Here is a 72,089-nt window from a genome sequence, read left to right as displayed (position 1 = left end):
ATGATGAGCCACCTGTGACCATTTCCACATGTCCAGAGGGCTGGTGACGCAGTACGTCCAGCGCCTGCCTGACCTGATAGGGGCCTCTCTAATGTGACACCAGCTTTGTACGACTCTTAGTGGAGTTATTTAGCCACATTGAAGCTCTCACCTCATAGTGCATCGTGGTGAACATCCTTGTCTTCTGCTTTTCATGAGCCTCTGCAGAGTTCAAGCTCTCTCCAGTCATTCCACCAAGGATTACACGAAAGCTGTAAGCAAAAGCTATTTGCTTCACAAAGCTGTCCCATTCACCCCCATAAGAGATCAACATCTTGGGAAGTTGGTCGATCAAAGTTCTGTTGTGATGCCCCACCATACCATCCAATTTAAGACTATAGGCTGTGGTACATGCTTTCTTTATCCCCAGAAGACAGCATAGGCCCTGGATCACCTCCGGCTCAAACTGACTGCCCTGGTCACTATGTAACGCCTAAGGGATACCATGTAACAGCAGATAGTCTTTAAATAGGCACTGGGCCTTAATATGTATTGCAAAATGTACTGCAATCACAATATGCAGCGGTATAAAGTGATAATGAGATGATTACTTGTTCTATTTGAGTGTGTTGGAGAGACAGAGATTTATTCTCTTGTTGACTGACACAAATTAAATTTTTGGAAATGCAACCCTCCAACCCTAAACCTGGTAATGGAGTGTCACATCTGAATGTCACCTCTAATGTACAAACAGCCAGCAAACTACAGACAGAGGATCAGCAGAACAGTCAACACCAAGCACACACTGAGTTGCTGCTGACACGGAGACCTTTCATTGTAATTTATTGCTTAAACCGACCTTGGATCTCTGCTGCTACATGAGAACATGACATCCTACTAGATAAAGCTCTGCTGCTCTAACTTGATTAAACTGATTTGCTTCCCACCGACACTACACTACACTAAAAGTAAGGCTGCATTATTATGCAAATGCAAACTTATTATTCTGAGCAATGCTGTATTTATAATTAGGACCTCTGACAAACATTATACATGTTCCTGTTGCCTGAAAGTCTTTCTTACATCAAACATTTAATAAGTGCATCTAAAACTATTCTCCAGCTTGTTTGAACACTCTTTTGTCTTTTGGCCTAGCAACACCTTAGGAACCACATGGGATACCACAGCAATGGCCTAGCAACATCTTAGTAACCACCTAGAATACCATAGCAATGGCCTACCAACAACTTCACAACCGCTTGGCATAACAAATCAACACCTGAGCAACGACCTGGGATAACAACAACAACCTAGGAACATCTTAGCAACCACCTGGAATAATATAGCAAAACCTTAATGTAGCGCCCCAGCTAGGTACCCAGTAGATAGGTGGTTAGTCAAAGGATTAAATACATCTGGGGGAACCTGGGTTACTCAGTTAATTATAAATTTGGTTAGGCTTATGTGACTGACAAATGTATCTGACAGAACTTCAAGTTAGCACTATACACTCAGTATGAACATGAAATGCAATTATAGTACTAACAAATAACTTCTGAATATGCAAAAGACAGAACATGTCCAACACTGTAGATTTTAGTTTAAAATATTTGTATTGGCAAAGCCTGAACAAATAAAACAAAACAAAAAGGGCCCCCACACACTCTCTCACGCACAGCTCACTCTAAGTAGAGACTCTACCAGTTAAACGAACCAGTTCTCTACCCCCCTCCTGGCAGGCCTGATATGTGGCTCGGGTGCGCAGTGGCCGAGAAAAAAATAATGCAATTGGCCTCTTCACTCCGAAGAGCAATAAACAAAACGAAAGTTACCTCTGCGGGAGTGGCTCTGTCTCTCTACCGTACCTCTCTCTCTCCCTCGCTCCCTCTCTCTGCAGCGGTGGAACGGAGCACCGTAGTTGAGCAGCCAGACACACAGGGCAGTGAACATCTGTACTCCAACATAGCCAGTGGAAACTGAGGCTTTGCCGGTCACCCCAGTCGCTAACTGCAAAGTCTGTAATCTGGGAGACTTAGAATTGCAGCGATAATACACACACTATAGGAGAATTACACTTAATGAGCTAGTTAACGTAATAATACAAGGATTATGGAGCTAGGGTGCACTTTAGCAGCCTGAGTTAGCCTACTACAGCTTGACTTATGAACAATACAACGGGCGATACTTTGAGCAGCAGAGTTAGCCTACTGATCTAAGCTCTTACTTCAACATTCGACTAACTGCGTGACAAACTTCTACACAGGCTCTCTATTTGCCAACCCTGTGCTGGAATGTACTCACAGAACGTTCAGACAGTTATTCACTCGAACATAGTAAACTTTAGGTTGCACAAATGAGCTATGAGGACCATATAGTTGACTCCGTCTCCCTGCTCTTTTCCCTGCTCCTTATTTTGTGTTCTCTTCTCTTTTTTTCTCCTCCTTTCCTTCCTGAAGATTTCCCATGAACTTATCCCAACCTAATCACTATTCCACAATGTACAATGGTCATGACCTGAACACTGGATTTCCCAGGCTGTTCATAAGTGAGCCGTATCACTGGTTTCACTTTCCTTTTTGCATGGGCCTTGACGCTGGCATCACTGGTACTATGCAGTGTCTCCTTAGCAACCAGCGTGTTATCTTGTCCCACATCTTCTTGAGCACCATACTCTTGTGGCAATTCGACAGGTTCCTCCCCATCATCTTGCATCTCCACCACAATTTCACTTTCAATACAGTCATTCTTCTCTGTCTCCTCTTGATGGATCTCTCTGCTCTCAGGACTCTCAAACAAACTGGACTCTCTTTCTGTAGGTTCGTCGAGTTGGGAAGTTCCGTCACTTGTCTAATCTCTCAAAAGAGTATACTGTATGTCCGTATCCTCATCCGATTAATCTGTTTGAGATTCTGCATGGTGCTGGCCCTCCTCGGCAGCATCGTCCATATGCAACTGCATGACCGGTCTTGCTTGCTTACGACGAGTCTGGAGTCTTTGAGACACAGGCACTGTACCAGTGGAAGATGGCATACGCACCCATTCTCCAATTGCCAAGAGGTGGTCCCTATGAAGAGTCCTCACACCACCCAGACCACTTTCTGGCTTCACTCTGTATACAGGTAAATCAGAGATTCTCCCCATTACTACATAGGGCAGTGAATTCCACCGACTTTGCAGCTTGTGTTTGGCGGGCAATCCAAGATTTTTAACTAGTACCCTGTCACCTTCTTTCAAGACTTGATGACGGATGAGCCTATCATAAGCCACTTCATTTTGCTTGTGTCTGTGGTCAGCTGCCCGCGAAGCTAACTGATAAGCCTTTTGCAGATCACGTTTCAGCCGGTTAACATACTGTCTGTACAGCCCTTTCCGCCAGTCCATTAGACAAAGCATGGTAAGGAGCTGTTGTGACATGGTTAATGCCATTTTGTCTCATAAACTCTGCAAATTCACTACTAGTGAAGCATGTCCCATTATCAGTTACTAGCATCTCAGGAATACTGTGCTGACTGAAACTCTTCATTGGCCATTCCCAGGGATGGAGGGGCACTACTGCTGGGCGCAGTCTGTCTTCTTGACACACAGGACAAGCCCTCACCAAAGCTTCAATATCACCATCTAGCTTTGGCCACCAGAGGTAGCTGCACGCCAGTGCTTTCATTCGCGTTATACCGGGATGTGACTGATGTAATTGTTTCAACACTGCTTCTCTACCTGCTGGTGGAACAATGACTCTAGAACCCCATAATACACACCCCTCACTGGTACTGAGTTGTTCCCGACGGTGTACATATGGCACTAAGTTAGGGTCAGTTATCTTTGTTGGCCAACCCCTCACTACATACTCGCGTACCAAGGCCATTACCTTGTCTCTGTCTGTCCATTTCTGTAACTGTCTGGCTGTCACCAAAGGTGTATCCATATGATCTAATAACAATACTCTCTCTACATCCCTCGGGGGTTCCTCTGTCACTTTTAGCGGGAGTCTGCTGAGGGCATCTGCGTTGCTGTGATCCTTGCCTGCTTTATATACAATCGTATATTCGTAGACTCGCAAAGTAACTGCCCAACATTGGATCCTTGGTGAGGCCATCTGAGGCACTCCTTTTAGCTCATTGAATAAGGCAAGGAGTGGCTTGTGATCTGTGATTATTGTGAACTTTCTCCCATACAGATAGCTGTGAAATTTTTTACACCGAAGACCACAGCTAAACCCTCTTTGTCCAGCTGGGAGTAGTTTCTTTCTGCTGTGTTTAATGTCCTAGACACAAATCCAATTGGTCGCTCCGATCGATCTGGCATACAGTGGGATAGGACAGCCCCCACCCCATATGGGAATGCGTCGCACGCCAGCAGCAATTCTTTGCTGGCATCATAGTGTGATAGAAATCCGGATGTCTGCATGAGAGCCTTGGCTTTTTCAAAAGCTACTCGTTGCTCTCTTTCCCAACTCCATCCAGTGTCTTTCCTCAACAGTTTGTGCAGAGGCGCTAGGGTTGTAGACAGATTTGGCAAAAACCTGTGGTAATAATTCAATAACCCCAAAAAAGCTTTTAACTCTGTCACATTCCTAGGTGTGGGTGCCTCTTGAATAACTTGCACCTTTTCAGCTACTGGATGCAGGCCTGTGGCGTCTATCCTGTAGCCTAGGAACACCACCTCTTTGTGTAGGAAACTGCACTTACTTCGCTTGAGCCTGAGGCCACTGTCTTTCAACCGTATCAGTACTTCCTCCAGGTTGTTGAGGTGTTCTGTTTCTGTCTTTCCACTCACTAGTATATCATCAAGGTATACTGTTACATGAGGAATGCCTTGCAAAATGCTCTCCATGGTGCGCTGAAATATTGCAGGACTCAAGGACACACCAAATGGTAAGCGACAGTAAGTGTATAGGCCCTTACGTGTATTGACAGTGACATACTTCTTAGCCTCATTGTCCAACACTATTTGTTGGTATGCATGACTCATATCTAACTTGGTAAATCGTTCTCTTCCTGCCAAGTTAGCAAACAAATCTTCAATCTTTGGTATTGGGTACTGTTCCAACTTTGAGACTTGATTCACAGTAAGTTTATAGTCCCCACAGATTCTTACAGCCCCTCCTGGTTTAAGAACAGGGACTATTGGGGCAGCCCACTCACAGAACTTAACGGGTTCTATAATTTTTTCTTCTAGAAGTCGCTGGAGTTCCTTTTCTACCAAGGGTTTCATGGCATAAGGCACTGGCCTTGGTTTGTAGAATTTGGGTAGTGCTTCCTTATCTACATGTATTTGAGCCTTGGTGCCTCAGACCTGACCCAGCTCCTCCTTGAAGACTTCAGAGTGCCTTTCCAACACTGCCTCCAGAGTGAGTTTCATCTCAGGGCCTACTTGGTTAACTGGCTGTACCACCATAGCTAACTGCTGTAACCAATCTCTGCCCAGCAAGTTTGGTCCTGTTCCGTTAACCACAATCATTGAGAGGGATTTTGTCTGGTTATTGTGATGTACCCTCACTTCTGTCCTGCCCTGTACCTCTATTCTTTGTCCTGTGTATGTTTTTAGCACCAGATTACATCTCTCTAACTCTGATATGTTTGACTTCTGCCAAAGCTGGGAGTACTGATCTCTATTTATCACGGTCACTCCACAGCCAGTATCAATTTCGAATATTACCTCAGTTCCATTTATGTTCACCTTCTCTGTGATTGGAGCTACTCTGTGTAAGCTGTGCTCTTCTACACTGTAAATTGTGTGCATTTCTCTTTCCTCTGCTGACTCCTCCTCCCCTTCTTCTTTTAACAGGTGAGCTCTCCGACCTTTGTTTACTCTGCCGGGCTTAGACTGACCATGCCACACCCCAGACCCTCTTTTTTTCTGGTCTAGGCCTACACTGTTTTTGCTGCAACATGCCTTTTTTATATGGCCCCTCTTGCCACAGCTGTGACAAAGCTGATTTATAAATCTTCAGTCCGTTGCCGCATGTGACCCATTGCACCTGTGGCACACTTGATCAATTTTACGCTCTGACCTGACACGATGGACTGCGGCTTGCGATTTATGAGATTTTCCCGAATCTTCCTGCATATGACCCTGCAAATCCTTCACATTCTGACTAGCAGACTCCATAGCCTGGGCTGTTTTCAGAGCTTTCTCAAATGTCAGTTCTGGTTCAGCCAGTAGTCTCCTCTGAATATGATCATATTGACCCCACACACCAGCCGGTCTCTCAGCATTTGTGGTAAAGACTCGCTGTAATTACAATCTTTGGCAAGTTTACGCAGTTCAGCCACATAATCAGCAACATTTTCACCTTCTTTTCGCAGTCTGGAGTTAAATCTGAATCTCTGCACAATCTTACTTGGTTTGGGGTTGAAGTGAGCCTTGAGTAGGCTAACCAACCCCTCAAATGTCTTCTCACCAGGCTTTTGCGGGCTCACTAAGCTTCTCATTAAGCTATATGTAGCCGGCCCCACACAGCTTATCAAAATGGCCTTTTTCTTGTCTGCCTCCACAATATCATTAGCTTTGAAAAAATATTCCAACATTTCGCAATATTCTTCCGAAGACTGCAAATGGGAATCAAAAGGAGTCACATTTCCTACCGTGGGCATTTTTTCGTGTCGCTGTCCGAGAAAGTTTCTCTCACTCTTTGTAACTCAGTCCCAACACATTCCAGTTTATCCTCGTCGCCAAATATGTAATATCTCAGCTGTGGAAGTCATCACGTTAAACAGAATTAAGTGAGGGCAGCTTGAAGCGTCTTTATTCGTCTGACGATTTACACACACGTCCACTGCAAGGCTCGATCTCCCGCTAATACAGCTCTCTTTCTCTGTGTTGTTCAATCCTTACTCTCTCTAAGGTACCTACTACCTGGTGGTTAACAAGCAAAACAGCCTGTTTCTACTTTCTGAACAAAAGAGCAGTTTACTACACAGACATTTTCTCTCTCTTATGAAAGTCCAGGATTTAGTTGATAAAACATAGTTATGTGGATTATTTTGACCTGTCATAAGTGCATTCTAGTGTTTAAAAACGTTCAGCATTTTCAGCTAGAACTCGTCTATCGTAAGTACACTTGAGATGTAGGCCTACAGAACGGACTTGTACCGGAATGTGAAAAAAGCTTTTCGAGTTTTGACAAATGAGTGTGAACGTCGTGAATCATGAGCGATTATAAAGGCTGTGTTGTGGCATTCAGGACGGAGCAACATCGAGAAAAAAAAAAACACCAGCAACACCTGCGGGTTTCCCACAGATAAAAATGCGACAGGGTAGACCAATGAAGTAAATCGTAGGCGGAAAACGTAAGCGACACATACTAATTTAAAGACCAGTAGAAATGTGATGATTTTAGATCAATGAAAAGAAGACAGTGGGCGGAGTTGGATCAGGTCCGGCTCCATCCCTTTGGACCTGTGGTTCTGCAGCGAGTGATAGTTGTGGTGTGTGTAGGCAAGGTGTGGTTCAAGCTGGAGGAGGCTCTGTGACATTCTGGGGGTGTTTTAATTACGCGGAAATGGGTCCTTTGGTTGAGATGAAAGAGACCGAGACAAATTTGTTTGTTGCCAGCAGATCTTACCATAATCCAGCTGACTATGTAGGTTTTGGTACACTCTAAAAACAGATGTGCTAAAAAACAACACATTCTGTCTTTAACTAAACACATCGGTGTGTTCAGTTGGAGACAACACATTTTGAAACTGGAAATGTGTTAGTCATCATGCATCCCTCTGGATCTGACTCTTTGGAGAACTCCCCTGGAGATCACATAACTGTCACATCACCATTCACAGCCAATCGTTGTTCCCTTTCGCCTGAATACTAATCTGATACACATGTCTTTTTTGTCATATGACTTATGGTAGTTAGTATTTAAGCTCAGGCTTTAGTTTAGTTATTTGTAAGGTAAAAAGTCACAATCTGCTATGACAGTGCTTGAAAATGATCCACCACCCAGAGTAGTGCTCTGCGGGGGTCCTGACCATTAAAGAACAGGGTGAAAGAATGCTTACAACATATACATTGAAACAGATGGACTACAATCTGTATTTGTATAACTACAAAGTGTGCCTAATAAAATGGTAAAGGGACCTCATAAAATGGACAAAGAATATAGGTAACAGGATGTGTAAGCTACTTAATGAAGTGGCTGGTTGTACATGCAACACATAGCGGATCATGTTATAATCTGTCGATATGTTTTATTGTCACATCCTTCCCTTCTGTCATTTCCCAAGATACCTTTAAAAACATGTACATTGCATCTAAGTTACATCAACGCATCTTTGAGTGTGTGCATGCAAAGAAGCTTCGGGAGAAATCTGAGGTTTTAACAGTGAGTTGAGGTCTAAGCAATGTTATATACATTGCCTTGAAAAAACCTATAAAACAAGGCTGTGTTTCAGTGACCAGTAGGGTGAACTAGTCTACTACATTGCCACCTTGAAGCAGACCAGTGCTGCATCACTAGTTAGTTAAGAATTCCAAAGACAGAAGCTCGCTGACTGTAGGAGAAGCTACACAATCACATTTACACAACAATCACCTTTCCCTGAATTTGTCCAGAGACACCAATAACCTTCCAAGGTAACCTGAGCCCAAATAAATAATGTTAGAGGTTAACATTTGCTGTCTTGCTATTACAAGGTAACAGTTAAAGGCGTATGATTTGGGAGTAGTTTATTTGTTACTTTGGAGTAGTGCATTTCTGTCAAGGTGTCCGTGGTAGCCTGGTAGTAACAAATTTCACTGCTTAGTGCATTTGTTAATAATACATGACAATGTTTTAAGTCTTGTATTAAGTCTTGAATTTGTGCATGTGTAGAAAAGGACTCTGGAAAATGAATATGGAAAAGTTTGCAGGATATGTTCATCAAAAACAAATAGTCATAGCAGCACAGAAGAGTATCTGGGACAACTCACCATGCTGGAAATACATATCTCATAACTCTCTGTCTGGCTCCCAAGGACCTCCTCAGAAAAGGAAGTGGCAGGTGGAAGGACCAGAGGACCTGGAGCACGATCGACCAGCTATTGTAGGAAGAAGAATTTAAATAATTTCCATAAAAGTTAACCATTTTTTATATCTCTAATTTATATTTAAGTAGCTTTCACAGCATTATGGGAATATTACTGTTATGGGAATTTTTGTATAAAAATCACTGGACAAAAAATGAGGTGTTGTCACCACAAAAAGATAGAAAAGAAGTATAATAATAATAATATCTTTATCTATAGAGTACTTTTCATACCGGTGGCAGCTCAAAGTGCTTTAAAGACAGGTATTAATGTTTTACAGTAATAGACAAGACAATGACAAATCAAGTTAAAAAGAAATGCCAAAGAGATGTAGAATTTTAATTGACCGGTAAATTAAAGAGATAAGTTTTCAAATGTTTCTTAAATATGTGAACTGACCTTGACTGTCTAATAGAAGGTGCAAACAACTGCTGATTTAGATTTTATGTATAAAATGCAAACATCTGCTGATTTAGACTTGATATAACATTGGCCTATTGCTTACTAACGATTTAATATAGGCGATAATACCATCTTTTCTTTTTTTCATCTTTTTTTAAGTTGCGTATGATTTGGGAGTGGGGGCAGAGTTATTGCCCATGATACTGTGTGTGTGTGAATGGTGTCTTTTTCACTGGGCTCTGAAGGTTTCTTAAACATGTGAACTGAGCTTGATTGTCTAATAGACATTTCCACAGTTTAGAAACATAATAGCTAAAAGATGCCTTTCTATGTTTTCTGTATTTTACGGAACATATTTGCAGAAGGCCAGTATCTGCAAATCTAAGATCATGTGTTGGAACATAAGCAGACAGACATTCTGTGAGGGAGCCATGTGCTTGGTCATTGACAGCCATAAAAACTAGGAGCAGAATTTCAAAATCTATCCTGAAAGATACAGGAAGGTAGTGCAGTTCTTCCAAAATGGGAGTGATATGATCTCTCTTTTTTGTTCTTGATAAAATTTGTGTTGCTGCATTTTGTATGAGTTGCAGAGGATGTACTGTTTTCTTAGGAAGCCCAGTAAGAAGAGCATTACAGTTAGCAATTGTACTTGTAACAAAAGCATTCAGTTTCTCTGCATCTCTCTGATATAGAAAAAGCTGAAATAGCAATGTTTCTCAAATTATAAAAAGCTACTTTCGTGACTGCGTTTACATGCGGGTTAGGATTTCACCCAGGTTTTGTACTTCAGATTTGGTATATGAAGCTAAAGTACCAAGCTTCTCGTAAAGCATTTCTGTATTTGTGGAGATGATCCCTGAACGCAAATTAATGTACATTTTTAAATGGCAAAACTGGCCTATTCAGAATGTTCTTGTTTAGAGATTTTTACCCAAAAATTTTAATAACTGTAGCCCGCAGCTGGGTTAGTCTTATAAAAGCTCTGTAAAGCACCATGATGTGGAATATGATGCAACTTGAAATTACATCATATTCCAAATCACAGAGCTTTACAGAGAATTTATCAAACCCATTCTGGTGGTCTTTTTAAATAGAGATCTATAGACATGACAGATTGTTGATGCTGAAAACTGAATTTATTGTCTGCATTATTTTCTTTTCACTTTCTTGCAGCATGAATTCAAGTTGTGATACCATGTTTCTCCAGATGGGGACACTGTAAGGTCTTGCTGTGCTGTAAAGTAAAAAAAAGGATAACTTTCTGAATGAGTCCAGAGAACCATTTCAGTTTTTAAACTGAACCATTTGTGAAACATTTATTTGGGAAAATCAGGAATTGAAAAAAATTAAAACAGAAAAACAGAAAGTGTATGCTGTTTTGTAGCATACAGTTGTTGCTTAGTTTCTCTGACAACCAATACTGAAAGTTTTAATTAAAATTTCAACCATGGTTCTGAAATTGGGAGTTTATCTACAACTAATAATAAAATAATATAATACACGCAGTTGCTATTACTTGTCAGTTGTTCGGGAATTCAATAAGCATTTTTACAAAAGTGCCTTTGACTTTAGATTTTCTGAAGTAGTGGATTAGTATTCTGCTGTGGCAGCTAGATTACACAGCTGACATGAGATGATCTTCATACACTGTATAATTAAAGGACAACATAGACACTTTAATAAGCAATACATTGTACAGGTAAATTTAGTATGAACTGTTTACAAATGCAAATCAATTTGAATTATGAAGTGTATTGATTTCCAAATTTCATAAATGCTTTCCTAAAAATGTTGTGCTACTAAATTGACATCTATTTCGCTTCATCCATTTTGTATTGGGCTTAATGGTTTGAGAATAACAATGGCAATTATCTGTATTTATCATATGACTATCAGATCAACCCACCTTAAATTTAACATTTGTAAACTACATATCAATATAGTTGAACTTTGTTTTTTAGAATTAACACCCTTTGTAGACATTATGAAAGGCCAGAAAAAAAGTTGAAAAAACCTGTCTTGATGTATTATACATCAAACAAATTATTTTCAAAACAAAGAGCATAATCCTTTACAATTTTGCACAGATATTTTGGTTCTGATCAAGTTAACATGTATGACTATTATTCTTCGTGCTCCAAAAGGAGCACAAACAATAGGCCTACAAATATTAACAAATGATTAATGCTTTTAAGTTTTTAAGTTCATATCAGTACTAACTGCTGTTTCTTGCATTTTAGAGGCTTCGACTTCTAAAATATCGGGCTGTTGCTAAGTCTAGATGAAGGAAGCCAATTCCTTCCTAATATTAAAAAGAATCAGAAATGAATGTAACCATTATAAAGTATGGATTAGTCTGCACGAATCAGAGCCATGAAGCCTTTCAAACGTTAGGTTTTCCTAGGCCATATGTAAACAGAGATTTGGTCCTCCCTGCCATTGCGTCATCTCAGATGGCCTCCGTTCGCTTCATCATCACACACGTCACTTTCGCGCTGAGAGCAATAAATGTTAAATGTTGAACCTGTACGAAAACTGAACATGAATAGTGCATATAGCACTGATTGAGTGAATTGCAAACAGTTTTTGATTTAGACTTGATATGCCATTGCCCTACTGCTTACTAACGATTTAATAGAGTGGATAACGCCGTCTTTTCTTCTCTTTTTTCGTCTTTTTTAAGTTGTGTGTGATTTGGGGGTGGGGGCGGAGTTATTGCCCATAATACTGTGCGTGTGTGTGAATAGGGTCCTCACTGGGCTCCGAAGGTTCACACCACGTTTAGGACTACAGATGGATTTTAAACGCAGTTTGCAGCCAAGTCATTAATAATAATAATAATAAATATCGGCTGAGTGTTGCTAATATTACCTGACACTGAAATAATCTGCGCAGCTCCATGTAGTTTGTTTCGCGTGAACCGTCTTTCACTTCCTGTAATGTTGTCCAGCAGAACGAAAGCTCGGTGGTCGCCTGGTCTGAAGACGCACGACTACTACAACTACATCTGGGCAAGCGCGATTTGCAGGACCTTTTTCGCAGTCTCATTGAGGTAAGATAGCCCCTAGCGCTTTCATTGTTATTTTTGATTACTTTCAAGGCGCGAAACATTGGTTTCTGTCAAGGCTATTTATCTTTTGCAGGTTAAACCCAAATTACCATAAACAGCCAGACACTGCCCAAAACGACTTCACGTTAATCTGTTGCGCAGTGCTAGTTGTGAACTTGCCTATGTGTTAATTAGGTACATACCAATGATGGTATTTGTGATTTAGTATATACTGTTATTAACTGTTATTAATCAAGACTGAGTCCTGTTTTTGCCTGAAATAGAACCGGAACGCCTCCCTTTTTGCGAGTTTAAAATGCTTTCGTTGAGCGGAGTGTAATTGTTCGCTTTGGTTGCGGAGAGCGTGAGTAACTATGATTGTTATGCCGAACAGATAGATCTACGTTGAATAGATAAATAGATAGATGAATACTTTATTGATCCCGAAGGAAATTTGGCAGCCAGTAGCAGTCACACAACATAGGACAGTTATAATAATAAGGGTGATACAATACAAAAGGAATATACACAAAAACCTATCTATAGGCATATATACAACTAGAAATATACAAAAATATGCAATAAGATCTGTCCTGAGATAAAAAAGGCAGTGCAATAATGAATGTACAAGGAGGCGCAGGTAGCAGCATATAATGCTAATACTGAATAAATAGGTGCATATATTGGTACTGTAATAAGGTGTCTAGGTGTGGAGTAGTGTCCAGATGTACAAGATGTGCGATAAGGTGTGCAGAAGTGCAATATGTACAGTACGGTGTCCATATGTGCAGATAGATAAAATAAACCTATAATTTAGCATGAGACATTCAGACTGTTTCCCTGCAATTCCTATGGCCGTTTTATGCCATAATTAAAATGTAGAAATCATTGCCGTATTGTTATTGCCTTAGTATATTTACGTACCATGAATGCATTGCATATAGTTGGTTTGAGTTATGTAAACCGTCTAGCCGTCAAACAGACTGATGAATTTGCTGCTCTGGCTCGTCTGTTGATTATCTCATTTTCATCCACTTTATAGTGTGGAAGTGTTCTCTTTGGAGTAATGCCTGTGTATGAAATATAGTCTTCATAATTTTGAAGCACATGCCAGTTTTCTGTCTTTAAGAGACTTATTGAGGTAAACCTGTTCCTACAATTGTCCTTTAAAATGAAGTACCCTATGAGTAATGTAGGGTGGAGACAATGTAATTAAACTATAATGTGTTTGTTCACTCAAAGCCAGTGATCAATGAGTAAATGAATGAAACAACGTGTGCAAAACATTCCAAAAAAGTTGGGGCAGTAGCAGTTTAACACTAGCAACATTGTTAAATGTTCAGAGTGTTTTTTCAAAGGAGATATAAGGAACATCCAGGAAAGGCCTAGTCCTTTATGAGCAAGAATAGGTTGTGACCACTTTGCCAAAAAATGCATCAGAAAACCCACCAGTTGGAAAAACAACGTTCCTCAATGAGTGTTTGCTAATATGTATTTCACACTCTGTGGTGCATAACGTTATCAAAAGATTCAAAGAATCCAGAAGAAGCAAGATCAAAAACAACAACAACAGCTGAAATGCCCATGACCTTCAACCCCTCAGACACCACTGCATTAAAAATGGACATGCTTCTTTGATTGATATTTCCTCATGGGCTCAGGAACACTGTTGTCAATAAAATCACAAAAATCACAGCATCGACAAATGCAGGTTAAGACTCTACCATGAACAAGGAAGCCATGTGTCAACAATGTACAGAAACACTTCTTTGGACTTGGAGCTCATCATAAATGGACTGATGCGTAATGGCGTATTGTGATCTGCCGAGTGAGCCTTTTGGGTTGTTAATGGAAAAAATTTACGTCGTGTTCTCTGGATCGAAGAAGTAAATGACCATCTAGCCTAAAGTTAAAAAGCCAGGGTCTGTTGTGGTATGGGAGTGTTTTAGTGCCTATGGCATGGGTAACTTGCACATCTGTGGAGGCACAATTAATGCTGAAAGATGTATACACGTTTTGGAACAACATGTGCTACCTTTTACACCCTATTTCAACATGATGATGCCAAGAAACATTCAGCACATGACAACAGCATGGCTGCGTAATAAGACAGTGCATGTGCTAAACTAGCTTGCCTGTCTTCCATTGAACATGTGCTGCATTATGTATTGCAAAATATGAAAACAAAGGCCCTGTATGGATGCACAGCTGAAGACTTGTATAACAGAAAGAATGGCTAAAAATCAGCTTTCAAAACTTGATGAATTGTCTGCAGTCTCCAAACATTTACTAATTGATGTTTATGGAAAGGTGATGTAACACAGTAATAAACATGTTCCTCAACTTTTTTGGAATGTATTGCAGGCATCATGTTTGGAATGAGCATCTTTAGAAAATATGTTTACAAAATACATGCTAGGGTCAAGGGTGGAGTAGTTCAGGCTTGTCACTAATTAATCCTCAGAAAGTTGCAAACATGGATTTCTTTAATCTTTGAAGTTAAAGCAGTGTCTGCTAAGGCTGCAATACAATAGATATTTTAAAAGGAGTCATAAGTGTTACCAGATAAATCTTGCATCAGAAAGGAAAGAGTGTTTTCTGGGCCAAAATCAGGATTACGGTATGTGCAAGGATTATTATTTAGCATTAGGCTACTGTGTTTTCATGGCTCTAATACAGTGCTTCTTCTGAGTCACTACTAATTGCAAAATATGTAAAAAAAAAATAAATAAATAAATAAAATAATAATAATAATAACATTGATGCCCTTGTCTTTCCATAGCTGTCCACGCAGTTAGATATGTAGCTCTAGAAAAGAATTTTCACATTGTTCTAGTTTTGGCGCTCTAAAGCTTGAGCACCTCTTTGCTCTCTGGAACTTCAGTGCCTAACTGCCTTGCTGATTAATTTTCTTCCTTTGTCTGTAATATGTGTTATGGGTGATTTCAGGATAGAATGAAATCATGCTGTGCAGCTAGTATGGCTTTTAATAGCTAGTTCAGGCATTTTCTTGGTGAAAGATTTCTTGGCAAGAGTTACGTGAGCCTTTGCCAGAGTGGAATTGCTATAAAATTGCCAGTTCTAGGCCTCTTCCTTCTCATTCTCAATTATTAATAAATATTCATATAAATATTGATGTTGATATTGATATTTTAATTACTTAAAACCAGAGGTATTTTACAGTAACATATTCAGCATTAGTAGAACAGTTTTATTTGCATCAGAGATGTATAGACAAAAAATGCTCATGCAGGTAAAAAGTGCAGTTTTTGAAAATTTACGTTTATGTAACATTTACAGGGAGATTTACTCGAAAGAGGACACGAATATAATATAACTCTCATTAGGATGAAGCAATCTAAACCAAAAAATAGGCTACATACCTTGATGTGCTGCTCAATACTGTACACCACCATCCTGATAAGATGAAGGGGTACGGGGGTATACACCCAGAAGTTGCAAACGGAGGTTAAACGCCGCCTGCCTCATCGTTCCAATGCAGGGGCATCCCGGCTTGTTCGAAGCCCCATATACAGAGGAGCACATTGCACAATGTTTCGTTCAGATTGCTTCGTCGTAGAAAAAGTTATTACAGAATATTTGGGGCCTCTTTCAAGTGAATCTCCCTGTATGTTGTCTGTCACATCAGAACTACATTGTCATGCCTGCTCCTGTAGTTTGTTCACTCCTTTTAACATGTCTGTGTCTTTGAGTCACATAGGCTAAAAGAAAAGTGTTCATATTTGTTGCTACTATGAAGTGGTTTAAAAATTGTGTCCATCTTCATATCTGTAAAAAAACTGACTTGGTGTGAAAAGATCTCACTCAACTACAAACAAAAATACAACATCAGTCCTTTGTGTGGCTGCGAGAACACCAGCATGACATTTACTTTACAGGAGATAGAAAAGAAAGGGCAACAGTATGCCACCAAATTTTTCAGAGATAGGTGGGTGTAGTGCGTGAGTGATGGAAATGAACCTGTTAGCTTAGTCCTTAGTGAAATAGGCTACTTTTGCTTTCCTAATATAAGTTACTTAATATCTTAAAAGAAATTTGAGTGTTTACATTTCGCTCCGCCGCAAGCTATTCATACTAAATCAGTTGTCCCTGCACCTGCCTGGTGCCAGGCCCAACAGATGCGGCTTCAGGCTCAGCAGCCCTGTCTCCCCCTCCATCTCCAAACCACTACCAATGAACCAGCCCTGTCTCCCCATACCCCTACCAATGAACCAGACCCACTCCCGACTAAAGATGATGAGCATCATTGTGTTGAATGACAGGTCGGTTGGCATAATTGCAGGGGGTCTGTGGGAATTTCATCTTTGAACTGTCCTTTAGCACATTCTTAGAGAGGGTATCAGCCTTGCATCAAATAGTGAATTCCTCTGTATACAGAATGTTGCATGCTTGTCAGCACAGTGATTGTGAGGCCCAAAATGATATATTTTCATGGGGCACAAAATCCTTGATGGCACCCATGGTCCGAATACCAGAGGAGACGAGAGAAGCCTCTACAAATACCTACTAATGTGGCTTCTAACAGAGGATATTTCTGTTGTCGGAAGAAAACCTCATATCTCCATTTTTGTCGTTTTTCAGTTTTTGACATAATTTGAAAATAGCTGTTGCCCTTACATTGTGTGTAGATTTCATGATGAATGGACTTGATGACCCAAAATCACTTGGGTAAAAAAGTCTGGTTCCACTGACTTACATTGAAAGTAAAGTAGTTTTTTTCCTTCTCCTGTAAAGTTACCATTTTGGAGACACAAGGTTTTCTTCCGACAACAGCGATATACAAGTGTATGCTACCTGGGAAGTCTTTAACAACTTTTAAAGTGATGTCACTGCATGCATGCCCAGAGAGCACAGACAAACATGGAGCAATCCAGCTATACTTTCTATTCTGTGTTTTGTTTGTGTTACATACACCGATCAGGCATAACATTAGGACCACCTCCTTGTTTCTACGCTCATGTCCATTTTATCAGCTGCGCTTACTATATAGGTGCATTTTGTAGTTCTACAATTACAGACTGTAGTCCATCTGTTTCTCTGCATACTTGGTTAGCCCCCTTTTACCCTGTTCTTCAGTGGTCAGGACCCCCATGAACCCTCACAGAGCAGGTACTATTTGGGTGGTGGATCATTCTCCACACTGCAGTAACACTGTCATGGTGGTGGTGTATTAGTGTGTGTTGTGCTGGTACTAGTGGACCAGACACAGCAGTGCTGCTGGAGTTTTTAAACACTGTGTCCACTCACTGTTCACTTTATTAGACACTCCTACCTTGTCAGTCCACCTTGTAGATGTAAAGTCAGAGATGATAGCTCATCTGCTGCTGCACAGTTTGTGTTGGTCATCCTCTAGTCCTTCATAAGTGGTCACAGAACGCTGCCCACAGGACTCTGTTGGCTGGATATTTTTGGTTGGTGGACTATTCTCAGTCCAGCAGTGACACTGAGGTGTTTAAAAACTCCAGCAGCACTGCTGTGTCTGATCCACTCGTACCAGCACAATGCACACTAACACACCACCACCACCACATCAGTGTTAAAGCAGTGCTGAGAATGATCCACCACCCAAACAGTACCTGCTCTGTGAGGGTCCATGGGGGTCCTGACCCCTGAAGAACAGGGTAAAAGGGGGCTAACAAAGTATGCAAAGAAACAGATGGACTACAGTCTGTAATTGTAGAACTATATAGTATCACCTATATTGTAGCACCTCTATAGTAAGTGGAGCTGATAAAATGGACAATGAGCATAGAAACAAGGAGGTGGTCTTAATGTTATGCCTGATCGATGTACTCTGTGTTGTGTATTTTGTACTTGGTGTAAAATAAAGTAAACATGGAGTAGAAAACCACACACATGTAAATTGGCAGCTGTGATTGTATGCAGAAGTATTAGGGGTATGCTTTCAAGTAGATATTGTGATAGGCTCAGTTTATCAATAGTCACCATCAGATTCAACAACGTTGAAAGGGATCAGCTGTCCCACGTCTCCAATTTCTGCTCATTCTGTCCATTCCCCCTGCTCCTTTGCTCTCATTGATTGCTCCATGTTCTGCCAGAGTAGGAGAGGAGCAGTAGGAAGAGAGGGAGAGGACAGGAGCATTAGTAAAAGTTTCTGGCTCCATCCAGTGTGTTCAGAATAACTGCTTCAATCCTCTGGTTATCCACAAGGGGGTGGCAACTTTCTGGAAAGGTATATCAGTATACACTATTCGGAAAGCATTTGGAAAAAGAGAAGTAAAGGCTAAGAGAAATTTCATTTTAAACCCTTAATTTTTTGGTTTGACTAATAGCATTTTTTTATTTTTACAAATAACAAAATGGGTTAAAAAACAGCAACTATTATTAGGCTGCTTGTTGCTATTGGAGCAAACCATCATGCCATTTGATAGAACATTTTTGCCTCTGGGTTGCCTCTGACCCATCTTGCTATCTTTTTAGTCCTGGTTTATCATTGGTTGTATATCATGTCAGTTATGTGGCTGCCTTCATGGGTCCACCAAGTCTCCCAGTAGGGCTTCCTGAGCACTGGGGCCTTGCATAGCAGAAATCAATAACGTATGGTGTTTCTCAAAAGTCATATGTGAAATATTATGGACCTAACTGTTGCACTCTGCTCCCAGCTATTTGACCTGGTCTGTCAGGCAGAGAGAAACAGCATGCAGCTCTGTCTTTTGCATTGCCTGCTCCCCCACTGTCTTAGTCTGTAGCCCAGCTGTCACTGTTTGTATAACTGATATACAGAAGATACTGAAACGAAACAGGTGGTGTGTATTAGTTCCACCATTTTATTTTACCCAAAAATGTGAATTGGACTCAATATGGCAATGACTTTTAATTCGACAAGTTCTTTAAATCTATCAATGACAACTGCTTCAAAGGGGTAGAAATAATGGTATTTGTGTAGATTTGTCTTTTGAAGTTTTTAACTGAAAGCTCTGCTACTGTTTGTCAGTGTCTGTAAATTCTGTCCCGTGAACATTCTTGGCTAGGACATACAGGAACCTTTTCATTATGTAAAGGTTCTATAGATTAGAACCTTTACATGATGAAGATTTGTAAACTGTAAAAAAATTTCTTGACGCATGTCGTTTATGAAAATTATTCTTTAAAGAACCATCCACTAAAAGGTGCTTTAGGGAATCAAAGTGGTTCTTCTGCAGCATTTTAAGAGTACATGCTCTTCCAAATTTTAAAAGCTAACTCTATTGTAAACTCTTTGTGAGGATTAAGAGTAGTTTTTTAATGACCATTTTTCTAGTCTAACAGCATTAGGGGAAAAAAACAACCTTGAAAAGCCCACTGTAGTTTCAAAAAGGCAGTGAGGAGGCTCAAATCAATAAGTTGTTTCTCCTCCAACCATGAAAACCACAGGTGTTTAGTGACAGAGTCAATGATACATGTTTTAAATAGCTCATATCACTTTCTATCAAGGTAAGAAGGTGACTAAAGTACAGATAATATGAGTTGCAGACATACAATAATATAAATAGTCATAGAGTCCGAATGGCACTAGAAATCATGTTTATTGTTGTTTCGGTCTTGGGAGTTGTAATGAGTCAGATATGTAGTAATGTTTGGAAAAAAGTCAAACCTGGACTTTTTTACTGAAAAGAAAAAAAATATTATTGTTTGGACAGTAATAACTGGGCTACCAAAGTAAAATTTTGGAATCAACCTCAAACCTTTTTTTCACCCCCTTCAGAACTGACACTGGGCACAAAGAATATGCCAAGTGTCTTGTGGAAGATCATGCCTGAGAATTTGTTCATCAATTGCATTTTTGAGTTCATCATAAGAAGGCTTCAGGAAATATGGCTGTTCTTCAGGTATCTACATTTATCTGCTAGGCAGTGTCCAATAGTCTGAACCCTTAATTCAGTAGAAGATAAACTAAAAAAAAAATCAAGCCATATTTGCTGGCCAGAGCAGACATAAGATTTCATAGCCTTTCGCATGGTGTTGTAAATCTTTCTTGAGTTCCATCTCCTGGGTTTCAGAACAGTTAAAGGAGCTTTCAGTAGGCTGACGCAAACCAGAGGAAAGGGCAAGGCTGGAAAGGAAGCCTTGTATACTTAGCCTAGATACAGGCCAAACATCCAGCTTCCAAAGGACTTGCTGACTTAGTCACATCTTAACGAATGATGGCAATTATTTTGGAAAGGTCAGGCTAAGACTTATTTCATTCTCCAATCAGGAGACTCCTTTGTAAAGATACAAATCTTTACCACCTTTACAGTCTTTTGAATGGTCTGTTACTTGCAGTCACTGATAAATTTCTTAAAAGTAATTTTGTAATTTCAGTGTAGTTGTGGCAGCTAGAAACACAATACAAAAATCAGAAGCCTGAAATTTGAACTAAAAATGAAAAGGACATTTAGAATCGTGGAAGAATTTATACAAATAGATTTAACTTAATAGATTTAAGCAGAATTTAAGCAGAATAGCATTGCAGTGCATGAAACTATTTTTGATGCTAATAAACTGCAAAATGCTCTATAAATGACTTTAAACTGGCCTTAATATTGTAATAAGTGTTTGTGGTAAGGGGTTGAAATCTGTTTGTGTCCAATTTGACCAGGAGATGAACTTTCCTTGTCTTTTTTCCCTCTCTGTTGAAACAAAGACCCTCAGAAGTTAGCATTTGTTTCAGGGCAGCTCGTTACTCATTTTGCACACTTTCGCTTTGCCTCATGCTTGGCAGGCAGATAGGAGCCTTACCTCACTCCTTTTGACACAACTTCTCATCAGTCCATGGTATCAAGTGCAATTGTGAGTCATTCCATGACATCAGCTCACAACTTTGAGGCACTTCGTAAAAACCCTGGAGGGAGAGTAATCCAAAGAATTGATTCATTGAGTCATGCAGTTCAGCACTATTTTTTAGATGTATGTCAGATTGAAAGGGAATATTCAATGCTGAGTGAATGAGATGATCTGTACCAGCACACCGGTATTGGTGTTGGACAGCAATATTGTTTTTTCTGTTTTTTGTTTTTGAGTTTTAGTTGTACTGATAAATGAATCAAGCCATATGTCTTCAGTTGTCGGTTCATTCATGTGCTTATTACACATCGTGTCAAAGACCTGATCGCATGTATGCCATTTGCTGGTTGCTTCACATTACTTTGAAATAGTAGTCCAGGTTCTATCAAAACTAACTAACTAGTTTTTCTAAGGGTTGATAAGCTCCAACAGTGCCACATTTAAAAAAAAATACTATTAAAAACATGAAACATGAGGTTGGTCAGTGTCCACAATATGCTTGGAAAACTGAATGCTATGAATATTTAAGGAAGTATAAAATTAAAACATAGTTCATCTGGCATAACATTAATGAATGTTGACGAACTGTAATACAGTGTGATGACACTCGACTATGTTGCAGTTAAAATACAAGCTTAGTATGCCGTCCTCCAGTTCTCAGTGTATATATTGAGTCTTGTCTTTGTCACTGGTTTATCAGAGTCTTGCTACTGTCCATGCACTGTAAACATTTTATAGGCCTGGTTCATATACTGTTACTATAATTTGAAATTACTCTCTTGTGGGACTGTATTACTGATCGACATACTAATCTGAATTATAGATTTTTTTTTTTATTGATTGTTTAAAGGAAGCAAGCTGCAAACCATATTATTGGGGCTGCTAGAATAACTATAATAATAGTTATTATGCTTTCAGTGCTTTTCACTTTTTTTTTTTGTTTTTATAAAATACATTCAAAAACTCTCGCATACACCCAAAACATATTTATATTGAATTTAATTGCAGTGATTTGAACATTCTTTTTAGGCTGCTGAGTTACCCAAATGGAATCTTTGACAGTGTTGAGATATGGACTACAAAAACCAGATGCTGATTTCTTCCTCAAGATTACAATGTAGTTTTAGTATTGCAGCTTTTGATATATGGTATATAGACTACTCATATACCCTGTCCATTTGGGGACACAACTATTTGAACGTTTGTGACAGTAACTAAAATTTGTACCAAGGTTCAGTACTCTTTTTGGGCTTCTTTTTAAAGAAGTGTTTTGTTTTCTAGCAGTCATCAGAGCACTAATGCTGTACTTTTTTAAAAGCTTACTAGGGGCCTGGATGTCTGTAAAGTTGAATTGAGTAATCTCAATGCAAATGAAATCTTAAATGTTTACACATTACCTACCACAGTGATTCAAAAGAGGCCGGTAAGAGCAAGCAACTTGCCGATATAACAGCATTAACCTACTTTATTTTATGGGCATGTATTAGAAGTGATATGCTTTATCATCAGCTTTTATAAGGAATGCCTTATTTAAATGTGAACAGATTTTCCAAGCCTGTGGATGTTTTTTTTTCCTATATGCCATATTTCATTGTGGTACCCCCTCCTCTCTTTTTTCTGTTTACTGTTGCTCTGGAAACAAAGAAGTTATGTAGCTTTAGAGTGTCTGTGCATGCTTTGCATTAATGTGCGCATTTGTGAAGAAATGTTTACTTCAGTGTTGGTGGGATGTCTCTGTTTGCCAAGCAGAGGACCCTGTCAGTCTATAAAGAGCAAGATTCTGTCAGGAAAAAGAAAGAAATTACATGTGAACATTTGTTCAGATTTTTCTGCCCATGTGAATGAATGATATTTGAAAAAATATTGATTCGCCATATGCTATATAAGAGTGTCCATGGGCATTACCAGTGTTTTACCATGTACTCCTTAAAAATGTGTGTATAACTTTTAGCAGTGTATTTTTAATCTTGTATTTTTTCTTTCAGTACATTTTTGGTGAATATAACTAATATATTATGTGTATGCCCTATTAGGCTTGTATGGGACTAAGCTGTCAAGCCATGAATATATGCATTCTTCGTAACAGTTAAGTTGTCTGATATGTACACATAATGGTCCGGCACATTCAGTATAACTTATTGTTTCTACACCTGTTGTCTATATTATCAGCTCTTCTGACAATATAGGTGCACTTTAATTACAATTACAGATTGTAGTCCATCTGTTTCTCTGCATACTTTGTTAGTGTGTGTTGCGTTCCCCTTCCCACCAGCAATATGTAGTCCTTTATTTGGCCAGTCTGTAGAAATTTTGGGCAAGACTTTAAATGTTATGTTCACCTACTGTTATTAATGGCTCTAGATAAGTGTGTCTGCTGAAAATGTTTACTGTTTGCAGAAATATGTAAAACTAAACAACAATCTTTTGCTAATGTTTCAACATGTTTTAAACTCAATTTAAATTTAAATGCAAAAATAGTAAAATGATTGGTTATTAACATCCGTACTAGCTGCTACATGCCATGAAATACTGATTATCGGATCAGACCAGAAATTCCATATTTGGGCGTCTATAGTTATGAGAGTGATGCACTGAAGTGTGGGCCCACATACAGACCCTTGGGATTAAAGGAGTTAATGATATTTGGGGGTTGATCTTATTTCTCTATTTTTTAAAAGAAGTCCAAAGCAAAATGTGTCTACTACGACAAGCATTTTCTGTTTTTGCTAGAAATTTTTCATAAGCACAGACTTTTCTGAAGACTGCTACAATTCACTTACCATTTGAAAAGTTGAAACAACTGAAAGCTGTGTTTCATTGCCACACCTTACTGGTACATCTGAAGTCTCTCTTTTATAATTGGACACATACACTGGAGACAAGGCTGGACTGCAGAATGGAAGGTGGGTCTAGTCTCCTGGTGTCAAAATATCGCTGCGAGGGAACCAAACAGCTGTGTTGACCATGTAGTTCCAGGGAGTTGATTATATACATCAGCACTATGGCAAACCCACATTTCTTAGGGAGGATGTGCTTTGATCAGTTTGAGTTGTTAAATTTAATGGTTGCCTTGGACATCAGATAAAGCTCTAAATCATTGGTTTAATAAGAGGTCCGTGATGTTTATCTGCTCTGTAATACAGGCACTTTTGCTTAAAACTCATCATTTGACAGAGTCAAGAGTGCAGCCTATGAAAGCCATTACAAAGTTTTGAAACTTTTTTGAAAAAAAAAAATAATAATAAGATAAACTCTTCAGGCTCAAATGCTGAAGATTGTAGATCCTAGAGTTCAGTGCTAGGAAAGAGTAAAGTGTTTCTGACCTCTGAATGCAAGAAAGGTCCCCTCTTTCTTTCTATCTAAAGCTGGGAAGAACAAATATTTAGCAGCCCTAACAACAAAGACTCAGTGAGGGCTGAATAGGATAATAAGTGAATTTCATTCATGAGGGCTTCCAAAGGAGTAAGGTGTTAAAAGAATCCCTCAAAATCACTGAGATGAATCAGTGAGGATTTCCTTCTGGGTGTTTAGATTTGTTTTTGACAGTTGGTGCACTTGAAGATTTTTTTTATGAGTTGAGGCAGTTGAACTCTTATTCAGACTCATTAATGGATATTTCTTCAGATCTCAACAGTGTTTAGAGAACTGCTCAATTACTCACAAATGATCCTTTTTCTCTTTCCCCTCCTCTCACATGTTAACACTGAATTGATTGAGGCAGTGTCTCCACTTTTTAAACAGCAGTTTCTAGCTCTGAAATATGTTTAATTTTTCCTTCAGTCTTTCTAGCTTGCATTTCTTGTGATGGTTTCTTTCTTGCTTTCTTTTTGTGTTTTTTGGCTTTTCTCTATATTTATTGAGCAAAGCATCAGTGAAGACACTACGAGTTTCTGGGTGATGCATGTATTACTTATTTTGTAACAGACACATCAATATATATTTTACCTTGTAGTAGCTCAGTTAAGAGATGTATCTTTCCAGACACCATTGGAAGAATCCCTGATTGGATAACTTTCTGTTGGGCTTTAAAAAGAATAACATTTTGTTTAAGACCATTACTTCAATATTTGCAGACTTCAAATACAACAAGTATTAAAGTTCACAAAAATCAGAAGGAATTCTAAGAAGGCCTAGAAGGCCCCTCTGGTGAAAGCAGTTGAGAAGTTATTTGTCCAGTGTACTAAATGGACACTGGACAAATAGTATTTTACAAACATTTGGAGTTTTGCTGGCCTTGTTGCAGTCTGCCTTGTTGGAAAGCTTGTTTGAATTTCTACATGTTGTTGTATAGGTAGTTCTCTTATAGGTTCAACAGAGGTGCCATTAACTTTTATGATTTTAGGATCATAAAGGATATGTTAGAAATATAACACATTTTCCTTCAGTACCGTGACTTATTCTGAGTGAAACATGGTATCAGAAAGGGTGCATGAGCTAACTCAGCGGTGGTGAAACATGATATTATTTTCTAAATATATTTTAGATAAGTTACGTTTTCAGAAGCTGAATATGAAGAATCATGAAGTCTATTATTGATGAAATCAAGGGGGGGGGAAAGTCAGAGACCCTTGATGTAAGGTGAATTCAAGCTTCTAAGGAAAAATGCATTAGATTAAATGATTTGCTCATTCAAAAAAAATAGGAATGTTAAAAAGTATGTGGTTATTGGGTACACTACACGACTTTTAAAGTCTGAACAGATTATAAAAAGACTTGACATCTCACACTATCTGACTGGTTTTTGCAGATTTTATGGGGCGACTGAAATATTGGGGATCACACACTAAACTATCAGAGACCACACATTTCTCAACTTTTAGACTGCTGCTGAACTGAACAGAACATACTGAACTCACACGTTCTCCCGTTACTAGGAGACCCAAATAAACAAACGTGGAGCAGCTCGCTGCTGCTGCTGTTTTCATTGCCGTTTGCGCTGCAACAGTAAAGAAGCAGCAGGTAAACATGATAAGTGAGACTCATGGATTTAAAAATGTGATCAGTGTGGTATTTTTAGAATTTTAAATGTACATAAACTCGATTGTGCTCATTGGCTGTTGCAGAAATCTGTTCAGATTGAGTCGTTGAACAGTTTTCACTACTAGATCACGCTCAGAGTCGAGTCGAAAAGTAGTGTGTCCCTTGCACACTACTCGATTCTCTCTCCAACCGTCGACTCCGACTGACCAAGTGACAACTAGCACAGACTCGTCCAGACTGCGAATCGGGGTAAAAGTCGTGTAGTGACGGATTGCGACACTGCGTAATTTTTTAGACGGAGCCTGCTCGATTTTCAGATCAGGACCGCCACACAATCCTATTCGGCCCGCAATATTAGCCTGTGTGTGTGCTGCACTGCAGTGCCCAGCATGAATTGCATCATAATGTGCTCCCACTCTCCTACCCCAACAACAGTCTATGGGGCAGTGGTTACACCAGAGAATTTGTAAAGATGAGAATTACCACTCTGCAATGTCTTCCGGTTTTCTCAAACGCTAGAGGGCGCTCCCGAGTGATTCCAAAATCAATGGGTTGATATGGAGCATTCGAGCAAAATCATAGTTTATAAATGCTTAAACATTTTTAATGTAAAAGAATACAATCATTTCCTGAACACAGAACAGCATAAAACATTTTAACACTGCTGTTATATTTATAAGAGCTTTTAAACTCGAGCTATAGAAGTTTAAAACGGCACTTCATGCATGTTCATGACGTCTGTGAGCGCAAACAGCCAATGAGCTGCTCCGCTCGCCAACCATCATCACGCTCTAGCACGAATACCCGCCTTCTGCTGCCCAAAACTCGTTTGCTGTAGAAAAAAAGGAAATATATAGGTAAGATTTCTTTGTTCTTTTAGTTAAATACATTCTTATACTTTCTAAAATTAAAGAAATGTTCTGGGCGAGTGATTAGAAACTTTTAACTTTTTGTTTTTAGCCGTTGAGCGCCATTTACTCCCATTCATTGAGGACTCACTTGCGGGCGCCCTCTGCTGTTTAGCAGTCCTGTTTTTGATATAACAGGGGGGAGTAGGAAATGGCCAGGCTCCTTATAAACCGGCTCTGGTTATACTTCAATTCTAAACAATTCCAGACCAGTCACATCACCAAGATGCATTTACGCTGCAGTTCAACCAAATATAAACACTTAACATTAGCTCAGCAGCTCGGAAATTGAGCCCAAGTCTTAATGAACTTGCAGCAAAGAAAGGATGCCATGTGTCTAGTTTAAGCAAATAGGTTTAAAAGACTGAATTCCTGGGGACATTAAAATTGTGAATATTTCAAGGTCTACAACAAGTGTCTGTATTGAATAAACGATGGCCAGTTGGGATTATAGCACATTAAATAAAAATTAAAGAAAAACATTTTTTTCTCTGGCCCATGGATTTGTTGAGATTTTTTTAATATGGCCCCTTCAGTGGTTAAGTTTGACACCCTTCACTATGTTGAAATTGCATGCGTTTTGTGCAAAACGTTATTGGTGTAAATAGGCCTTAGTGGTCCAGCCCTGCCCTTGATCAGTATCATGCTGAAGGGCGATCAGTATCAACCCCAAAAACACCAATTGGTCCATTGGTTCATTATTTCTCTGCATACTTTGTTAGCCCATTTTATCCTGTTGTTGAATGGTCAGGTCCCCCGCAGGACCACGACAGAGCAGGTATTATTTGAGTGGTGGATCATTCTCAGCTCTGCAGTGACACTGATGTAGTGGTGGCATGTTAGTGTGTGTTGCGCTGGTACGGGTGGATCAGACACAGCAGTGCTGCTGGAGTTGGAAATATCTTTGTCGAAACACACATTTATCATTCTGGCTGTATAAAAGGTGCTTTCATGCTAATGGCTCATTCACCTACTGGTACCGTCACTGACACTACACCCTGACCAGACTTGCATTTTATGTTGTGTACTTGTGCATGCAAGTTTCGAAAAGTTGAAAATCTCATGTCATCTCTCTGGCCTCTGCAAGGATAACATAGTAGTAGGGCTGGATGATATATGTTGTTGGCCCACATACCAGTTGCTGAAACAGCTCTAGGTGATACACAGACATGTAATACTTGTAGCAGACTTTCAGATAACAGATATTCAGATATTTTGTATTTTGTCTGTTTCAGTTTTGTAGTGAAACCCAGTTAAACTTTCAGTGAAAATTCGCTGAATGTTTCAATTTTAAGGCTAAATTTGAATATTGCTGGATTAATTTACTAGCCTGTTAGCAAGCTGCCAAGCTGATTGTTAAACTTTATTGTAATGTAGTAGGGGTGGGAATCTCTAGGCACCTCATGATTCGATTAGATTACGATTCAGAGGGCCGCGATGTGATTATAAAACAATTATCAATGCATCTTGATGCATCCTTTTTTTTTTCTATACAGAATTTCTTTTTTCTCACTGTGTGAGGACTTTGTACTTTTAAAACAAAGTATTTGTAATGATCTGTAACTAATTTACTTCCAATATCTTTTATTAATTAAACAAATGAAAGTGATGTGGCAAGTGAACTGGAAGGCTCTCATTCATTGCTCCTGTTTGGAGCACACGAGACGCTGCTGCCACTCATCTGCGGTAAAATGCAGTTACGGTGACATAAGACTCTGTAGCAATGGATGTCCATGCAGCACATGTTCGGTTTTGGTCTCGTTGTAGAAAGTGGAGGGGTCGCTGTGTCAATAAAATATCTTTGAGAAGAGATGCTATATGTCGGCTCCAAAGTATCCAACATAGCGTGAAAGCCCTGGTTTTCAACGACTGAGTAAGGACGCAAATCCTTGGCAATAAAAGTTGTGATAGAATTTGTAATTCGCTTCCGAGCAGGTATAAGCTCTGACATCACTTGCTCGATGGTCCTCTGGTTGGCAGCAAGTACAACCGGTAGGAAAACAGGTGGAAACGTGTAATATGGTTTCTCATGTTTGTCGTTTCCAAAATATTTTAGGTTAGTGTGACACAACTTGCATATAGTATGGCTCTTATCCAGGTCCCTTTTCCCCTGGCGTGCAGACTGCAGGTCCCCTAGCAACGCAGTCTTGCCGAGCTAGTATCTAACAAAAAGGCAAAAAGAGAGATGTAGGACGAACATTTGGAGACAAATGGACTTGTTCGCATTTATAAGCAACGCAGTTGGTTTCCTGGTACGTTAAATCTTCAACAAGAGACTGTCAAACACTAAAAAGTTGCGAAGCTGAAGTCAGCTTCTCTTTCAAATTTTCCCGTTCCACGTACAAAATTTGAACAAGAAGCTGGAGAATGAGAAACTTAAGTCTCGTACAACAGTCGAACGTTGAGAGACATTTTACAATAAGCTGCTCTACTTTTGAAGAAAAGTTTTCTATCGGAAAAGGGAGAAAAGCGGCTATAGCTAAAGCTTAAAGCAGAGCAAAGTAAGTCTGCTTTTTGTTTATATTTTTTAGCCTATACTAGGACATTAGCACATACTGGACATAAAATGTTGTGACTGCCAAGGTGGTCTGGTTTTTGTTGAAAGGACAAAATGGCTCTTCTTAACATTTGGGTTGTGACTCCTGACCTAACCTGGGTTTTAATGCAGAGGGTGCCGGTCAGATTTCTCGCTCATCCAGGTGTGTTTTTGTTATGTGCACGTCACAGATTGTCCGGGCACTGCACTTCCACACTTCCAAGTTCCACCTTTTGCGTTCCGTCAACATTACGTTCTAAATTAAATATTTAGAAGATTAATTTTTGACATTTGTGAATCGTTTCAGAATCGCCCACATCTGAATTCATATACACATAATTTGTGAACACTACTTGTATACGAACATGTATGTTTTTTTTATCCAAGCCAAATGGGCCATCTGTTTTTTTTTTTTTTTTTTTCTTTTTACATTTTTTGATAGTGGAAAAAGTTCTAGGGCTGCTTCACCTTCTGCCATGCTGTAGCAGTGCTTGCTGTGATTTGTTTACATCTGCCTCTACCATGTGACCAGTGGGGTACGAGAACGTGACAGTGTAGTAAAACCAGAACTGCTGTGTATGTCTAAAAGTGACTGCAAGGAAACTGCAGCTTGTCTACACAGGAGCTTACACTCTGTCCTGGTAATTAATGGGCAGATATCTTCACTGAATATGTATCTATTGTCTGCTCAGCTTATTAGCTTCTAATGAGTAGTATTTAAGCCATTGTAACCATTAGCTTATGCCACACTTCTTGGTTCTCTTTTTGTTAGGCTGTTACTAACTGTTACTAAATACTAACTGGTTAGTAGTTTATGTAATGGTGTGGCAGATAGTTGGGTTTACTTTCACAGAGAGCAATAATTCGTAAGGGATTTTATACACTTGGACCTGGGGAAAATAATTAAGGGTGTAACGGTTCACCCCATTCACAAAATTGGTTTGTCTGTATTAATATGTACACTTATATGACTAATTGAATTCTTTTTAAATATGCCAAGTTAATAAAAAAAAATAAATAAATAAATAAAAAACAAAAACAAAAAAAAAACCATTGTGCCATAAATGTTGCTTGGCGAATAGGCAGCTACAGTCCCCTGTTAACAAATCAAGTTGGGGTGGGGGCAGTTATGGCAACATACTCAATTCAAAACTTCTGTAGTTGTTCAGTGCTTCATTACTTAAAAGGATTAGGCTTACGGTTTTTTTTTTTTCGTTATGCTAACTTCAACTTTTAATTGGTGTATTGCACCATTTGTACGACTGAACAAAATATATTAAACAACTATCAAGTCAGGGTGACACAAGCTTGTTGCCAAAAGTGTTTATGATGGTAAAGCATGTCATTTCTCGAACAACTTTCTTTTTACAGCTTTGTATATTCATAATTGATTATTCATAATTGGATAAATTCACAGTAAATTAGAAAAACTACACTCTTAGGCTTAAAATTTGATCTTCATGTCCCCATTGTGATATTAACAATATTACAACACAACAATTTTTTTTTTATTGTGATTGTTGTGAATTAAATTGTGCAGAGTGTGTACATAATGACAGTGTCACATGAAATTCTCATACCCATTTTCTGGTAGAACAACTGTACAATTGCAGTTTGTAGGTTTATGATTACTGAATTTATGATTACTGTAGCCCATCTGTAGCTGTGCAATTTATAAGCTGCCCTCTACCCTATCCATCAGTGGAAAAAGACCATTGCTGATCAGATTATTTGAATGGTGGAAAATTGCCAAGGTGAATGACACTGGGCTTGCAAACTTTTGTTTTTTTAGATTTAGTCATTTTTTTCTATTTTTTATGAAGACGTCATCAGGGGAGCACAGTGAGACACTCCATTCTACCATCGAGTTTTTGCTTAGCTACTGGTTCATTTCTGGTCATCATAGCTATCTCAACAGCTATCAAAGTCCCTATGGATTTTACCACAGGGTGAAAACATAGGCGAGTACAATCTCTGGTGTGTAATTTACCAGCACGCCAAAAAACACAGTTCACATCACATGCAATGTGGACTGAGCCTTAGACTACACTCTCATAAATAAAGGTAGTACCTTGTCACTGGGGTGGTACCCTCAAGGGTACATCTTAGTTCCTTTAGTAAGGGAACATAACTGTATCATAATCCATTGAAATGATATTTTCTAAGTTTTATTGTTATTAAGTTTTATTTTATTTTATTTTTCTGTTTTAAAACATTAGGTTATGAAAAGGTACAACTTTTCACCTGGAAAAACCTATTTAAGGTGCACAATTGAACCTTAAAACCACTGTTGTACCTTTGAGGGAACTTTTACATTGTTTGTACCTTAATGAATGAGAAATGTACCTACACAGAACCTTTATTTCTAACAGTGTATAGAAATTTCAGATTGGTGTAGAACACTCATTTTGGCTTGAATTGTACAGATATTGTTCATATATCCAACATGTTTATTTGTGCCGAATGATTTGATTGACATGGAATGCTGAATAGCTTTTTGGTTTCTAGCCAGTGGCGAAATGCTTAGAATGTTTTAAAAGTCCTAGTAAAACCTTAATTACACCGGTCTTAGACATCAACTGTGTTCCATTAAAAGACTTTTTTACAATACGTTCTTGGTAAGCTGCCAAGAAAAAGGGGGAGCATGAAAAAGTGGCCTATGATGAAAACAAGTGCCTTTTTTATGGCAGTTAGCCATTCATGGTCTGAGAGGTTAATGCACTTTTCTACAGTGGGCTTAATGTATGTTAATATTGTTGCTTATGTGTGAACAGATCATATAATTAACCTTATTTTCAGCGCATTAAAAGCCTACTTAAAAGTGATGAGTGAAACATGCTCAAGATGTCAAGGTTTTTTTTGTGTTATTTTATTTTCCAATTTTTTGGCATGAGTAACAGTTGTTGGCACACTGTGCTCCACAGGGAGTATGACACAGGCAAGATGCCAGCCGCTCCATCCCCAACTGGAGTCCTGTTAGTGAAAATCTGTTCATTAAAATTGGCCCTTTTGCCCTCTCAACCAAACACACATGTAAACACACAAAATTGTCTGTTTCCTGGGGCTGCAGAGTGAAGAGGCACAGGGAGATGGGACTTGATTTGTGTTGAGCGCCAGAAGAACCAGCAAGTTCTTTTGATTGCAATAAGATTTTATTTAAGATTTTTTTACCTTAAATATGAATGTAGCCTAATCTCTTAATCATTATCCTCTGTTTAGCAGATCCTGTGAATCAGCTTTGACTAGTAAATTTTAATAACATTTTTTAATTGTTGTAAGAGGGCTATAACTACTTGACTGACATGTGGACCCCGACCATGTGGTTTCCTCTAACCTAGATCATTCTATATTAAGTGTAGTTCCATCCAATTTGTTTTCTGTCATAAGCAGCCCTATTGTCAAATAGACAAATATACAAACTTGTTGCATGGCTAGTTTTTTTTCTCAGTTCTTGCATGTTTCAAAGCTTTATGACAGTTATATGGTGCTGGTTATAGCACAGTGTGTAAAAATGCTATATTTGGGAGGTTACCATAAAAGTGCTGCCGAACAAACTTTAGTTAAATTACTGAAGTTGGGTGTCTGCCTTTCTGTCTTGGATGTCTGAGTTTAGTCGCTCAATATGGACAAAAACCACCTGCTTTGACATGAAAAAGCCATTTAACCTTACATGCAAATAACCAACCACTAAACACTGTTTTTCTGTTTGATCATTTGTCAGAACAGTCTCATGTGGAACAAAATGACATGTCAGCAAACATGCAAGATATCAAATTTACTAGCTATTGAATGCTTCAAATAAAACTCTTGAATAACTTTGAAAGAAATTATTCTGTGGTGTTTTTAATCCGTTGATTTATATCTTTTTTTTCAAAAGGCTCTTTATCGTTATGTGAGCAAATTAAAACTGGTGCATAGAAGTGTGTGCTCATGGACGTGCAGATAGCCGGTGACGGTGTAACAGTCAAAATCCTGATAATCATGCCTATCTTTGCATACAGTACCTGTACCACTGTGGACAGTGCATCTGATGCTGCACTGATAACTTTTTTAATGATTGCTTTGGGTATCTAAACCAGTCTGTGCACTTTTTTTTCCACATCCTGCTGATGTTTATGGTTGCCATCTTTTTCAGTGTGTCTTTGATATAGACATTTTTTTTCAGCTCTTTTCACACTACCTTGTTAACAGTGTGGAGTCCGAGGCACCTGGAGAAATTTTACATCCACCCTCCAGAATTCTAGAGGCCAATGTAGGACAGACACATTCTCTTCCACAAACCTCTGGCATGTATTCTCAGCTTCTCCTCCCTTACTACCACCCTCCCCCTCCACCACCACCAACCCCACCTCTGATCCGCACAAGATAGAACAAGACTGAAATTTCCGGGGCTTCCTTACTGTTTGCTAAGCTACAGCCAGGCCTAAGATTGACTCTAGATAGCCAACATAGCATTTGGGAAGTTCCTCAATGGTTTTTTTGTATTATTATTATTATTATTTTTATTATTATTATTTTTTTTTTTTTTTAATAGACATGTCGAAAATCAAATCAAAATAATTCATGCTTCTGTCTGTCTGCTGTCTTCCACAGGGCAGGACAGAATATTTGCATATTAACTAATGGGAACTTGAGGGTAAATATGGTCATTATATTTGTTTTTAAACATTGAGTCAAACATTATTAAACTCCAGTGAATGCAGTGGTATACTAAAGGGAGAAATTAACATGACAAAAAAAATTAAAATAGTGATAAAAGTGATTTGTGTTTTGCAAAAACTATTGCGACATTTAAATACAAAGTAATCATACATTTATCTAGACAAACTATTCCCAAATGGACAGTCAGAATTACGACAAACATTTGGTTAAGTCTGCACAAAATACCATATTGCCATTATTGCTACATTTTACAGGTGCAGTATACCTTTGATTATATTGAAAACATTGGAGAACTTTTTGTCTAATTATTTTTGACAAATTTTTTGTTTGTTGGATCATGTGAATACTTTGATTAATCAAAACACAAAGTTCTGAGATTGGTCAGGTTTCTCTCCGTGCACTATAAAACATTGTGTTTGTTGAAAAGCACATTTGCGTATTGCGCACTTTTGCAATGCCAGTATCAATGGTAACCAGTGTCACAACAATGATTTAGGAATGATATCTGGTGTAGCTCTGACCAACGGTATCTTAGGAATGGGCAGTTCCTTTTAGCACATGACTCAAAAGTACAGTTTCGCAAGTTATCAGATACCAGACAAAAATATTACACACACTGCAGGCTGTCGGTGGAGTGATACTTTGTTTACAAGCTGTCATGCAGTGCCTTGTATAAGGTTTGTTAATCAGGAGATCAGACAAAGTAATCTGTCTTGTGTTGGATCAACTCCCATGTTCAATTTTACACTGGAAAAGATAATTATGCCCCATGCTTATTGTGTTTTTTTTTCTCTCCTGGAATACAGAGCCTTTGCCAACAGTATATGGTTTAACTGGGCCTCATGCTTTGTATTTTTTAAGATAACAAATTTAATACAAATGGTGAAGTAGATTAGCCTTGTGGATGTGCATATGTAGGACTATTTTTTTGCCTTTCTTGTATAGGAAAATATTGATCTTAAAACATGTTATGTTAACCTGGTAATGGAAAGGAGGAAAGATACAAATAATGTGTACATCCTTAATGGGACAGAAAGGCATGGGCTACTTTTTTCTCTTTAGTGATCTTTCTCTGTCACAAAATTTGTTTTTAAACTTCCATATTCATGTTGTTGTTGTTGCTGTTGTTGTTTTTCTTCCTCTGGATATTTTGTTGCAGTAAATAATACATTTTGCTTAACAGAAACATCCACCAAATCTCTCTCCTTCAAATTTCAGCAAAATGTGTACCACCCTTCCTCCCCGGCTCTTATGCTTTGAAATGCTCTTTGGGCATTGCTAGCTGACCTTGTCAGATTCATGAACTCCAGGTGATCATTTCTTGGCCTTCAGTGCTTTGATTAGGGCCTTCATCCACTTACAGTGGTCTTTCCTGTGAAGGCTGCTTGCTTTGAAGTGCAGCCCAGAAGCCCAGACAGCCTCTTGTTGTTACAGAGAGGGCATCTTTACTCAACCCTATTGGCTTGCTGCAGAAGGCACATGACTGTGTTGGTGGGTTGTATGTAACAATTGACATGATAATCCAATCATGGACTTAATATTAATGATTACATCTCATGACAACACATTAGGTGTGGATGTAATTCTTCTAATTATAAAACTTGCATACAAATTCATCTCCATCAAGATGGCTTAAAATGTTACCTAAAAATTGCTTTAGAATGTAAGGCTAATGATGTCTAGCCAGTGAAACTGCAGTGAACAAGTTTTGTGACTTTTTAATTGAAATCTTAGTAAATAATATTTTTGGACAAGATGCTAAAGGGGGCTTTTTGCCCTGTATTTAGGATTGAACTTTACATTTTCATATTAAAAGAAATAAGGATCATCTAAATTGTTAGTAGCATAAAGTTCAATCCCAGAACCTAGGGTCTGTCATGGTATGGAAGTATTAGTGTTATTTCTTTTTCGGGGACATCTCTGCTTATATCCATGTAATGCCAAGCTACATTTGGCAGATGTAACAGCAGCATGGCTGCGTATTGAGAGGGGTATGAGTACTACCCTGGCTTGCCTGCAGTCTAGATCTGTCCCTTTGAAATGTGTGGCACATTATGAAGTGCAAAATATGACAACAAAGGCCCTGTGCTATTGTGTCATTGACTTGTATAATGGGAGATTAGCAAACAATCCGCTTTCTAAACTGGATCAGTTGGTGTGTACAGTCCCTAAATGATTATTAAATGTTCATCCGAAAAAGTAGTCGGCAAGTCATTAATATGGTGTTTTCAGTGTTACGTTGTGTTTCAGTTAGTCTCAGGTTTGGACATGCTGTTGACAGAGTTACACACACCGTATGAAGTAAACTGCACAATAAAACAGAGAGGACTGACGAACCTATATATACCTTTGGCCTGAAACACAGTCTTTTGCTAAAATCACTGCAGCTCTCAGTATTTCTCCTCCTGCAGCTATGTGCGCCTCTGGACTGATTAAACTGGTGCACAATGTGAAACGAACAACTATAAAATAAGCTAAATGTACGTAGCAAGCAGTTGTAATCTCTGCATACCTATAAGCCTCTCAGAATGAGATAAAGTTACTGGATAGACAATCTTTTTCAAAGTTATTCAAAAAATTTAGTTTGAAGCAAGTGAACTTTAGAATTTAGTAGCAAGTAAACAAGATATGCTTAACATTCTTTGGTTCCTTTTTGCATATCTATTGAATGGTCCTTTCCTATCATAGTCTGTGGTAGTAATATAGTTATATAATATTTTCACATTCATAAAGTACTTTGGGCATTGTGTTTTGCAGAAAAGCTGTATTCTGGAGTCTTCTTGCTACTCACTGCTGTGTTTTCAATCATTGTTTTTCATTACAAAACTTTGTTGCTGTTGTTATATTCAGTACTGTGCAAAAGTCTTCAACTCATTGGCAATTTTTTAAAACCACTTATTCTGAGCACAATGAAATGACCACTATGAAAACCTTACGTCGATTGAATAAATGTAAACAAACATTAATGCAGCAACAATTAACAACGGTTTCTTATTTTAAAAAACAGTAGTTGAGATATTGTGAGCCTGTTAGAAGAACAAATATTGATTCCAGATTTCTCCTTCAGGCCCCCAGCCATCATATACATTTCTTTAATTTCATCAGCACACCTGATTTAATGAAAAGTGTTGATCGGCCAGTAAATAACAGTGGGCTGCCATGAAGAGAGGTTTGGAAATGCAGTGTGACCACACTGACATACATAAAATAACTACTTTCTGTATTATTATTAAATAAATCGTTACCGCTATCTCAAAATATTCTGTCCCGAATTACCTAATGTGCTGTCCCCAGTAACCAAACTCAAATTAAAAAAGTGATTTTCGTACACTGCAAATAAACATACATTCAATTCCTTAGGCGTCAATAATAATGTGTACACTTTATTTTTATTCAGAGAACATCTTAAAGATATTAGAATTATATCGTCTGAGTTTCGGGTTTGTGGATAAGGAGGTGTCTAAAAGAAAAAAATTAGAAACACATCAGCACAACCACGCATACATACATGTTTACATTATAATTGCATGCTAAATTGTTGTTAGACATTGACTTTTAAAATCCCTCCTGCTGCTGGATTAACCTTCTGGAGACAACTAGTCGCTCTAAAACATAAACGGAAGTTAGAACTGTCTGACCACCACGGAAATAGAGCTGCTGTTGTCATCCAATCAAACTGCAGTAGAGAATGTATTTCTCGCGTTTCTTTCGTTGGACCTACGTGATCTAAGCTGCTTGCAGTGATACTGGTAGAGGCAGACTCCTTTCGCTTGTCATTCGGGAATGATCAGCGCGCAAATTCTTTCATTTGTTCGACTGTTGCGGATGTGGAGCTTTTAGTTTAAGCGGTGGGTATACACACAAACAGGAAGTGGAAAAGGAATTTCAGCGCAGGCGAAAAGGTCCGTTTCTCGGCAAAATGGATCTTTGCGGCGATTTATGAAGCGGCTTGAATCATAATCATGTTCGTTGTTGTTGTTCCAATGACGTGGACAAACGGTTTAAACATCTGTCAATTTAGGAATCGAACAGGAGTCATGAATGCTAGGAAAACTACCAAGTGATAGAACAGTATTGGTAGAGTTGCTGCATTAGGGAGATGTTTGTGGCGCTTGTTTTTCGACTTCTGGAAAGTAAACAGTACGACTTGTGGAGAGGGGGTGTTTGACTGCAGGCGATTTGAATACTTTGTCCCGCTTTGGGCTGCTGCTTTATTTGAGAGGAATCCACATATTTATGACTAATGTTAACATACATAGCGTTCAATCGAATGGCGGTCTGTCTTCAGTTTACTCGTTTACTCGCTTTTATGTTGGTGAATGGGTGTATGGGTACCTTGAGTACCAGAGTATTGTATGAATTAAGTTGCAGATGTTCATAAAAATATGCGTATATGCTGAGTGCACGAAGTTCCGTTTTATCGTATTATGGTTAATGTGCACGTCGGTTCCTGACCCAGAGGAATTTTACTTTGAGTGCCCCAATGACAGGGATATGATAGCCCTGCTTAAGAAGATGGATGTGGTTTTGTGTACATAATAAGAAATAAAATTGGCGACTTTGAGTTGCCTTTTCCGCCCCAAAGCTAATAAATTTTTTGCCATGAGAGGAATTTTGCATCTTGCCCAGGTTTACAAAATTGCTGTCTGGTTTTAACTAAAGGGGTATGGTTTTGACTCCTGTCAAAAAGATGGCTATCCTGTTCTTGTCTTTTTAATATAATAGAATTCAAAATAAAGATTAATTGTCTGGGAGTTTCAGTGTTTATCTGTTCACATTCATTAATAATCTGTTGATCTGAAGCTGCAGAATGTATTAAGTAGGATTAAGAATGTTTCTGAACTGTGCTCTCTGGAGTGTTTCTGTTTGTATATTTCCCTTGAATGGCATGGATAGTAGTAATGTGCTTCAGGTTTTTCTGTCTAGGTTTTTCTGTCAACATTGTTGATTTTAAGTAGGTTTTAGTCAGTTTCATAATATAATATGTCACATCTGTAGCCTGTGTAACTTCTTAATTAGCCAGGATAAATGTTGGTGTGGATGAGCTTGCTTGCATGCTGTTTAGGTTGTCTTAATAATGCTTCAACGGCTGCCATTCAAGGCTTTTGGCTTCATGAGCTTTGAAGACCTTGGTCATATTCAGCGGAACATTGCAGAACAGTTTCACTGTTCCTTGAATTACTCTTTTCAAAAAGTACCTTTTAATGCGGTTCTTGTTAAAACAACCAGATTTGTTTGTGCAAGAAAGTATTTTGGATACCAGGTTTACCACGCATACGCAGGGTGGTCAGTAGGGCAAACCTGCTTACCTGTTTATCAAATGAAATCTTTCATAAACCTGGAACTTATTTTGGACAGAGTCATAATCCCGTGCTTTAGTACGGTTTTGCAAAAAAAAAAAAAAAACCTTGTGGAAATGTTTCAGAGTTGAATGATATTTCAGTAAGCAAGAGATTGGCATTTTTGTCGTCTAACTACATATTTACTTAAATCTGTTTGCTTGTTTTTAATCAGCCTGTACTTACTGCTTAGAATAACCATGTAATATTTACCATAGGTGACATTACTTACGTCAGTCATTTTTAACTGTTTCAAAGGTGTTATGAAATGTAAAAATCATCCTATATGTATATGAGTAGAACCACATCATGCATGGCTAAGTGTTTTCTCATGTCATCTTCCTATTTAGATGAGTGGTACAAGCAACAGTGGACAGAGCATGGCTCTGAATGAGACTTCCAGTGATGAGCTGCCACTCAGCAGTGGCGGAGATCCACCAAGTACCACGGCTTCCAGTATTCTCATGTCCAGTGTCAACTTTCCCAGCTCTGCTGCTGCTGCTGCTGCTCTAGACACAAATGAGGAGGTGGAGCAGGGTCCAACACTATCTAACACAGGGCCTCGCCAGCCCAAAGAGCCTTCACTACCAAGCCAAAACAGTGGCACCAAGCAGAATGGCTCCATCCAACCACATTCTTCCTCCATGTCATCCTCCTCGTCAGCACCTTTGTCACATCTTACTGACTCTCAGAGACTTACCAAGCTGTTGCCCAGCTCAATCCCACCCCCTTGCTGTGTCCACTGTCCTTTCCATGAGTCTGTTTGCTGCAGTGGGACCCAACAGGAAGGCAGCCTTTACCAGGGGCCTTTGCCCTCAAGGTCTCTTCACATGGGTTCTTTGGGCTCCTGCTGCATGCAGGGCGCCCCCACTTTTTGCAGACATCACCACCGCTGGCAGGAGCACTTCCAGAATCCACCCAACATGGCTACATTAAGGTAACAGATCTTTGCATCGCTGTGTGAACATATTTATTAATTAGATTGATTGACAGTTACAAGCTGGCAATGTAAATGATGATAATGCCTATTTTAGTTTCTTACATCAAGAAACAGAGCTTCATTCACACACTCATTTATACGTTTATTTTGCTACTGTGTGTCATATTGATGGATTACTCAGTTTACCCGATAAAGCAACATAAAAAAGGCAACATGAAGAGTGAAGTATTCAACTGGACCTCACACTTTTCAACTACTTCCCTGTTTAGGACTCATCCATTACATCTGCACCCCCTCCCCTAATCAGTGGTGCAATGCACTTGGACACTGTTAGAGGGAAAGCGCCACTCACACAAAAACACATACTAAACAGTCTTTAAGGAGCTGCTTTTTATTGTCCCTCAGTTGTATCATCATTTATCACCTGAGAGACTGACAAAAATCCTTATTGTGTGATAGTCCAGCTGTTATTTTTAATAACAAAGAAGCATTACACATGTTGAACGCGCTCCTAATGCATGTGATCCTCTATCGTAGGACTTTTATTTAGCCTGATTAACCTGAGCATTAAATAGAGCATCATAGTACACATTGTTCTCTCTTACTCTCTCTCCCTCCCTCTCTGTGATCCTTTGAACCAGTTTCTCTCTATTATATTTTGCATGGGTGCACATGCCCATATGCATGGAAACAGGCCTCTTATCAATCAGGATGAGGAAAGGGAACACCCATAATGGCCTAGAAGGTGACTGTTAATAGAATGCATTGTGATTTAATTTATTTTGATTAGAATGTTATTTATGGACATTTTCCAAAGTTAGAGAGACATGTTAAAACTTTGTCTTTAATGGATTTCTGTGAAGCTGCTTTGTGACATCAGTTGTAAAAAGCGCTATACAAATAAATTTGACTTGACTTGACTTGACATACACTTGTGAGTGTTGTAGTTGAGATGATTTGAGACCAGATCAAGACTAAACTGAGCCTGAACAAAATTCAGTCAGAGTAAAGACCAAGTCTTTGCAGCCAGGCCCAAGTTAAGATCAGAGCAAGATTTTCATCTCGTCTTCTTGATCTTAATGTAAGACAGTTAAAAATAAAATATGTTCATTCACTGCATAGTGAAAGAAAGGGGAGCAGTGAACTTTTTTATTTCTTCACCTTAGCCAATCTGGGTGCAGATTTTTTTATCGAACATGTAGAAAAAGGACTGTATCCGTTTGAATATGTTGTTGATATTCAATGGAATAAAAACCTCTTGTACTACTGACTGGTATGACAGTAGCACAAGTTTGTTCATGTTGTACTTGCAAGCCTTCCTGCTATGATTGACAACATTCAGAGTGACTGAACAGTCATGAAAGAAGCAGTTCATGTGCAGCAATAAAGGACCATGACGTTTGTAACAGTTTGCAGTAAATTTAAAATCATCTTTTTTTCTTTTTTTTTTTTTTTAATCTTCACTTTCCTCATCCCATGGTAAGGGGAGGTGTCAAGCAAACATACAGAGCTGTCTGTGACAGCTGCAAGCCCTGACCAGCCAAGCAGCCTGAAAAGGACCTTTGTGCTCTTAGTTTCAGGGTGTCAGTTTGAGAAAGTCTTTTCAAATTGTCAAGGGCAGCAACTGCTATGTTTGCGATTTTGACCTCACACACAGCTGAAGTTTAATCTGAATCCTACTTCCCCTTCCTATCTCACTCAGTTAAATTAAAATCTGGATGGCTGTTTTGGTCTGTTAATTAAGAGAAATTCTAAGAGAATTGTTATTGAGAGAAAATTGGATTAGGTGCTTGTGAGTTATACACAAGTTTTGTTTAGCCCCTTAAATGCCCATGGCCTAACAGTGGGTGCAAAGCTTTACTACACACTTTTATAACCTAAGAATAGCTTAATCAGTTTGCATTGAAATCCTTGTAGTTAGTGAATAATAAGCTTTAGTATGTACAACCCCATTTCAAAAAAGTTGGGACACTGTGCAAAATGTAAATAAAAACAAAATGCAATAATGTGCAAATCATTTGAACCCTATATTTCATTAAAAAAATAGTACAAAGACAACACATTAAATGTTGAAACTGAGAAATTTTATTGTTTTTTGAAAAATATATGCCCATTTTGAATTTGATGCCAACAACATGTTCCAAAAAAGTTGGGACGGGGCAACAAAAGGCTGGTAAAGTTGTGTAATGCTAAAAAAAACACCTGGTGGTTAATGGGTTAAGTACTTACGGCTTGGCAGCTCGTACTGTGGATTCAAAGTCTGTATTGCTGCCTTTGGTGATGATCAGTTTTCTGCATAGACGGCATATAACACTGCTAACATCTAATGGTTCTCCGTGTTCGTCTGGTTGGAAACCAAAATATTACCAAACGGGTGCAGTAACACCCTTCTTCTGTACAAGCTCATCCATTTTTCACCATCAAGGAGAAGGTCACATGTAGCGGAGTGTTACATTTGCATATACACAGCGTTCTTTGCCAAACTGAAACGCTACATTCTAATCTTTTCAAGTGTCGTTTTTAAAACACATATTTGTAGTTAATTAGTTATGTTTGCATGGTCTATACTTAGTGCCGTCTTTTCTGTTATAGCTTAGGTCTAAAATTTTAACCTACCATAGATTAGAATGCTTGTACAAAGTCAGTGGTTAAATACAAAGAATGACAAAAAAAAGAAGAAAGACATGGCAAGGGTACATGATAAAAAAATAAAATGATAATTTATGTAATATCGTCACTGGTTGAAATTATCATGATATTCGATAATATCATTTATCTCCCCAAGGCTACATTATTGTGATAAATTATCACAGTATGTCACAATATGCTTTTCTCAGTGTATTATGGATATCGTCAAGACTTAAACGCTGACCAACTGCATGTTTGATTACAAAGAGAGCATAATTAGTCCTGTTTAGTTGGATTTTGTGCTGCCCACTATGTAAAATGTTGGATACAAGTAATTGTATTTATAGTTTTTGTACATATTTTTAAGAATATGTTCACACATTTAAAAAAAAAAGTATAGTGACATGTATAAAACTTAAACCTTTGCCATATTACCCTCCCCTAACTTGTACGTAATGACCCTTTTATCTGAAAAATAAGAAATTAGAAGAATGGTCTGAGAGTTTTGCACATTACTGCAAGCATCTAGGCCAGTAATGCAAACAATTTGCTTTGGTTGGTGCCAATACCAGTAATTGATTGTTTTACTTTTTAATTGCACAGAAGCACATAGGCATAGCTTAAAGTGGGGCTGCATTGTATGGACAAAATACTAGTATTGTGGTTGTGATATCTCTACATGTAGCAATGTGTCTTATTATATTTTATTGATATATTGATGCAATATATTGATAAATCTTGTTTTGTAAGTAGTCCTTGGCCAAATGCTGGTTTACACTCCTGTACCTGATGCTTCGCATTGGGCATGATGATTTAAGGCTCATGTGCATCTGCTCTAGAGCAACCCATTACTTTTCTGGGTAGCCTATTCAAGCTGTGTGTGCACTTAATAATAATGTCTAAAAAACGTACAGATAAAAACAGTTTGTCAAGTTTGTACTAAAGTAGCCAAATTTACTAATTAGAAGGTGAGTGTACGTGCTTTTGGATGTATAGCGTATTTGCTTAAAAGAGAAGTTAAACTGATACTTCAAGGAACAGTGGAAAAATGTGATTTAAAATGCAGAAAAATATCATTACTGTTATCTACTGTTAAATAAACTTGCAAAATGGTTTTTAGGTAGAGGTTATTGGAAAGTATTTTGGTTTAATAACTCAGAAAAGCAAACCCTTAATTTTCAGGATCTATATATGCTGCACATCCACTCAAAGACGCACTGAAATGGTATATTTTAATCATAATTTATCACAACTCATCACAATATCCCAAAAAAATACATGGCATTTTGTGTCCATATTGTGCAACCCTAATTCAGAGTCTAAAGAGTGTTACTCTTTTGCTGTTCCCACGCTGTACCTCGGCTGAACAAACTGACAAAATTTTGTTGTCCTTCTGCTGTGCCTGTACAAAAAAATAGGATTAGTTATGGATTGTAATTATCAACCTTACTTTTCAAACCAAATATAGTACTAGAAGTTTGCTATTTATTTGAGAGTAACATCAGCTGTAATGCTGTAATGATGTGGCATACCAAGCTATTCTGTTAAGAATTCCTACTGTCTTCTGTATATCATGTCCTACTTTACAGAGACATTCTTTTTGGCTCTCTTACCTGCACAGACATTAGGAAAAAAAACATTGAGACATTTTCATTATTATAAAATTTTACTTCATCACCTCATGTAAAAATTTTACATGATCTGATGAAGTAAAAAAAAAAAAACATTCTAAAACCATTCATAACAGTAAGTGAAAGTAACACTAGTCTTGCCCAGTAACCTTTATTGTGCCTTTTTCTTATTGATATAGCAGTGGTATATTTACATATATGCAGATGCTACTTATTTTATCTGTGTGGGTTTAAAAGAGGGGAAATTTCCACTGCTACTGACTACATGTTGCAATCTCAAATTTTTAGTTCTCTAATTCCATGCTTTTTGGATTCAAGAGTGAACTTCGAAGCTTTGGATTCCACACCGTAAAAGTTTGCCTGAACCCACTTGCACACATGGTGAGAGATATTCTGTTGTCGCTGTCAAGACACGTACATCAGTAGTGGAAAATGTACAAATTTGTAACACAAAAGTGGCTTGCAATCAAATTAACGTCACAGGCATGATTAGGCAGCAGAATGCTCTGATGATAATCTATGCCAACACATCATATAGTGTTGTGCTGTGACTGAGTGAGAGTCACATGCCAAGAACATGCCCACTGAAGATCAAAGCCAACCTAATTGTGTAAAAGCAAGATAAGAGTGCATCTGCATCACTTCAGTTTAGCCCTCTAACCTGAATAGTGTGGTCCATTCCTATTTGGTTACGTCATTACGGCATACAGAACACATTATAACCTACAAAATACAAAAACATCATTGCAATTGCTAACATTTCTCTCTTGAGTGAATAACTTGCAAACACAGCAACATGTGACTTTCATATGTATAATGTCCAATGTAAAATTAATTTTATATAAAATAATCTCAGCTAAACTAAACAGGCTGAGAAGTGAGAGTGTGATGTGTTTCAAAATATGTGAGATACTACACTGTATATTTTTATATCAGCTTCTCTTATAAGATGAATTAACCAGGATAGGTGCCATAGCTGATGTTGTGGAACTGATACCACAGCAGCTCATTCTGTCCTCATTTGAGAATGTCAGTTCCAAGTTGATGCAATAACGCACAATAAAGCGCAGAAGTCTTGAGGGTGTGAGCACATTTATTTAAAGTCAATTATCTTGGTATAGTATGCTTGTGCTTATAAAAAACATAATATATCTATACAATAAATGCAAATAAGCACAAATGCATTAAAAAGTAAGATGAATTTCTTGTTTTTTACAACCCATTTTCAAAAAAGTTGGGACGCTGTGCAGAATGTAAATAAAAATAGAACGCTATGATATGCAAATCATGTAACCCATATTTTTAAAGGAAAATAGTACAAAGACAACATATTAAATGTTGAAACTGAAGTTTTATCGTAATAGATGGCCATTTTGAATTTGATGCCAACAACACGTTCCAAAAAAGTTGGAACGGGGGCATGTTTACCACTTTGTTTCATCAACTCTGTAAGCGTTTGGGAACTGAAGAGAACAATTGCTGTTGTTTTCAAAGTGAAATGTTTTCCCATTCTTTTCTGATATAGAATTTCAGCTGCTCAACAGTTCGGGGGTTCATTTGTCGTATTTTCCATTTCATAATGCGGCAAATGTTTTCACTGGTGACAGGGCTGGACTGCAGGCAGGCCAATTTAGCACCTGGACTAAAACAGAGCCATGCTGCTGTAATACATGCCGAATGTGGTTTGACGTTGCCTTGCTGAAATAAGCAAGGCTTTCCCTGAAAAAGACGTCGTCTGGATGGCAGCATATGTTGCTAAAACGTGTATATATCATTCAGCATTATTGGCGCCTTCACAGATGTGCACGTCACCCATGCCATACGCACTAATGCTTCCCTGTACCATCATGAATACTGGCTTTTGAACTGTGCACTGATAACAAGCTGAGTGGTCTTTAGACCGGAAGACACAGTGTCCATGATTTCCAAAAATAATTGTCAGACCACAGGACAATTTTCCACTTCCCCTCAGTCCATTTTAAATGAGCTCAGGCCTAGAGAAGGTGGCAGCATTTCTGGATCCTGTTTAAAAGTTGTAGTTTTACCTTACATTTGTGGATGCAGTGACAAACGGTTTTCACAGACAAGTGTTTTTCAGAAGTACTTCTGAGCCCATGCAGTGATGTCCACTATAGAATCATGTCTGTTTTTAATGCAGTGCTGTCTGAGGGCCCAAAGATCATGGCCGCCAAATACTGGTTTTTGGCCTTGTCCCTTGCATACAGAGATTTCTCCGATTTTGTAAATCTTTTAATGTTTTTATGTACCGTCGATGATGAAAAGCAAAAGTTCTTTGTTATTTTATGTGAGAAAGATTATTCTTGAGTTGTTGCACTATTTGATCGTGCTGATCGAGTGGTGAACCCCTCTTCATCTTAACTTCTGAAAGACTAAGCCTCTCTGGGGTGCTTTTTATGCCCAATCATGTTATTGACCTGTTGCCAATCAACCACCAGGTTTTTTTATTATTATAAGCATTACACAACTTTCAGTCTTTTTTGCCCCGTCCAACTTTTTTGGAACATGTTGTTGGCATCAAATTCAAAATGGCCATACTGAGTCACCTGTCAGGTGCCTAGAGTTTTACTGAACTGGGAAATTTTGCTTTTAGCTACAGTGCACCAGTGAGATGGAATTTACTACAAGAGTCTCTAAAACTCGCTCAATCATTTTAAACTTTTGGTCTCTAACCACCTTCAGATAGCCTGTATCTGTTTTAGTTTAGTTAAATTTTTCTCTGTTCCTTTTTTATTTAATTTTATCATTTTAAAATTATTTTTATTTACTTTTTCCTTCCACTAATCTTATTTTATTTCATTTTATTTTATCTTAATTCTATTACTGTTTTTATTTATTTATTTATTAAATTACCTTTTATAATCCTTTTATTTGACTGTTTTAAATTTCAGTTTGCCTGTTTATCCTTTTATGTTGAAATATTTAATAGATCAGTGCTGAGTAATGTTTGTGCATCTGTTAGCTATGTAGCTAATCAGCCAAACTGGCAGATTTAGGCTTGTATTTTACTTGTGGCAAATAATGAACAAGAAAAGACAATTTAATTGTTAATCACAATTATTTACATGACTCTGAAACAACAGCTAAAATTTCATGATCCTGACAGCCCTATAAAGGGGGTTAAGCAAAAATTTAGAGCATACTCATTTCAGGGGGTGTGTGTACAAGTAGCTTTTCAGCTCAATCTTAAGGACTGTTTTCACACTTTCAAATTCAACTTGGCAGACATCGTCATAGTAGGGAAAACATTATAGAAGTGAGGTTGGACAGTTGTTCCACTGAACGTCAATAGCAAAACAACTCTCCTCTGAAAGGCACAAACACCCGCCCCACAGGGAGGTGGAAGCCAATAACATGGCAGAAATTTTGGGGTGGCCACCACTACCACCCTTTTAAAACCATGCATGTTTAGTGTTACTGAAGGTAAGCCCCTGAAATATTTCCAGCAAGAATTGATGTGTAATTACATGTCTCTGGCCAAGATGAGTTACAGGCTGTAACTATTCTGTTTTTAACTTGCGCTGGGCTACACAAAAGGTACCTCAACAAGTTGTTTCCTATTTCTGTAGAGTGCTAATAATGTTTGTTTCCGATTCTGATATTTAAGCTTGCCCAGGGGGGAGTGGGGTAGACAAACTACTGGATATATATACACACACAGTGGTGTGAAAAAGTGTTTGCCCCTTTCCTGATTTCTTATTCTTTTGCATATTTGTCACACTTAAATGTTTCGGCAATCAGCAATCACTTTTTCAAACAGGCCCCTGTAGGTTTGGATTTCTTTTTCCCTTTCCCTTTCTTTTTTATCTTTGTCTAATATTTAAATTTGTTTGGTGATCTGAAACATTTAAGTGCGACAAACATGCAAAAGAACAAGAAATCAGGAAGGGGGCAAACACTTTTTCACACCACTGTATGTGTGTGTGTATATGTATGTGTATGTATGTATGTATGTATGTATGTATGTATATATATTTATATATATATTATTAGGTAATTGGTGTGTCAATCATGAGTATTCCTATTCTGTGGAAAAAAACATCTGAATTTCTTCAGTTTTGCCACCTATAAATAACAACTGCTTTCAGTAGTTTTGCTCTTTTATTTCTTATTTCTGTCTTGCTGTGCTCCTTACAATATAGGAACTTTTGCTTGAAAAGTGTTATTGATAATACATTTCCTAAGGTGTCTGGATGTGTCTCTGTGTTTGCTTATCTCTCTGTATGTATTATAGTTCATTTATGTCTGGTTTCATACTCTGGGCACTTGAATATGCATAAGGACAGAGAAATCCAGAGTGCAGAATTCAGAGCACAAAATTCTTGGCTTCACGCTTGTTGTTGCTTGGGATGGGAGGGCCAATAGGTAATAAACACATCTCTGGGACAGCTTGTAACTATTGACTAGAGTGTTGTAATCAAGCCAGCGTGCCTGGAATCCATATCACATGCCAAGGAATTTGGAGATGTCAAGTGGCCTCTAGACCCCTATGCACAAGTGCATTTATTAATAAAAACATTTGTGCTTGTGCATGCCACTTCTTGTAGTAAGATTAGAAATCTAAATCAGTTGTGTGGTAGATAATATATTCACATGACTATGTCATTGACTGATTTCAACATTTAAAAGCTAAAGTTAGTTGCAGACATGTACTGTAGTCTTTTTGTCACTGTTTTTGAAGAATACTTTGGATATTAGAGGAATAAACCATGTTGATAGCACACATATTGCTTTAAAACTGCTCAAGAAAAAAGATTTAAGAAAAAAGCATTGCAAGCATGGTTAAACGAAGTGTCCACACCCTTATTGAAATTGCAGATTTCATGATGTAATGACAAAAATCATTTGGACCTCACTTCTAACTATTTTCTATAACCTATGGACTGAAGGTAAAAGGTACAGTTAAAAGAGAGACTGCCAAATGCACCTATCATGTGCATTAGGTAGCCTAATAAGAAAATATTTTCATATGATAATGTTTAAATTGCCATATTATTTTGGTTAGTGAAACATATTGCACTAGTTTAGCTGAATAATGCTAAAGAAGAAAAAATAAGCACATGTTACAGACTATTGTAGCATAGTCAAAATAGCAGTGGTCACATTTTTCAGTATGGGGAAAGTATATAATTCAAAACAAGTCGCACGCATGTCTAACCAAATTGATGCACCTTTTGATGATTTTAGAAAATCAGCTGGTTTCGTATGAATGAATCATGTCTCACTATTTGAAGTTAGTTTGTTTTGAATCTTGTTCCTTATGAGGTCTGAATTCAAAGCTTATACAGAGTAAGCATGTGGGAACACAGATGAGTGATAAATCAAATTATATATTTCCATCCAGCAACTCTAAATCAGCCAGTAAAGAAAATCTGGTTCTTGTTATTTGTTATGGGTTAGAATCAGGGCAGCTTGGGTTTTCTAAAAAGTTAATTGTTGACTGCATACTTTTTCTCTTGATTGGGCCAAATCTCTTTAACACTCCTTATGGGGCTCACCTTGTGTAGAATATACAGATGCTTCAAAGACAGAATTGTTACAACATCTGGTTGTTGTATTAACATGTCCACTGAACTTTAAAAGGGATTTATGGCCTCCTCAGAAGTTACCCTGTGGTGCAAAATTCCTGCGAATGCCTTTTATTCATCTGTGCCTCCCAATACCATGGCAACGGCTAATTATAGCATTCCACAGATTCCCTTTAAAGACGGGAAGGAAGAAAATTACAGGCATCTCTTGGCCCTGTGGCCTCATTGCTCGCATCATTTTGGAATATTTGAGAGGTGATTGGTTGTTAAAGTAGCAATGAGCATATATGTACTCACATATATGTGTATTTTTATTTCGTTTGTATTTTTGTTTCATTTGTGTCTGAAAGTAGACAACTACATGGCTGCTAATAGGCATTCAAATATTTTCTACTCATATAAAGGCAAATTAGCATTGCTTTCTTCTTGCTATCTGTCTAGATCTGTTTGTATCCTAAATGGTATATCTGATTCTCTAAAGCTCAAGTCCTGCACCAAGTGATTTGGAGACTTCTGTGGCTCTGAGTGGATACTGATGAGAAGTCCAGGCTAACATACAACAGCTGATCAAAAATTCTGATGGTGTCCTTTACAACATTACTTAGTGGATTAATGCAGGGGTTCCCAGACTTTTTTATGCCAGCACTAATGTTAAGATTTCTCAAAAAGTAATTAGTCCACTTTCTCAATATAATGTTCTTTCGATCAACAAACACAATATTGAACATGATAAAATGATGACACTTGCATAGGCCTACATTATTGCAAGCTTATTGAAATTATGATATAGAAGATGATAAAATAACGACAGCACATTGGTTTTGTATTTTATTTTTGTTTCAGCTGTTTAGCTGTAATCTTTTCAGCTGTGACCTTCAGTATGAACACATTAATACATTTCATTAGTTGGAGATATTAGTTGGACCTTACATGTCTCATGTAAACCTGTTCTTATCCATGTTGTCAGCTACACTCTTAAAAAAACCAAAGCTCTTCAAGGGTTCTTTAATAAAGAAAATGGTTCTATAGAACCATGAACACTCAAAGAACATTTTGCAGGATTAAAGGGTTCTTTTGACAGATAGAGAATGTGCTATGGATAGTTCTATATAGAACCTTTTTAAAAAGGGTTCAACATAGCACCAAAAGCGTTCTGCTATTGTTTGTGTCACGCTTGTAACAACAGAAGAATGCTTTTTGAAGAACCGTTCAATAACTTTTTTTTAAAGCTTTGTAGTTTATTAGGTTAGCCAGCTGTGAACTCTAAACACACTTGATTAATCAGAACCGACGCATGCCATATACCATCATTGTTTATTCAAAATCCTAAACCACCCCTCAACACTGTGTGGCTGTGATTACTGTGCATGGCCCATATGAGAGTCCATAGTGTAATAAGACCATTCCTTTTTACAGAAACTCTCGAGATTGTCCAGGGCCCTAGGTCCTCTCTTGTGCACTCTTGTTTAGCTCACCCTACAGGTTTTCTATGGGGTTTAGATCAGGGGACTGAGATGGCCATGGCAGAAACTTGGTTATGTTCAGTATGTTTTGGATCACTGTCCTGCTAGAAGATCCAGTTATGACCCATTTTTAAATTTTGATTTAAAATGTGCTGGTATTTCATGGAGTCTATGATGCCATGTACCCTAACAAGGTTCACAGGGCCTTTGGAGGAAAAACAGCCCCACAAAATCACAGACCCTCCACCATGCTCAACAGTGGGCATCAGGTTCTTCGCTGTGTAGTCATCTTACTTTTTATGCCAAACCTTTGACAGGTGTATTGCCAAAGAGCTCAATTTTCTTTTCATCTGACAATAGAAGACAGTTCCAGTCCCAGTGGCAGTTAGCAAACTTTTGGAGCTTGTGTTTCTGGTTGGATGACACAGGAGGGCCTCTTCCGTTCTCTTCCTCAGCTTGAGGACTTGCTCACGGCTCATGGAGTCACTCTTCACACTACTGTGATGGCAGCGACAGCCAGTAGCGCCCCCTCGGCTGCTCTCTGCCTCCTCCATTGCCCACTGTGCTGTGGATGCCAGTGAGGTTGGCTGCTTGTGTACACTGGAGCTCTGATGTTTGGCCTTGACCAACCACGCCACCAGTAAATGTTGCCAGGCTGCCACACTGCCCTGCCAGCAGGTCCTTGTGGGCAGCCATTGTCTTTTTTTGCTGTCCGCCAGCAGGGTACTGCTGACGAGCCTCCTCATGCTGCCTTCACCACCTTTCCTTGCCAAGCTGCCTCTTCTTCAGTCTTCAACCCGGCTAGGTCCTCTCCGCCATTTGGCCTTTGGATTTGTAGAAGTGCCATTCTCCTCCAGACAGCTAGGGGTGCATCCCACCTCTGACACCAGTGTGGTATCTGCGAAGAAGATGACGTGAAAAACGCAGTGATTTAAGTGAGAACCGCTGCTCACCTCGATGGCTGAACAAGCCAGTAGCAGGAGACTGAAAACATATCCATTGTGCAAGTTCCTATTTACCTCGATACTTGACACTTGCTACTTAAAAATACATGCGTAACTCACTTGCTCACACACATACTCATGAATGTAATAAAGAATGTCATATATTAAAAAAGGGTGCTGCATGAGGTCTGACATAAAACATCTAAAACATCGTATACAATGTATATCCTCTGCGGTATTATAGATGTGAGGTGAAATCAAACAATATGTTACTCTCAGGTTGACCAAGATCGTTAACAAGACTGGCCAGTTGGCTAAGGCTACCTTTTTTTATTTTGTCTGAATTTTCACTAACATTCAAACTAATCAAAACTGTAGAATTTATTTGTTTTTATTTATAGATATTGAAACCTTGACATTTGACATAACCCCTGACATTTGTGCTGATTTTTAGTGGCCTTCAAGTACAAATTTTTTACATAAGTATTTTAGTTTCTCTAGACAGAGGCTGAGGGCAGTGCTGGTTTGACTGGCTGCTGTTATACATCCAAAACCTAATCTTTTTACTTGTTTGTCTTACAGCCCTGCAAGACCTTTTCGGTTCCCCAAAAGGTAAGATTTTTTTCCCCCACTGTATGTAGTATAAATTATTTTTTCTAAATTCTGTTTTAATTTCTTAAACATTTTTGTTATTTATTTATTTATTTAATTTTTTTAGATTATTTTAATGGAAGGAAGTTTATAAAAACTGCAGTAACACAAACAGTGGATAAATAGCATTCAGTAACAGCAGCAAAATCAGGGTCACATTTATGAATGAACTCAGTCACTCATGTTTAACAGGCTAAAGTTTCTCCACATGGGGGTTCTGTTAGCACTTATAGTTTGCATTTTGGAAGTATATAATGTAAAATACCTGAGACATACCCTATGTAACTACACAAACACAGAGTATATTCAATGCTTCCTTTGTTGGCTGAGATGCATGAAAGCGCCAGTGGAGTTCTGCATTAGTGACACTGCATGTCATTTTTTATATTATTGGTATTTCCTGACAATTAAGTAGCTAATCCTTATGCCTTTACCAACATGCCAGAGCTAGATGTTGTGCACGTCATGATGTACACAGAAACACACTACACTCTAAAAAAAAAAAAAAGATGGTTTTTCAAGGGTTCTTTAGCAAAGACATTTGTTTTTATATAGAACCATGAACATTCAAAGATTCCTTTTCTTGATTAAAGGGTTCTTTGCATCATAAAAGGGTTCTTTAGATTGAATGAGAATATGCTGTTGATGGTCCTTTTTGAAAAGGGTTCTCTATAGCACCAAAAAGCGTTTTTCTATTGTTATGATGCCAAGCTTGTTACAATAGAAGAACCCTTTTTGGTGCTATATAGAACGCTTTTCAAAAAAGTTCCGTATAGAGCTATCTACAGCACATTCCATCAATCAGAAGAACCCTTTTATGTTGCAAAGAACCCTTTTTAAATTACATAAAACATTTAATTGTTCAGAAATTTTGTAATGATCTTCCCCAAATCTCTGAATTCCGTGTATTTCTTCGCTTATCTGAAATTCTCAGTTTTGCGATTCTGTTTTTACCATATCTTAGGGCCCTAAATCAAGCTCTCCCTCTCTTTTACCATTCTTTGTCTTTCATTTTTCACCATGTTTTCCCAAACTAGATCAAAGTGATTCCTGTGTCCGTTCACGAAAACTTAAAATTGGTTTCAGTTCAAATTAAGTAAAATTTAAATCACATTTAAGAATCTCCCTTTGCCCTCCTGGGCTTTGGCAATAAACTTCCTATGATGTCTTGTTCAGTGTACACTTCTTTTTGCTTGCAGTTATGCAGAGCTCATTTCTGACTGGCCTGTGGTGGTCCTGGGTGTCTGTACAGTGCTGATTGTGGTATGCACATTGGTAGGCATCCTAGTACCAGACCTGCCAGACTTCTCAGATCCTTTACTGGTAAGTCTGTCTGTCTGTCTCTGTCTGTCTGTCTCTGTCTGTCTGTCCGTCCACAGAGATGTAAGTAACGAATTACATATAGTCTCAGTACAGCACTTGAGAACAGTTTTCCCTGTAATGGTACTTTTTGAAGTAGAATTAAATCATAGTACTTTTAAGGTAATTTTAATACTTTTACTTCACTACTTTAATTTTAATAACGTTACAGAGTAAAAATAACTTATAAGCGTATCAGGTCATAAACGAATAAGAACAAAGCACGGTTAAATTTAAAAGATTCACTAATCAAAAAACAGCAGCTCTGGCAGGAAAAACACTACAGAGATGTCCAGTTTAGTGGAGCATCCAGACGGTCATCCGTATTTATTTTCATATAAACTAAAGAAAACAGCATTAGTATCATCAGCCAAACATGAAACCTACTGAGATCTCCGCTTTCACAACTCAATTCTAGCCTGAGGTAGCATTTCCCAAGCTAGCTGATCTGTAGCTAAACATGTACCGTGTTTACAGGTTTCTTCTTTCTTTTATAATGCTTCTATTTATTAAACTTGAAATCTGATGCGTATATTTTATTACAAGTGCCTGTCAGCTACTTTAGTTAACAGGTGTTGCCCATAACCTACAGTTTACCTGTTTTGCTCTTTTGGAGATAAACGGTTGGTGGGGCTGTGATCCAAGAAATCTTGTCTAATACAGGTTCTTCATAAACTCCGGACAGTAATTCAGTTGCGCTGTCGTTGTTTAAGCTGACTGGCCTGATCTGATCAGACTGCGGGTGGAGTATGAAGTTCATGTGCTGCTGTACACAGACCAATCAGAGCTCACCTCACATAATAACAAGCCCTCAGAGACCCCAGGGTATCACTCAAACAGAGTTTAAACAGTATTGAGCCATAATATTCAAATCATCGTTAGGTCTGACTATAGAAAGAACTGTACAGTTTCTCTCTTTCTCTCTCTCTCTCTCTCTCTCTCTCTCTCTCTCTCTCTCTGCATGGGCGTCTCCTCACCCCACCTTTTTACACCCCATCCATCCATCCATCTATCCATTTTATTTATTTATTTATTTATTTATGACTAGACACTTGTAATCATGAAGGTTTTACTTTAACTTTTTGAGGTATTTATTACAATAAATTAGATTTTATTACCCATCCTTTAATTTTGATATTATTTACATATTTTTAGGGTCGAAGCACGCATGTGCTTAGAACCCTATTGAAATTCTTTTGATTCTTTTGATGATTCTTTTTCTCCTGTAAAACGTGTTGTGGAGAAGACACAGTAAATTATCCAGACACCAAACTTGGAGGGTAGGTGTGGTTTGTGTTCTTCTAGGCAGACCAGTAAAGAGACACCAACTTGCCTGATGCTGGTGCTATAGAGCAGTAATTTACTCCCATATCTCCTGAACGTGAGGCCTACATTCAAAATTCATGGTTCTACATTAATCTTTGGTTTATTCAACATACATCCCTCACTGAGACTATCAACGTCCACCTTGGAATTTTTTGAGATAATTGGCAAATTATGTGATGCTTACATTTTACTGTGTCTTTCAAAATATCCACAAAGCATTGATCTCAAAATGTTCACAGGAGTCTGAAGGTCAAGAATTATTTTTAAAAAATAAATATTTGTAAACAGTATGGCTGATACATGCCAATGAATCCCTTCTGGATAGAGCTAAATTCACAAAAATGGCTAAAGATTAGGTTTGCTTTAACTGGTTCTCATGAAACATAAGAGTCTTAAACCCCATATGAATTTGAGGTAGCACACCAAGCTTGACAACAGTTTTTCCATAGGGGGCGCCATAATATCTTAAAAAGTGTTTCTCAGCAACTGCTTGCACATCTCAATACGATTCAACACTTTGCACTAACAGTTTGTCCCAAATTACACAAGAAATCAGGCAAATTGATTTTAATCTATGAACACTAAATTATAAAATATTGCCGTATTGCATCCAGACACTATTTGCAAATACCCAAAACATAGTAATCATATGTCTTACTGCATGTATCTTGTGGCAAAACAAATTGGTCCAAGTTATGCATTCCACCAAGTCCGACATTTGTGCAAATAACGTCTCTAACAAAAAGTTTAGTTGTTCCACATTTGATAAAAGTTGGAAAATGGATGCTTTCTTGCTACTTCTTGAGTTTTTTTTTTTTTTAAATCAAATTACCTTGAAATTGGTCTTAAAACTATCTGTAGAGTCTGAAGATAAGTAATTAATAAAAACATAATGACGTTCAAGCACAGTGTGGCTGCACAATTTGAATAAATTGTCCTGACCTTGCTTATTCTGACTTAGGGCTACAAACGTATCAGTAATTGCCTGATTGTAATTAAATTTGAAACATATGTACAGAATGACAAATTTAGGGTGTTTTCTAAATTAATTTTAATTATATTACTTAAGCACAATAAATGAAAGTTGGGAAGTAGTTCATAAAATGGTGCTTGGTTCCCTACCAGTAAATTGTCTGAAAAAGTGTGATGTTGCCATAGGCCACTTGCAGCTCACCATGATAACGTATCTCTTCCAATAAGAAGGTACTTCATTCGAATCCTGCCTGAGCTGTTTTTACCAGAGTGAAAACCAGTTTGGAGCAGTGTGTAGTTTGTATCCTGAGAGCTTTTTAAGTCTGGTGAAGTTTGATAATTGTCAAAAACGTGTGATGTTAATGAAGACTAATAATGCTCATGAAGACTGATAGTACTTGGAACCCTATGCTTGCAGCTATATATATATATATATATATATATATATATATATATATATATATATATATGTATATATATATTTTTTTTTGTACTTATGACTGTACAAACATTAATTATGATCTTATCTTATTTTGATGAGGGAGTGCTCTTGTAGATATGTTGTCCTCTTCTAGATTTGCCAGGAGGCTACAATGAAGAAATATGGGATATTTGTGCACACAAACTAAAACCATAAAAATACACTAGATTGGCACAAGTCTGCAGGCACCCCTTCTAATCAGTGGCTGCCTTGGCCACACTCAATGCTAACATGTGCAGCCACATTGGAAGTAGAATAGGTTTTTTCAGCTAATTGGTTTTTACTGTGGCACTGATCAACTCAGATCATCAAATATCTGCTCTAGTAAAGCCTTTCCAGTGAACTGTAAGTGCTCTTTGTGAAGTGACTGACTGAAGTTGAAACACCTTGAAAAGCAGTAAGCCAGACAAGTATTTTGAATCATGCTTCATTATTATACTGTCTGACAGACGAATCTGGGTTTGGCAGAAGCCACGAGAACTCAGTTTGCCTGGATCCATAGTGCCAGCTGTAAAGTTTGTTAGAAAATAAATAATGTTTTTCATGGTTTGAGTTGGGACCCTTAGTTGCAGTGAAAGGAAATCATGATGTTACAATGAAATTCTAGAAAATTGTTTGCTTCCAACTTTGTGGCAACAGTTTTAAGAAGGCTTATTCTGTTTCAGTATCCCTGTCGAGGTGTAACAGTGTTGTAAAATCTAGTGGAAAGCCTTCCAAGAAGAAGGGAGGCCATTGTAGCTGCAAAACTACATATTGTCCATTGTTTTGGACCGAGACAGTTTCATTTGGTGGTGATATTCTGGGGATTTTTTTTAGTGTTTCTTTGATGTATTCTTTCTTTCCTTAGGGTTTTGAACCAAGGGGTACTGCAATAGGTCAGCGGCTTGTGACATGGAACAACATGGTGAAAAATACTGGCTACAAAGCAACTTTAGCCAACTACCCCTTCAAATATGCAGATGAGCAAGCCAAAAGGTAATGAAGTTTTTTTTTAATGCATTCTACACTCCCTGACAAGAATTATGAGATACAATTAGGATTAGGTTAATGGTCGAAACTAGAGTGATTGAGAATCATTTTCATCATTTGTTCTAAAAGAAGAGCGTTTTGAGAAGATCCTCACTGATAATCCTGCTCATTCAGTGTTGGATTAGTTCATGAAAGGATCTGTTTTGGGAAAATGAGACCTCTCAGTGCATCTCAGGTCTCAGGAGCTCTCCTGTCTCTTGAAGTGCTTGATTAAAGAGACTTCCTATATTAAGAACAGGATGCGGCTTGCTCAGAAGTGCTGTCAGCACCTCCTTTTCCCTCAATAATTATAGCGATCATTTTAGTAGTGGGTGTCTGATTGTAACAGAATGATGGGGCTTGTTAAGACTTGAATTTTCACAGTCTTTTGAATTAGCTTAAATGATGGGCCAGATATTTAAAACATGATCTTGCTAAGCCATGCTTGCTGTTCTTGCTGTCTTTTAGTGTGCAAAGTAACTAGTAACTAAGGTATAATTGTTAATTTTCAGTAGATAAAGAAAGCTTTCAGTTAAATTATTTTTTTTATAGTGCTTATTGTTTTTTGTGTGTAGTGCTTCTTACCACAGGTGTTGTCACAAACCATAAATCTGGGCCCAAGCCCCTGTTGTGCAATCTAGGGTTGGTAGTGTAAAGGAAACACTGAGCCTGGTCAACACTGGGTATCAAAACTGTGATACAACCATACCAGTAAGAGAAGTTGAGTCTAACCGTTAGATAGAAGCATTGAGATTAACCAATGATTAATTTTAGAATCCTTACAAAGGTTATTTATAAAGGATGAGAATTAAATCTATGAAGGCCATGAGGACATGTTAACATGACCAAGTAAGGAACTCTGCACACAGTACAAGGCAAATGTACAATATCTAAAACTGAATGTCTGAATCCATGCAGAGAACTGCAGTCACCAGCCCAAACATGGACCACAGCAGGTGTTCAAGGGGGACTGATAATGGAGTGTTCATTAAAATCTCTTTGACATCCAGCTGAGGCTTTTAATCGCAACAGTGGTCAAACTGGTCTGAGGGGTAGGCAGGCACGAATAGCCAATCAGAGTCAATCTTGTATCAGCATCAAACCGGACAGGAGGGGCAGTTCAGCTCAGCGAAGAAATATAACAGATCTGTTAGGAGTACACTGTACATTAAATATTTGATTAGTAGAGTGCAAGCAGAGCCTCTGGCAGGCCTAGCTATAAGGGCTTAGCTAAAAAAGAACAGCTGGAAAGCAGCATAGGAATGAGTTCTCTTATAGATATCAGGACACCCCTCTGCTTCACTGCCAACAAACCGGAGTGAGCATGTGAGACGGGCATGACAACAACAAAATCTTTGTTTTCTTTATTTGTTGAATCTTGTTTCCTTTTGCTTTAAGTAGGGATGCACCATTATGGGAATTAGAAGCACACACTGATATCTACAAGTACATATGAATGATCGTGCCTAGGCTGATGAGATGTAAAAAATCAGGACTACATCTACCTGGGTTTGCATTACAGAAAAATACGGTATTTGTTTGTAGAGGGTTGCAAGGTATGAGAAACATCATCATATTGGCCAAATACAAGAACTTCTGCACAGCAGGTTTCTTCAAAATCTTGCACATAAAGAAAAGAGTGTAGACAAGTCATTAATTTGATAGTTCACAGGGATCGAGATGAAGTTCTAAATCAGAGGCTTAATTACTGCTTATATAAGAGTTCATGGTGTACAGCCATGGCTGAGAAGAAGTTTACATTTGTTTTAGGTATCATTTCTTTGAGTAAACTAAATCAAATAAAGGTGGTTGCAGAAATGGGTGGTCCACATTACATTCTAGTCCTCAAGGCTCACCACTTTGTCAAAAAATTTTATTTGTCGTTAGCAGAAAATAACATTTCTCAGTGAGCAATTGCAAGGATTGTAGGTACTTCTCTACGGTGCCTAGCATCATCAAAAGATTTACTGAATTTGGAAAAATCTCTGTGCGTAAAAGGAAAAAAAGGCGAAAAACCACTTAGACAGCACTGCATGGATGTCTGTGCATGGGCTCAGGAATACTTTGAAAAAAATGTTGTCAAATGCAAGCTAAGACTGTACCAGAAATACTGCTGACTTCTCCGAGCTTGAACTCATTTGAAATGGACTGATGCACAGTGGAAATATGTTTTATGATCAGACGAGTCAACCTTTTAGGTTTTATGGGAACAATGGACGTTGTGTTCTCTGGGCCAAAGAAGAAAGGGTCCATTCAGATTCTGTCATGGTATGGGGGTATTAGTGGGTATAGTGCACATCTGTAAAGGCAGCTTTAACACTGAACACATTTTGGAGCAACATAGCTGCTTGCTAGACACTTTTTCAGGGATGTCTGTGCTTCACTGTGACAATACCAAGCCACTTTCTGCATGTGTTGCAACAGCATGGCTGTGTAATCAGAGAGTGCAGGTGCTTGATTAGCCTGCCTGTCTCCCATTAAAACTTGTCTTATTAAGCTAAAAATACAACAACAAAGGCTCTTTACAGTTGCACAGCTGAAGACCTGTATAACTGAAGAATGGCAAAAAATCTGGATGAAAAACTAGATGAATTATGTCTTCAGTCCCCAAATGATTATTAACACAGTGGTGAACTTGCACCTGTGGCAACTTTTTTGGAACATGTTTCTGGCATCAAGTTTTGAATGAGCATATACTTAAAATGTATATTTTATACGATTTGTAATTTAATATTGGTCAGAATTTGCTAATTACTGCTTTTTGTTTTTATTAGCAATTCACATAGTATCCAGCTTTTTTGGAATTGTAATGTGTAGCTAATCCAAACCCAAGCAGTTAGTGTTACTACTTAATCAGCACCATGGACGAGCTGAACAAGTCTTTTCCCACTTTCTCTTCCATGTTACTTGTGTTTTAGTTCTTACTTGGTATCTAGGTCTCTTCTGTCACATGGTTGTTATGATCCTGGGAGGATGAAGAATAATGTGTGCTTCCTCTGAACCACTGCATGTTTGCAATTGAATGCTGAGGCAACGTAAGGCAGCATGTGACAGACAGCCATGTTTGGCAAGAATCACTGCTATTCGAAAGGGAAAGAGGGACTAAGCCATCCTTCTGTTCTCAGGCGGCTGTAAATTGCTAGGAGTCAGCCTGCTCTTGAAAATAGAGGCAGTTTTTAACAGTGCTGTTAAAATTATGCACTACCCTCAAAGTTGTGAGGCTTTCATTTTGTTTTGTTTGTTTTTTGTTTGTTTTTAAGACCTAGAATGTGTGCAGAAGAGGCTTGTGAATATTGCGTCTATAATTTCACAAATCTGTTTTCACAGATATACAAATCTATATAAAGTTTTTTTTTTCACTGTGGCCTATATAACTTTGACACTGTAAGCTACCTTGTGCACTGAAAACCTGTTTTCATCCTTGTTAAAAGTAAAAGCTTGTGACACAGCATTTTTTAAAGGGTACAGAGATAACAGTTTGCTTAGTCGTACTAAAATCTAGCACTGACCATAGTCATATAATTTATACTGGTAAATGAAGGTCACAGGAACCTGTTGGAAATGACCAATAGAGCAAGTAATAGAGCATGCATTTGTTTGGTAATGCTTTAGCATTGATGATGCTACAGTACTTATGCTTTTATATTTATTTTCCCTTTTTTTGGTTTTGCATTACATTTTTTTATAGTCACCAAGAAGACAGGTGGTCAGAGGATCACTATGAAAGAGATAAAAGGCAAGCAGAATGGGACTTTAGTAAAGACAGTTTCTTCTGTGATGTTCCAGGTAGGTTTTAAAAAAATGTTTTTTGTCACAAAATATAACGTAGTAAAACAAGTGCTTTTTAAATATCTTTCATCTAATGCCCAAATGTGTTTTAACAGGTGAGAGCTACTCTAGAATTGTCTTTGCCTCTGCCGAAGGGAAGAACTTGTGGAATATACAAGCTATAAAATCCATGTGCAATTTTGACAATACCAGGGTATGTGCATTGCTGTATTTTTGGGGAAAGATGTGTTACCCATTTTGAAATCTGGATAGGTATCATTTAAAATATTTTGGTCTAAATCATTCTACATCTTTTTTTTTTCTCTCAATAAAGTGGTTTTTGTGATTTCTTACACTTAAACAATTTAAATTAAATTTTAGAGTATATTAGTGGGAAATATCAGAGCTTCATTGCCTTGTGCTAAAAAATTAATGAAATCTTAATTTTAATACATTTTTGGTTTGACAGTCTACACATTCTGAGCTATCAGCTAACAGTTTCATATTTAGGTCAGGCTAAACATTTGAAACTGTATATCCCAAAGTTTGATATTTATTCTTAGATTCCAGCTCTAGCGCTTTGAATTTCTGTTTATTGACTGACTTTGTTGTAATAATGTTTCATTTATTAAATAGGATTTTAGTAATTTTGGTTTTGTTAACAAAATTAGAGGTTTAATTACAGGTCTGACTGTACTTTCTGCTTGAAAAGCATATTAAACAATCACAACCTGTTGATGTCTTCTTTTCAGGTTCGTTCCCACCCCCAGTATTGGAATTTGTGTCAGCGCACCACAGCTGCCTCTTGTTGTCCTAGCTGGACCCTCGGAAACTACATAGCTGTGCTCACCAACAAATCATCCTGCCAAAAAATAACAGAACGAGATGTGTCGCATACCTTAAAGGTCCTGCGTTCCTGTGCGAAGTACTACTATAATGGTACGTTAGGACCTGAATGTTGGGATATGAATACTCGTCGGAAGGATCAGCTGAAGTGTGCCAGTGTCCCCAGAAAGTGTACTAAATACAATGCTGTGTATCAGATTCTTCACTTCTTAGTGGACAAGGACTTTCTCAATCCAAAAAGCCCTGACTTCCTTCCACCGACTCTCACGTATAGCATGTTGTTCTCTCCCACAGAAAAAGGTGAAAGTATGATGAATATTTACTTGGACAACTTTGAGAACTGGAACTCTTCAGATGGCGTCACTACTGTGACTGGCATAGAGTTTGGCATCAAACATAATTTGTTCCAGGAGTACCTTCTTACAGATACTATGTATCCTGCAATCGCAATTGTGATTGTGCTAGCGGTTATGTGTGTATACACTAAATCAGTTTTTATCACCATCATGACCATGTTTGCCATCATAAGCTCCCTAGTTGTCTCATACGTCCTTTATCGGGTGGTCTTCAATTTTGAATTCTTCCCTTTCATGAATCTTACAGCACTCATTATTCTTGTTGGAATTGGTGCTGATGATGCTTTTGTCTTATGTGACGTGTGGAACTACACAAAAATGGACAAGCCAAACTCTGAACTCTCTGAAACTGTCAATGTCACACTTCAGCATGCTGCTTTGTCAATGTTTGTCACCAGCTTCACCACTGCTGCTGCCTTTTATGCCAATTATGTAAGCAACATTACAGCCATCCGTTGCTTTGGTGTGTATGCGGGCACTGCTATCCTGGTCAATTATGTTCTGATGATAACTTGGTTGCCCGCTGTTGTGGTCCTTCATGAGCGTTACCTGCTGAACCTCTTCATATGCTTTAGGCCTCCACATCAAACTTCTAGGGTCACAAGCTTTCTGACAAGCCTATGTCAGAAAGCCAGCAACTGTATGTTTGCTATTTCGGAGACCTCTCGCATTTTCTTTGAGAAAGTATTGCCATGCATTGTAATCAAGCTGCGCTACCTGTGGCTGTTCTGGTTCCTGGCCATCACAGTTGGTGGAGCATATATTGTTTGTGTGAACCCTAAAATGAAATTGCCTTCCTTGGAGCTGTCAGAATTTCAAGTGTTTCGCTCCACACATCCTTTTGAGCGCTATGATGCAGAATACAAAAAACTTTTCATGTTTGAGCGTGTCCATCATGGGGAAGATCTTTACATGCCTATCACCATTATATGGGGTGTTACTCCAGTAGACAGTGGGGATCCACTGAACCCCAAAAATAAAGGCAAACTGACACTTGATACTAGCTTTAACATTGCCAGCCCTGCCAGCCAGGCGTGGATTCTCAACTTCTGTCAGAGGCTCCGAAATCAAAGCTTTGTGTTCCAGTCTGATGAGCAAGACTTCACCAGCTGTTTCATGGAGACTTTTAAGCAATGGATGGAGAATCAAGATTGTGATGAGGCTCGAGTCTACCCATGTTGCAGTCAGTCCACGTTCCCTTACAAACAAGATGTATTTGAGTTGTGCATCAAGAGAGCTATTATGGAGCTAGATCGCAGCACCATCTATCACCTGGACAGCAAGACGCCAGGGCCAAGATTTGACATTAATGATACTATTCGTGCTATTGTGCTTGAATTTCAGAGTACTTATCACTTCACCTTAGCATATGAGAAAATGCATCAGTTTTACCGGGAGGTGGATGCCTGGATCCAGGAGGAGTTAAAGAATGCTCCAGAGGGCTTAAGCTATGGATGGTTTGTCAGCAACTTGGAGTTCTACGACCTCCAGGACAGTCTGTCAGATGGAACTCTTATTGCCATGGCATTGTCAGTATTGGTTGCCTTTAGTGTTATGCTTTTGACTACCTGGAACATCATTATTAGTCTTTACGCCATAATTTCCATTGCTGGAACCATTTTTGTGACTGTGGGATCATTGGTGCTTCTGGGCTGGGAATTAAATGTACTAGAGTCAGTCACCATCTCGGTGGCTGTAGGACTTTCGGTAGACTTTGCAGTGCATTATGGTGTAGCATACCGCCTCGCTCCAGAACCTGATAGGGAGGGGAAAGTGGTTTTCTCCTTGAGCAGGATGGGTTCAGCTATTGCCATGGCAGCACTCACCACCTTTGTTGCTGGAGCAATGATGATGCCATCCACAGTACTGGCCTACACCCAACTTGGCACATTTCTGATGCTAATTATGTGCATCAGTTGGGCTTTTGCTACATTCTTTTTTCAGTGCATGTGCCGCTGCCTTGGTCCTCAGGGCACCTGTGGGCAGATCCCTATGCCTAAGACGTTTAAGTGTCATGCTTTTGAAGTGGATACCTCTGATACACCTTCCAGTCAAGGTCAAGGAAAACACTGCCAGTTAAGCAAGTATCACTCAGATACCAGGGGGCTTGAGGTTGAGTATGAACTTGAACCCTTGGCAACCAGTGTTACAAATATGGAAAAGATAGAGGACCAAGAAGCATGTATTCAGCTACCCAATGGAAATGTTTCTTATCACGCAGCTTGTTTTCAAATTAAAGGCAAAAGTGATTCTGAAAGAGAAAATTCTGGGCCTGATAATGGCATACCAAGCATTGATCCTGCACATTTGCGTCAGTATGCATACAATGCTAGCAATTGTGGGGATTCTTTATCTCGGCACATATTGAGTACACAGAGGACCCTTCACCAGCCATGTATTCGTGCTAGAGAATCTCCATGCTTAGCTTCACAGTATGGCCTGGCAAGTAATCATGTAGCCAAAGGTCAGAGCATCTTGTCTACACTTGATACAGTGCACATGACCACCAACCATGACATGAACTACGTCCAGTGTGCTTCTGCCCATTTCCATCTGTCTTCCCAGGCTCAAACCCCAAGGCCTGGTCCCATCAAATCCCATGGCTGCTACCTTAGTGGATATGGCATGCACACATTACACCTTCAGCCTCAGGCTCAACCACCTGATGATTCAGGACTGGATGGGTCACTCTTAAACAACCCATGTAATCCCAGTCTCTCTCCTCCTGAGGGCCCCTTAGCTCTCTCCAACTCTGCAGCTCACAATCAGATGCCCCCAGTTCAGTGCTGCAATTCACCTCAGACACCCAGAATCTGTGTAACTAATAATGAAACACAGTCAGGGGATAAAATAGTGAATCCCCAAGTCTTTCAGAACATAGCACGTAACCACATAAAAACAAATGTGAAAAATGACACTTCTGTTTTTGTGCAGGGTAACTATGAGAAGTTTAAGATTGCTCCTACTATGCTGGACAGAAGTGTCCAGTGCAAACAATATCACAAAAACACAAACGAGAACACGGACTCCTCCAAGCAGTTAAAGTACTTTAACAGGACTATAAAGCTGAAGTGCAATTCTGCAGAGTTTCATAAGCCAAAAACTGAAGCAAATGTGCCTGTCCTTGCCATTAGTTCGCACCCCTCATCTGAAAGTTTATGCTGAAGGTTAATAGAGGATATAAGTATATACAGTAATTGTTTTAAGGCTATATTTGGTGTTACTCTACAATTAAATGTGTGGAATTACATGAACACTGCTTTTTTGTCTTTTCTGTAGAAGAGTCTTGCTTAGTATTGATGTGATGAAGTTCTTAAATGTTTTTTTTTTTTAAAACAAAATTCTAAAACATTTGTTATTGAAGCTTTATGTGGAAGTTTTTTTAAAATTTAAAACCGTTTTCACACCTTTAAATTTTATTTACAAAAACGGTTCTTTAAAGGACCATTCTTTGAAAAGATCTTTAGGTATTCTAAAGTGCTTTTTACATAGCATCACTCCAGAGAATGCCTTTTGTCACACTTATTTTTAGTGGAACATCTATTAGTGTAATAATTTCTTAAAATGTGCTGTTGATTGCTTGCTACATATATTCTCAAAAGCAGTGTAATCAATGTAATAAGGAACATCTGCGTATTAATTTGGTCACTGTTATTGGCTGACAGCATGCCAGCAAAAGCGCTATTCAGTTGAATATATTTATGTTGATTCAGTAATCGGTATCAGTTCTGTTGCAAACTACAAGGAGGTTGCCTAACATACTCACGGAAATTGCATCTCTATCCCATCTTGATTTGCTAATGGGCAATCTGAAACATTTAATTTGAGTTTATTGCGAAGACATTTTTACAGTGTAGAAAAATAAAGGGCTTTTATTCATTTTAATTTTTTAAATGAAATGAAGAACATGAATGGCTCCATAATCAGCTGAATTAGATGAAATCAAGAAATACTTCAAAGAACAGAATTAAGAAACACTCATCTAGATGATAGATCAATTATGTTCTACATCAATTATCAAAAATTCTAAAGAAGACAAAAAACTATAGGAATATTCTAAATGTATTTCCCCTCCCCCTACAGAAAAATAAAGAGATAGAAAATCTTAAAATATTGACAAGTGGAGTGATGGAATTTGTTCAGTATTTATCACTGATGCAGCCAGAACGCTTATTACTCCCACTTGGGTTATTGATCTATCTTTAATATTGTATCGTCACCTCCTGTGAGAACTCCCGATCTGCTATGTACTAATTTTTTACATACATAATGGTCCCATAGCTAATATTATGTAAAGGGCAAACATGATATTGGCATGGTGTTATTATGGAACTTTTTCATTATTGTTTACTGATTGTTTACGGTCCTGTCCCTAAGACAAACAGAAAAGGCAGACACTTAATGCAATTGTGCAAGGGATCAATGGGTCTCCTGTGTCAACTCGTCTTTGTTTACCTTCCCCAGCTGCTCTAGCAGCGCACATCTAAAGAATGCGGGGCACATGTCAGAGAACAACTTACCTAAAGGACAGGAAATTCTCAACATTGAGTTTCTCTCCCTTTAATTGATTTATCAGTATGAAAAGTTGTAGAGATTGCATACAACAAGGTCTGAAACCTTTGAGCAAAATGTTTAATCCCGCTCTACAAGTCTGTTCATTGAATAGGTTAACATTTTCATTTCAAGAGTTACATGTGGCCCTGCGATGGACTGGTGACCTGTCCAGGGTGTATTCTGCCTTCCACCCAATGACTGCTGGGATAGGCTCCAGCTCCCTCTGCGACCCAGAAGGATAAGCGGCTTAGAAGATGTGTGTGTGTGTGTGTGAGAGTTAAGTGTATATATAACAGATGAATATGGATAGTAAATTCCAGATTGTATAAAGCTTTGTATACCATGTATTTTACTTGATAAAAGTGTGCATTATGTGGCAGAACAGTAATATGGGTTATAGCCTCAACAGAAAATTACAGATGCATTACACACAATCTAAATTATGGCTGTCAGAACTCCACCTTAACATTAAATATCTAAAATAATCATGAAGTAAAGCTAGTTATGTACTGATACACTGCTTGAGTTTAGACATGGATTTTATGTTTTAACTGTTTCAGTGTGGGACAATTTTTTTTATTTTTAGGTAAGTACAATACATATTATTATAAAGCAGTGATTTTTAAATTTTCCATGACTGGTGGAAACACTGCTTCTGTTTTTTCATAACCCTGCCACATTTCTAAACAAACTGCCTTGACAATGAAATGTGCAACAGAGTCTGCCTATGCTAAACAAGAGTGAACTACCATTTACATTTGTGAGGTAATACTCCAAGCATTGCTACAGTATTTGGCTAGTGTATGATCAGATGGGAAACTTTTTTTGAGGTCTTGATAAATATGCTGGGAATATCTGCTGACACAGTTACGTTGTGACGACCTACTGTTTTGGTGCCTCCATGGAATTTTGCTGAGTTGCCAACAGGTAGTCATAATACCATATGGCAACATTACTGAATAATGAGGTTGTGACGATCTTCTTCAGACAACGTAAACAGCACCACTTTTTGACAACGTTGTAGTAACGTTATAAGAAAGTTGACTACGTTGTGACAATGTTGTGTGTTTGGGATTTCCCTTTTACTGCATGTTCTTTCCTTTTTTTCTTTTTAACAGGGTTTAGAAAGCTTTTGTTAAAAAGACTAGATGAAGACTCATTATATCATATCCTGTTTTTAGCTGATGCTTTAAGCAAATGAGTTAAAAGGAAATAAACAGTCTTAAACTGGTAAAACAAGGATGACAGAGTCTGTTCAAGTGTCAGACTGTAATTGTTTTTGTTTGTTTTTATTATGAAAAGACTTGTGAACCACTAGTTATCATGACATTAAGCTTACACAGTTGTTTAAGAAGTTATATTTTTATGCAGATTTTGGTATTGGACAGTTTAATTTAAATAATAGAAACGGCAGAGAGCTTGCAAGACGTTGCAAAGAGTGACCTTACCAAAAAAGTGAAGGCCTTCAAGCACCAACTATCCTCTCTGGACACCTCACACAGTATTTTCTTACTTCTGTAGAGCATTTCACATTTTGGATGATCTTCCCCTGGCATGAAGTCACATGCCTCAGTGCAGCTGCAGACATTATTCTGATTTTAACAGTGCCTTTGGCACCAATTTGATGTACTTTGAAATGTAGCACAAGCATATATCAAGACATACAAGAAGCCATCATTACAGTGTAACTTTGGGCTGATACCCACAAATCTCCTTTCTGTAAAGCTTGTAATACATAGACAGATACATGTGTTTGTGGTGATTAACAGCATCAGTGCTATGCAGCAGATGAAACGTGTAAGTAAGTCTCAGCTTCTCAACAAACATGGAACAGAGTGCAGCAGAGGAATGGTATGCTGCTTTTCTGAAAACTCGCACTTTAACCCTCAGCAGCGGTTAAAAAAATCTGATTGTCATGCATTCTCAGAGCATTTCCTGTACAACAGTGGTTACCAACCATACTCCTGGAGATCTATGTTCTTACAGACTTTAGCACCAACCCTAATCAGTACCACTTAGTCTTTCTAATTATTGCCTTCAGAAGTCCTTGATTAGCTGAAAGAGGTGTGTTTGATTTGGGTTGCAGATGAAAGCTACAGAAAGATAGATCTCCAGGAGGAGGCCTGGTGACCACAGCTGTACAAGATAGCAGGGTGCTAAAGCCATCTGGATCAACAGAACTAAGATTGTAAGCAAGATCAAGTACTCTGAGATTTTTTAGGAAATATGCCATTTGATACACTCCTGATCATAATCTTAAGACCAGTTAAAAAATTGCAAGAATTTTCACTTTGCACTATTGGATCTTAAGAAGGTTCTAAGTAGAGCTTCACAATGCTAAAAGAAGAAATAGGAGCAAGAGACAAAAGATTTTGAGCAGCCAATTTATTAAAAACAACAAGTTAACTGAAATAGGCTGTTCATCAGCTGATCAAAAGTTTAAGACCATGTCTCAAAAAAATCCGAAAACCCCCCAAAAAACAAAAATTGAAATGTCAAAAAAAGGACTCAGTAGTGAGTTGGTCCACCATTGTGGTTGATCACTTCAAACAATCGTTTAGGCATGCTTGATGCAAGTGTTTCCAGGAGGCTAGTGGGAATGTTGCTCCAGGTGTTGAAGATGGCTTCACGAAGGGCATCCACTGTCTGGAACTGATGTCCATTTTTGTAAACTTCCCTTGCCATCCATCCCCAAATGTTCTCAATCGGATTTAGATCTGGGGAACACGCAGGATGGTCCAAAAGAGTGACGTTATTCTCCTGGAAGAAGTCCTTTGTCAGTCGGGCATTGTGAACTGCAGCATTGTCCTGTTGAAAAACCCAGTCATTACCACACAGACAAGGGCCCTCCATCATCAGGGATGCCCGCTGCAACATCTCCACGTAGCCAGCTGCTGTTTGACGCCCCTGTACAACTTGAAGCTCCATTGTTCCATTGAAGGAAAAAGCACCCCAAATCATGATGGTGCCCCCCCACTGTGCTGTGTAGAAAACATCTCAGGGATTTCCTTGTCATGCCAGTACTGTTGGAAGCCATCAGGACCATCAAGGTTAAATTTTTTCTCATCAGAGAATAAAACTTTCTTCCACCTTTCAGTGTCCCATGTTTGGTGCTCCCTTGCAAAGTCCAAACGGGCAATTTTGTGGCGTTGAAGGAGACGTGGCCTTTGAAGACGTTTTTTGTTTCTGAAGCCCTTCCCTCGCAGATGCTGTCTGATGGTTATTGAGCTGCAGTCAGCACCAGTAATGGCCTTAATTTGGGTCGAGGATCGGCCCGTGTCTTGACGAACAGCCAATCGGATCCTGCGGCTCAGTGCCAGTGAAATGTTTTTGGGTGTGCCGCTTGACTTTTTTGTTCCATGAGCCTCAGGATCTTTTAAAAAATGCAAAATGACTGTCTTACTGCGTCCAACCTCAGCAGCGATGGCACGTTGTGAGAGGCCTTGCTTATGCAGCTCAACAATCCTACCACGTTCAAAGTCAGTGAGCTTTTTTGCTTTTGCCATAATGAAGTCTTGCCAGTATGAATTCTTGACAAAAAATGAATTGGAATCCAAATTTCGCGCAGATTTTGGCTTTTAAAGGCCGTGGTCTTAAACTTTTGATCAGCTGATGAACAGCCTATTTCAGTTAACTTGTTGTTTTTAATAAATTGGCTGCTCAAAATCTTTTGTCTCTTGCTCCTATTTCTTCTTTTAGCATTGTGAAGCTCTACTTAGAACCTTCTTAAGATCCAATAGTACAAAGTGAAAATTCTTGCAATTTTTTAACTGGTCTTAAGATTTTGATCAGGAGTGTATACTGGTCAAAGATTTGAAGGATAACTAAGAAAATTAATTAAGTCAGTCCTTTGGAAATGTTTTTTGGGAGTGATCGCATGTAGTTCTTTCTGCAGAGAAAGCAACTGCAACTGGTGAAGTTTGTCAAAGTTTGTTATATAGGCCAATCATGTGCAGAATCATTTCTAT

General features: G+C 38.4%; 1 protein-coding gene and 1 pseudogene across 3 annotated transcripts; one reads left to right on the top strand and one right to left on the bottom strand.

The window, feature by feature from the left end:
- Positions 1–88: 88 nt before the first annotated feature.
- Positions 89–5,718, bottom strand: LOC118816279 (annotated as a pseudogene).
- A 6,356-nt stretch (positions 5,719–12,074) lies between these two features.
- On the top strand, positions 12,075–66,821 carry disp1 (dispatched homolog 1 (Drosophila)). 3 transcript variants are annotated; one of them, XM_036582242.1, is made up of 8 exons: positions 12,075–12,439; positions 39,999–40,585; positions 53,383–53,412; positions 54,651–54,774; positions 58,437–58,564; positions 62,286–62,383; positions 62,482–62,579; positions 63,118–66,821. In XM_036582242.1, the coding sequence occupies exons 2-8, from the start codon at positions 39,999–40,001 to the stop codon at positions 66,730–66,732; spliced, it is 4,680 nt and encodes a 1,559-aa protein (XP_036438135.1). In that variant the 5' UTR covers positions 12,075–12,439; the 3' UTR covers positions 66,733–66,821. The 3 variants fall into 3 exon arrangements, with proteins under 3 accessions (XP_036438135.1, XP_036438134.1, XP_036438136.1); XM_036582241.1 differs by lacking the exon at positions 12,075–12,439 and adding an exon at positions 37,953–38,157; XM_036582243.1 differs by lacking the exon at positions 12,075–12,439 and adding an exon at positions 37,953–38,211.
- The last annotated feature ends 5,268 nt before the right edge of the window (positions 66,822–72,089 follow it).

The sequence above is a fragment of the Colossoma macropomum genome, unplaced genomic scaffold, assembly GCF_904425465.1.
Source record: "Colossoma macropomum unplaced genomic scaffold, Colossoma_macropomum, whole genome shotgun sequence".
NCBI lineage: Eukaryota > Metazoa > Chordata > Actinopteri > Characiformes > Serrasalmidae > Colossoma > Colossoma macropomum.
This window is presented reverse-complemented; position numbering and strand designations above follow the sequence as displayed.

What these genes read in the sequence shown, in the direction of transcription:
- disp1 (XM_036582242.1), top strand. Translation starts at nt 39,999, where the DNA reads ATGAGTGGTACAAGCAACAGTGGACAGAGCATGGCTCTGAATGAGACT. An exon ending in CCCAACATGGCTACATTAAG is followed by an intron (nt 40,586 to 53,382) that starts GTAACAGATCTT and finishes TTTGTCTTACAG; the next exon opens with CCCTGCAAGACCTTTTCGGT. An exon ending in GCAGATGAGCAAGCCAAAAG is followed by an intron (nt 58,565 to 62,285) that starts GTAATGAAGTTT and finishes ATTTTTTTATAG; the next exon opens with TCACCAAGAAGACAGGTGGT.